This window comes from Coregonus lavaretus (genome assembly GCF_964263955.1).
Source record: "Coregonus lavaretus genome assembly, chromosome: 32".
Classification (NCBI taxonomy): Eukaryota; Metazoa; Chordata; class Actinopteri; order Salmoniformes; family Salmonidae; genus Coregonus; species Coregonus lavaretus.
This window is the reverse complement of record NC_140019.1, coordinates 18,067,658-18,139,583: the sequence shown is the minus strand read 5'-3', so window position 1 is coordinate 18,139,583 and position 71,926 is coordinate 18,067,658. Positions and strand designations below refer to the sequence as shown.

The window sequence follows — 71,926 nt, the reverse complement described above, 5'->3', positions numbered from 1 at the left end:
AGGAGACGTGACAGTGAGGAAAGGTACCTACCTGGTATAGCAGAAGGTTGTTTGGTTGCTGTAGATCACTTACCTTATATTCTGTCCTGGTTTAGCCCAATATTGGACTAAAGCAGCCTAACTCCTTGGTGGAAGGATAGTACATATTCTGTTTAAAAATACTCCATCTAAACACGAATCGATTCTCAATTGTGTTGCGGTTCTAGATACATAAATCCCTCGACTTTCATATCACATCAAAATAATTTCTCAAATGCTAAATGTACACTTTTTAAACCGGCTTTATCACAGTTGCAGCCGACAGTATTTTTTTGCTAATTAGCAAACTTAGTCCACTCTATCTTCCGTCTGTTTTCCATAAACAAGCACTGTAACATGGAAATATGGCCATGTGGGAACACTAACCCTAACCCTATAAAGGTGTGTATCAATAGAACCTTTAGTTTTTGGAAAATTATTTCTCACCTATATGAAAGATAAGGTCATTATGCTTCCAAAATCGTACCAAAAGTGATGTTCACACCGAGCGTCGCGGCTCTTAACAAAACTCCCCCCTACAGAAGACAACTTCGTCCAATGACTCTTATGTGTAATGCAATGGAACTGGGTGTCATGATCAAGGACTAGTCCTGACTGGGCGTAGTGGGGTTGGTTGTCACACAGTATGGGGGGTTGGTTGTCACATTCGTTTTTTTGTTAGTTTTTTTCAACAATTTAACCAATAATTTTTTGTTTTAGAGTATTTCAACAGTATTTCTATCTAACATAATACAAATAAATAAGTACAAATAAATTCAACATAGTTGCATATTTGCTTTGACGTTGTTGTTCTTACACCACTCAAATCGTCATATCAATGCTTAATAAAACAAACAACAGTAACTATCTGATATTTGGAGGAAAATAAAATGTTTTTATAAAGTGAAAAAAGTAAAGCTGTAAAAATGTGTATTAAATAACTTTTTTGTTGAAAACAAGGAATGCTTTTTCCAAACTGGAAACTGTGTGTGGATGTGTGTGTGTGTGTGTGTGTGTATGTGCTGCAGACTCTCAGTCGGAGTTGTGTGACTCACAGTTTTGACAAGCAGGTCCGGACCGGACCAAATCTGAATCAATCATAGACGTCTATGTTTCACAGGTTTAGACAGTACAGTACATTAAAGAAAAGTAGAGTGTATTCAGTACAGTACAGTACAGCAAAGTAGGGTAGAGTACAGTATAATGTACTGTATTCTATCCTACTGTACTCTACTGTCACGTTCGTTGAATGACGGGTCAGAACAAGGCGCAGCGTGATATACGTACATGTTTATTAAACTTTAAACACACGACAAAACAACAAAGGAAACGAAACGTGAAGTCCTAAGGTAGAATACACATCTAACCTTACCAGGAACAAGATCCCACAACTAGACAGTGCCAATAGGCTGCCTAAGTATGGTCCCCAATCAGAGACAACGAGCGACAGCTGCCTCTGATTGGGAACCACACCGGCAAACATAGAACTATACATACTAGATCACAAACATAGAAAACGCACAACAAAGAATATACACACCCTGACTCAACATTTAAGCGTCCCCTGAGTCAGGGCGTGACAGTACCCCCCCCCCCCCAAAGGTGCGGACTCCGACCGCACAACATAAACATAACAGGGTAGGGGCCTGGTGGGCATTCCGCCTCAGAGGCGGATCCGGCTCGGGGCGTGACGACCTCTCACTCTCCGCCTCCCTGTTGCGCCCCTGGTCTGGTCTGGAGCCGCTGACTGGAGCTGGACCGGGCACCGGTGGAGCGGACTGCTCAGGCTCCGGACTGGAGCAGCTGACCGGAGCTGGACTTGACCCCGGTGGAGCAGACTACTCTGGCTCCGGAGTGGAGCCTCTGACCGGAGCTGGACCGGACACTGGTGGAGCGGACTGCTCAGGCTCCGGAGTGGAGCCGCTGACCGGAGCTGAACTGGGCACCGGTGGGGCGGACTGCTCTGGCTCCGGAGTGGAACAGCTGACCGGAACTGGATCAGGCACCGGTGGAGCGGACTGCTCTGGCTCCGGAGTGGAGCAGCTGACCGGTGCCGGACCAGGCACCGGTGGAACGGGCACGGGCCGTGCCGGACTGGACACACGCACTACTGGTCTGGTGCGAGGAGCAGGCACGGGCCGGACCGGACTAGGAACACGCACCACTGGCTTGGTGCGAGGAGCAGGAACAGGCCGGGCCGGACTGGCGACACGCACCACTGGCTTGGTGCGAGGAGCAGGAACAGGCCGGGCCGGGCTGGCGACGTGCACCACTGGCTTGGTGAGAGGAGCAGAAACAGGCCGGGCCGGGCTGGCGACGCGCACCACTGGCTTGGTGCGAGGAGCAGGAACAGACCGGGCCGGACTGTGGAGGCGGACTGGAGGTCTGGAGCGGAGAGCTGGCACAACCCGTCCTGGCTGGATGCCTACCTCCGCACAGTATGTGTGAGGCATCAGCACAGGACGCACTGGGCTGTGCACGTGCACTGGCGATACAGTTCGTAGAACTGGCGCAGGATATGCGGGACCGAGGAGGCGTACTGGAGACCAGAAGCGTTGAGCCGGCACACCCCGTCCTAGCTGGATGCCCCTCTTCGCACGGCACGTGCGTGGTGCAAGCACAGGACGTACAGGACTGTGCCGGCGCACTGGCGACACAGTACGTAGCTCTGCATAACACAGCGCCTGCCCAGTCATACGCTTCCTCGCGTGAGTACGGGGAGTTGGCTCTGCTCTGACACTAGGCTCCGCCAACCACCCTGTGTGCCCCCCAAAAAATTTTTATTGGGGCTGCTTCTCGGGCTTCCTCCTCGACCGGCCTCCTTCCCTCTTCCCATGACCACAAATTGCCCACCTGTGACATGGCTACTCGCTCCGCCTGGGCACGCTGCTTGGTCCTCGTCTGTCACGTTCGTTGAATGACGGGTCAGACCAAGGCGCAGCGTGATATACGTACATGTTTATTCAACTTTAAACACACAACAAAACAACAAAGGAAACGAAACGTGAAGTCCTAAGGTAGAATACACAACTAACCTTACCAGGAACAAGATCCCACAACTAGACAGTGCCAATAGGCTGCCTAAGTATGGTCCCCAATCAGAGACAACGAGCAACAGCTGCCTCTGATTGGGAACCACACCGGCCAACATAGAACTATACATACTAGATCACAAACATAGAAAACGCACAACAAAAATATACACACCCTGACTCAACATTTAAGCGTCCCCTGAGTCAGGGCATGACATCTACTGAATTAAACTCAACTGTACTGTACTGTACTGTACTGTACTGTACTCTACTTTACTGCACTGTACTGTACTCTGCTTAATTAAACTATACTGGACTGTACTGTGCAGTACTGTATTGTCCAAACTTGGGAAACATAGGTTTCTTTTCAAGGTCCAGAAAATAAGTATTCTACGCGTCTTTTCAACGTCATTTAGCTTACTGGGTTACATGGGGATAGTTGTCAGATTGTGACAAGCAACCACAAAATTAATGTGACAACCATCCCCAACCACCCCACAATGCTAATTAAGATGCTAATTACCACATGGCTTGACCTATAGAACTCACAGATAGGCTTGAAATCAAGCTCTCCAGTTCCTTTTTGCAACAAAATTATTTATTAAAGAAATAACAAGCATATATTAATATTTACTTTCTCCCATGAAAAATTCAAAATATTCCTCTCACCTCAATGTTTTGTGATCCTGACCGGAACTGACCACATGGATGACCTCTCCTATAGAGGACACCCATTTTTATCTTGAAATTAGTACACAGGCCCGCCTCCATTTTGAGCAATAAACACTGTGACAACCAACCCGTGTGACAACCAACCCCTATTAACATCACAAATGGCAAAGTTCAGCTTTCTTGATTGCTTCTTATTCTCATTGGTGCTCTATTGCTCTCACTTTGCCCCTTTTACCACAATAACAATGTATTAAAATTGATGATGTTCAAATATAAAACCTTCCTTGTGAGGTTTTCATTTATCTTGTGGTTTAATTGTCAAGCCTTGTCATATCCAAAACCACAAATCTAGAAAATACTCCAGTTTCGTGTTACCTTGATGCTAAAATTCTCCCTGCTATATTTGTCAAATTTAGCACTTTCAACCACAGTCTTTTCTTCTTTCCGATAGATTTGTGGCCGTAGATGAAAACGATCAAAGAGCGAAAGCTAACATGCTAGGAGGTAGAATCTGTGTGCACAGACTTAGAGAGGCAGTCCAATTCAAACAGACACCATGCCAACACTCTGGCCTCGCCGCCATCCATCATCATGCCAGGTCATTATTATGAACATGTTCTGGACGTCTGATGATTCCACAGAGGTGCAAGGAAGGTGGGTTTTTGTGGTGTAATTGCAGTCGGAAGGCCAGACCAGACAGTGAGAGGGGATATTAAAAGGGGGTGTCCTTTAAGGGTGGAGAGCTGGTCTGGTTGGACTATGTCCTGTTTGCAGACAAGGGATTTTACCCTCGGTCCAAGTGATCCACAGCCAGTGCATAGGAAAGGGCTTTTCTGTCCCAACCTAGGCGTTAGCTGGTACGATAATAACGTGATACTGCCTTATTCGTGAACTAAGGAAAACGGGATGTTCGCACAATGGAAGTTATGGCGAATACTGTATCTCACAGTCCAATGTTTTCATTCGACTGGCCTTTACTGTCTATAGACGCAACAATATATTTTAATGTTATTCCAAAGGAGCAATCTGGAGAGCAATACCTGAAGCCTGAGAGATGAACTCGGGACTTACTGGACAATCATCATATATGGATACATTTTCTCTCTGTAGTCCCTGGGCTCCGTCCCACACCAACTTGACTTGTTGTGGTGCCAAAAGCCTCTCCGCTTGTGGATATTAACAGCTGTTCACATCACAAACTTACAGTACAGTCACTGGTCAATATCAACAGAGCTGTGGAGGCCATGTGTGAATGAGGTAATTACACCAATACCTGCCCTATGATAATGCTATATGGCTAATTTACCTCTTCTTACAAACAATTCAAAATGTATAGTCAGAGAGAGGAATTTTTCCCAAAGCACGAGGGATGTTTGTGCTCCTCTGTGCAGTGAGAGGAAAAGCATGGGATAAGCCCAGCTGCAACGGATCAGAGTTCCCCTCCTCACTGCTATAAGCAGACCCTTATTCTTCTTGTTTTATTGCCTCAGAGGAGTTCGCTGAGACGAGCGCCTTGTGGGTTTCCTTGCCTGCCTCCATTCAAACAGGACATGAACCAGGGAAACAGGAAGAAGATCCCAGGCAATTTTCCCCAAGCATGTATGCCATCACTCTCCAGAGAATAACCTCACTCTTAAGCCTTGTAGAGAAGATTAAAAGGTTGTTTTAAATGCCCAATACCAATTGCTCTGGCAGTCAAAAGCCCTCACAAGATGACTTGTGATAACCTTTTGGTAGCATCAGGCAAAGTCCACTACACTTCACTGTAACCAGACAGAATGGCTAAAGTCTTGGCCCCGCAGTTATTACAATCATCCTCCAGCCCTCACGTCTTTGCCATATGGGAAGGATTTTGATGTGACCGCAGCTTCCCTCTCATCCTGAACCAGGCAGAGAGAAATCAGCCCCTTCACGGTTTTCTGAGCCCACACAACAGGAGCAGAAAACAGGATAATTTTGAGGCAACTGAGGTTAGATGTAAACTTCCACCGGGGTTCAAAGGTCAAAATGTGTCTTTCATAATCATAGTGTACATCATTGTTGTAGTTATTATTATTACCGTTATTATCAAAAATTGATCAATCAGATATTATCAATAATGTATCAATCAGTTATTATCAATCATTTATCAATCAGTTATTATCAATAATTTATCAATCAGTTATTATCAATCATTTATCAATCAGTTATTATCAATCATTTATCAATCAGTTATTATCAATCATTTATCAATCAGTTATTATAAATAATTTCCAATCTCTAGTCAGACAGGATGCAGATATATACACATGCACTGTAGCGAGAACACCACCCTCTATTGCAGCTTCAGTTTAGTTCTCTCTCCCTCTGGACCTCTTGAGTTGGTTCAAATCCCTCGGATAGGTTATTTATTGTACTGATGGAAGAGCACCTTCGTTGCATCCTCATAACAAACGATAGCAAGATTGAGTGGCCATTAACAGGCCCAAAGATAATAACCCCTGCTCCCTAACCGCAGCTGCACTGGTTCACCATAAGCTCATGTTCAAAGTTATTGAGCTATTTGTTATACCTAAGAGCAGTTTCCCACCAAAAACACCCCATGCTATACTATGTATATTCGTGCTTTGAGAAAGCCAAGATGTCTCCCTAATAACTTTCCAATCCAAGTGTAGTACATCAGTGTTGATAGCAAGCAGCGGTGTAATGACTTCACCAACCACTATTAGGAAGCCACCTCTGAGCATATATTTCTTCACGTACTCTAACACGTCGCTGTGGTTCAACTTCTCCTCTAAACATTTCACATAAATTCATGACTCACACTTTTTCCATGGACTACTGCTGCTCTCCTATTCACAACACTGGAGCCTGTAGTATTTTTACAAGTCTGTACACTATGGCATTAATGATAGTCAGAAAGCAGTCACTAAATGTTGTAAATAAGGATTGTATTTGCTGGGGTTATGACATGGAAAAGGGACACACTTTACATAATGTAGGCCTTATACCAGTGTAATAACCAGTGTAATAACCAGTATAATAACCAGTGAAATAACCAGTGTAATAACCAGTGTAATTATCCTGTAACAGACTAGTAATAAATACACACCGTCATTCAAGTCCACCGTAATTGAGGACTTATAATAACTTAATTGGTCTAAATGTTTTGTATTGAAGTGTACTATGAAGTACCATATAGGTAGCGCTTTTGTCTCAAATAGAAGCCCATCCATAATAGGCAAGAGTCCATGGATCATTACAATTTCAAATGAACACATTAGTGGGAAAGTAAATATGTATTAGACTGTAATTAATAACAGAGTGACATGACCCCTCGTAACCTTGAGAGCAAAAGGCTATATAAAAACGACAAATGTTAAACTATATACCAAAGTAAGAGTGAGGTTAACGTTGGAGGTCTGGGGAGCAGTCCGGTTGAAAGAACATGGGTCTTGAGTTATTTGTTTTCGAAGGCTGTGCTGAACTGGACCTACTGAAGTTGCAAAGCTATAACTCAGCCATGGCCCTTTTCCTGCCCGGGTTCAAAGGTCACTGTTGTCTGTTGACATAGAGACGGCACAACAATATAGGGGAAATAGCTTGCTTTCAGCTAATGTGAAAATGTGCACACACAACAGTTTTTTTTAAAGGAGAGCTTATGCTTAATAATAGGTGCCAGGGGTACTGAGGGTTGTTGGTGGTCAAAACCTGTTTTGGAAATGGAACAAGACAATGTGTTTCTTATGCAACCACCAAAACAGCTTCTAACAAGAAAACAGAAGACTTTTGCCTTTTTATTGCGCTAATGTTTATTTTATGTTAGGTGGCCTCCACCATACAGACTCCCAAACCACCCATTACACAAATCCACATCCTACTACTATGGGAGGCATATCAGAATCGGTTTTCCAAGGCCCAAATCCTCTGCCAACTTTTTGTTCTCTGAATGGCCTACCTACAAAATTACATGTTGTATGAGAGAGCGCCTATTCTTCCTTATTCTTCCAGTTCTTATGACTCACACGTGTCATCCAAAATGAGAGGTTTTGATTATACTTTTTTTTCTGTTTGGAAGTACTGATAAACGCCTGGTAATTGAATTTGATGAAAGCTGGTAATCCTTGAAGATAGACCCCTTTGTGAGCGTCCTGTTTATAAAAGATAAGCATGTGACACCTACCTCCAGGTCAACGCTATGATAGAGGGTGTCCATTTCACAGCAATTATTATAAACATATTGATTTGATTATCCAAATTTGGTTTAATAATGAGAGCTATGGAGAGCCAATTTCACAAGTTACGTTTTTTTAGCCATTAGGAGCTGTTTTTCTTAGCCAATACATTTCCTTGCAGATTAACTAGGTCAATCCAACCCCTTCTGTCAGCTGACGGGTGTCTGACATGTCTTGCTTATTTTGTCTTCCTCCTGTGTATTTAGGCCTGTTTGTTGTTTTTAGTACTATTTCTCTATTAGAGGGTTAACTCATTTTGTCTTTCGTCTGGCGAACCCTAAATACCCTCCAGGTCTACGTCTCTGCAGTGGCTTAGAATACACAAACGCGAAACCGGGCAATGAGAAGGATGAGGCAACATACTAAAGCCACACAATCGTTCAACCTGTCCCTGTGAAATTTGAGAAATGTCTGCGTCTGAAATCAGGTCAACAGTGAGGTGACTTGGTCCCTCTCTGTTTAAGTTAGTCTCAGTCTGGTGAGGGGAAACACAGGAAGACCCTCCATGCTGTGTATTTTGGGAGGAAGCTCCCTTAGAAATGGAGAGATTACAGAACCTTGGTTCACAACCACAGGGTTTAGTCAAACTAAATAAATGCAGAAGAGCAATCCTGAAAAAACATGGCTGGCAACTAATTTCCTCACCAGAAACATTGCTCAATTGTGTTTTTCTGGAGGTCCTCACTCCTCAAGAGAGGGTAAAAATAGTCCAGTTGATTTTGGGTAATTCAGAATAAAGGGGTCCACATAGGCTCTCATTAATAAACCTCAGAAAACCAGAATTGTACCAATTCAACTAATGGGCAGCATTACAATTTTTATGAATGTTTTGCCTCATTTAGACCAAGTTCTTGGACAGTGAATTCAATGTTTCATAGTCCAGAGCAGAGACACGTGTATGAAACAGGAGAGACCATTCACTTTTTCCTTCTCTTAATGTGTCCGAAGTCCGTTCCTCAATGACCAAGTGTCTGAGTCTGAACTCGAAGAGACCTGATTCTAATATGCTGTACACTGTTTGACAAAGCCTTCAAGGTGTGACATCAATCTATCTTGGAGATTCTGTAGCACAGATGTGTCTAACAGAGGGCCAGTTCTGATCCAACCCCTAATCTTACCTTATTAGGAGAAACAAGGCCTTGCTTGTTTGAAGTGCATGGACTGGGCCGAGCCTACTGGCTGTGGGCATTGTGTTATATAGGATTAGATACTTGTATTGTTCAAACTTAAAGCCCAATATTGCATTGAGAGTACAGACATACAGTATGTTACCGGTACGTTCCTCCTTTTTCTGCAATAATTGTTTCCATATTCTTGACACTTCTGGTTAATATTCAGCTGTTGTTTATTGCTTTAGAAGCTCGAGAAAATGTTTCCTGGTAAGAAAACAGCGGCTGTTGGTCCGAATTCAGATTCCGCTGCCATAACTGGTTTAGGACTATAAGGGTGAGTGCAGGTTTATGTCAGAGAAACACAGGTTGTGTGGGGAAAATGTTTGCACATTATTAAGGCCATGTTGTTCTTTCCCATTCAACCGCCATGGCTAAGCCAGCAGTAGCACAGCCAATGGTGTTAGCTCTCACATTAAGACTGCTACACTGCTGTGGACTGTCCTCCATTTAGTCGTCTTCCCAAAGTGCCTGTGTGCCAAGAACCCTACAACCAAACTTTGGTTTCCTGCATCAATCAGCTCCAGTGTACAAATAAAGCCATTTGCCTCAAAGTTGGTCCATGTCAAAGGTTTCTGTTTCTATTTTTCCTCAAACCTACTGCTGGAGTATTGTTTGTCTTTCTATGTTCGGAACCTACGGCACGATATATTCATTGGGTCGTTCCAGCTCTTCCAACCTCTATTTTATACAATATGAATATATCGTGCCGTAGGTTGTGAACAAAGACAAACAATACTCCCTCAGTAGGTTTTTGGAAAAATAGTAACAGAAACCTTTGACATGGACCGCCACATGCATTTTCCACCCTCCAGGCAACTAAAAGCAACTTTCTAAACAATGTTTTGGTTAGTTTCTAGCTTGTTAGCTAGCTAGCTAGCTAATGTAAATTTAGCTGGCTAGCCAGTTCAAATAATGACCATATCATATAGCTGACAACATCTTCACTTTAGCTTATTTGTCTTCATTATTACAGGAAAATAAACTCACAACAAGATCATTATTGACAAGTTAATGGCGAGCCAATTACAGAAAATAGCTTGAGTGTGACAAAATAAAAGCAGGGCATTCTACCAGAGAAGTTTAGAACTTGGACACTCTCTCGTTGGCCTAACGTTATATACTAATTAGACTTTGGTGCAGGTAATGTTTTTCACATTACCGTCTCTGGTAAACACACACTATATCAAAAAAGTTTATTTGTCACATGCATAGGATACAGACGGTGTAGTGAAATGGTTACTTGCATAGTGGAGTCTTTTGTTTAGACATGTAGCTAGCTAACTAGCTAAACAATTAACCCTAATCCCAACTCATAACGTTACTACCATGCATGAATCTGCAGGTAGCTAACCAGCCAGGTTCAATGTTAGCTAGCTAGCTAACATTAGGCTATAACTAGCAATGCAAATGGCTCTAAGATATGAATAATATTACTACACAGATCATACACGTAATGTTAGCTAGCGAGCCAGCCAGCTAACATTAGCTAGCTAGCTAACAGTACGCTTTAACTTGAAATGAAAAAGACTTACTGACAAAATTAGAAACGTATAATATCTGAAAATGTAGCTAGCTAGACTATCTTACCCGTATACATGGATTGACGCTTCTCCCTCTCTGTCACGGATGTCATGGTTGCCCTTAGTTTGAAGATGTAATCCGGAGACAGGTGTTTTATACAACAACCTTCTGTGTGTTCTCTTTTCGACTCCCTCTGCATATTTGCAATCAAACGGCAGAATATTCTCCATCTCCTTAGCTATCATACTCTAATTCCACTGATTTCAAAACTCGGTCCTCCAGAAAGTGGAGAGCAACACTTTTGCAGTTCTACTACGTGATATCTTTCAAAAAAGCTGCCTTAGAAAGGATTACCTACACATACTGACCAGCTCATGTTATAGACAGAAGCATGCTACATGCCAGACCAATCTGAACTCATCTCTCGGCATGTCAAATCAAATCAAATCGTATTTGTCACATGCACCGAATACAACAGGTGTAGACCTTACCGTGAAATGCTTACTAACAAGCCAACAATGCAGTTCAAGAAATAGAGTTAAGAAAATATTTACTAAATAAACTAAAGTAAAAAATAAAATAAAAAGTAACACAGTAGTCCTGTGTAGCTCAGTTGGTAGAGCATGGCGTTTGCAACGTCAGGGTTGTGGGTTCGATTCCCACAGGGGGCCAGTATGAAAAAAAAGTTTTAAAAAATGGTATGCACTCACTAACTGTAAGTCGCTCTGGATAAGAGCGTCTGCTAAATGACTAAAATGTAAATGTAACAATTATCAATAACGAGGCTATATACAGGGGGTACCGAGTCAATGTGCTGGGGTACAGGTTAGTCGAAGGAATTTGTACATGTAGGTAGGGGTAAAGCGACTATGCATAGATGATAAACAGCGAGTGGCAGCAGTGTTAAAGGGGGGAGGGGGTCAATGTAAATAGTTCGTGTGGCCATTTGATTAATTATTCAGCAGTCTTATGGCTTGGGGGTAGAAGCTGTTAAGGAGCCTTTTGGACCTAGACTTGGCGCTCCGGTACTGCTTGCCGTGCGGTAGCAGAGAGAACAGTCTATGACTTAGGTGACTGGAGTCTTTGACAATATTTTGGGCCTTCCTCTGACACCGCCTAGTATATAGGTCCTGGATGGCAGGAAGCTTGGCGACCAGTGATGTAATGGGCCGTATGCTCTACCCTCTGTAGCGCCTTACAGTCGGATGTCGAGCAGTTGCCATACCAGGTGGTGATGCAACCGGTCAGGATGCTCTCGATGGTGCAGCTGTAGAACATTTTGAGGATCTGGGGAACCATGCCAAATCTTTTCAGTCTCCTGAGGGAGAAAAGGCGTTGTCGTGCCCTCTTCATGACTTTCTTGGTGTGTTTGGACCATGATAGTTTGTTGGTGATGTGGACACCAAGGAACTTGAAACTCTCAACCCGCTCCACTACAGCCCTGTCGATGTGAATGGGGGCGTGTTTGGCCCTCCTTTTCCTGTAGTCCTACGATCATCTCCTTTGTCTTGCTTACATTGAGGGAGAGGTGGGAAAGGGCAGTGTGGAGTGCGATTGAGATTGCGTCATCTGTGGAACTGTTGGGGCGGTATACGAATTGAAGTGGGCCTAGGGTTTCCGGGATGATGGTGTGGATGTGAGCCATGACCTGCCTTTCAAAGCACTTCATGGCTACCGACGTGAGTGCTACGGGGCGGTAGTCATTTAGGCAGGTTACGTTCGCTTTCTTGGGCACAGGGACTGGTGGTCTGCTTGAAACATGTAGGTATTACAGACACAGTCAGGGAGAGGTTGAAAATGTCAGTGAAGACACTTGCCAGTTGGTCCGCGCATGCTCTGAGTACACGTCCTGGTAATTCTTCTGGCCCCGTGGCCTTGTGAATGTTGACCTGTTAAAAGATCTTGCTCACATCGGCTACGGAGAGTGTGATCACACAGTCGTCCAGAACAGCTGGTACTCTCATGCATGCTTCAGTGTTGCTTGCCTCGAAGCGAACAGAAAAGGCATTTAGCCCGTCTGGTAGGCTCGCGTCACTGGGCAGCTCGCGGCTGGGTTTCCCTTTGTAGTCCGTACTAGTTTGCAAGCCCTGCCACATCCGACGAGCATCAGAGCCGGTGTAGTAGGATTCAATCTTAGTCCTGTATTGACGCTTGCCAGCCCACCCATTATCTCAGCCAATCATGGCTAGCGGGAAGGTTCATGTATTATTCCGTGGCTAAACCAACTAGGCTCGTAATTTAACAATTGTATTCCTATTTACAGATGGCATACAAGTTTGTTATTAAGGCACATGAAAGTTCACGTTCCAGAAGGCATTTCTGCAAAAAAACTGATTCTTACACACACCTCTCACTTTATCTGCCACCCGGGTTGATGCTTTCTGCCCAAAAACACAGGAGGCGTGTTTGCTGTGATGCCGATTACTCACTACAGGTTTACAGCAGAACTCAATTGGTGTCGGGTTGGAACCAAAATAATTTTCCAATCATTTCATTTTGAACGGAACCATTATATTTTTTCCACTACGTTCCATTCCACTGTTCCGACCTGCAAAATAAAGTTCTGAACCGGTTCAAACCAAAGAAAGTGCCGGTTTACATCGTTCCTTTCTGTTCTTTTTTAAACCACTGAAATATATATATTTTCTACATTAGCTCGACATTAAATTCCTTCACCAATCAGTGCGGATAGAGCAGCTTGCTATGGAGTGGGCAAGCTATAATTGTTTTAGCCTAGGAAACAGATAGTGTATGTGCTATAGTTGTATACATGCATGATGGACAGACAAGTTTTGGCGCGAGATGCAACAAACATTTTGCGGGTGGGGAGAGAGCGAGAGAGGGTGGAGGTCGGCTTGGCTTGAAGCGCTGGGCATCTTGTTATTACATGCATTATCTGAATTAGGCCCACAGAATTATATCTACGGAGGAGCGGCTTCTATGGAGGAATTTTGAACTTCCGAGAGTTGTCTTACGTTGGACAAGCGTTAGCTAGCTAACTAGCTCACAAGCTTGTGTGTGCATAGCGGCACCAGAATTAAAAACATGTCTTACCTTTTTGTAGTTAATAAATCAAATGTGAAACGTGATAACTATAGTATCCATAACTAGCATTGAAAAAGTTAATCCATTCTTCTCTAATAAAAATCTCTCCCTAATTTCTAAATCACGCTTGTAATGTCAGGAGGCTATATAGTAGCCCTAGCTTCGGAGGGGGAGGGGCAGGTTCCCTACGCACACACACACACAGGCAAAGATGTTCTTCTCACAGGCAGACACTGGAATAGGTTTATGAGTGACAGAGTGCTTTGCATAGGCGCTTTGTTGCATTTTTTGTGCGACTGGAAAAAATGCCCAGAACGTAAAATAACATTATTAACCAGTTCCCATGCTTTTATAATAACGGTTCTGTTCCGGAACAGTATAGATCACTTTAGTTTCCTGTTCTGATTCGGTTCCTCAAAAATATCCGTTATTTTTCCGTTTTCGTCTCTGTTCCATTAAGCAGTTTCAACCCCTGCTTGGTGTTATTATAACGCTGTTTTTCTCATTACAGCCTTCTGTGTGATCATTTCATTGTTTCCACACTCGTTGTTCAGGGAGACTTTTATTACCAGGATTTTTGATTAGGTCACTGAGAAAGGATTTCGATTGCACACTCCAGATTGTCCAGAGATGTTTCACCGGCCAAGTGTGTATGTAATTATGATGGGGCATTGTGAATTGTCAGAGAGAGTGTGTGTATATTTGATAGAGAATTGATTTTCCTGTCATGTCAAACCACATTCCCAGCAGGACACTTGACAGCTGATGGGTGAGATTGGGTTCTTGTGAGTGAGGGGTCCACTACCTCCCACATGGAGTACAGACAGACGCTGGGAGGACAGACAGACAGAAAGTGGAGCGCTGTGAGATCTCTGGATCCGCCTGAACCAGGGACCTTCACAGAGGTCACGGCTTACAGTGGGAACTCAGCCACCTCAGTCCATTCCAATACATGTAACATCAAAGCATGTCCTCCATCCTTCACCAGCTCTCAATATGTTACATTCTGGCCCTCATTCAAACCGCCAGTGATTGCTCCATAGTCAATAATAAAATTTTGGGAGTGTGACTGTTTTTTTGGAAGACACTTGTTTCTTTGGAAACTGCAAAATACTTTTTGATGTGTACCGTGGCAACAAACTTTAAGGAGTTAATGTTTTCTCCAAATAGATACTGTGCTCAGATTTGGATTGGAACGGTGTGACTTCATATGATCAAACCTTTCTATGCAATGTCCTGTATTGCATTCTATTAGAAATGTATTATTTTTATCCATGTCAACCACATAATATATTTACAAACAATTCAACAATTTAGCTAACACTATACAAACAGCCATAACAGGTTAGGTCAACAACCACAGATTGACATACAATAGCTACAGTGGGGAAAAAAGTATTTAGTCAGCCACATATTGTGCAAGTTCTCCCACTTAAAAAGATGAGAGGGGCCTGTAATTTTCATCATAGGTACACGTCAACTATAACAGACAAAATGAGAAAAAAAAATCCAGAAAATCACATTGTAGGATTTTTAATGAATTTATTTGCAAATTATGGTGGAAAATAAGTATTTGGTCAATAACAAAAGTTTCTCAATACTTTGTTATATACCCTTTGTTAGCAATGACACAGGTCAAACGTTTTCTGTAAGTCTTCACAAGGTTTTCACACACTGTTGCTGGTATTTTGGCCCATTCCTCCATGCAGATCTCCTCTAGAGCAGTGATGTTTTGGGGCTGTCGCTGGGCAACACAGACTTTCAACTCCCTCCAAAGATTTTCTATGGGGTTGAGATCTGGAGACTGGCTAGGCCACTCCAGGACCTTGAAATGCTTCCTACGAAGCCACTCCTTCGTTGCCCGGGCGGTGTGTTTGGGATCATTGTCATGCTGAAAGACCCAGCCACGTTTCATCTTCAATGCCCTTGCTGATGGAAGGAGGTTTTCACTCAAAATCTCACGATACATGGCCCCATTCATTCTTTCCTTTACACGGATCAGTCGTCCTGGTCCCTTTGCAGAAAAACAGCCCCAAAGCATGATGTTTCCACCCCCATGCTTCACAGTAGGTATGGTGTTCTTTGGATGCAACTCCATTCTTTGTCCTCCAAACACGACGAGTTGAGTTTTTACCAAAAAGTTCTATTTTGGTTTCATCTGACCATATGACATTCTCCCAATCCTCTTCTGGATCATCCAAATGCACTCTAGCAAACTTCAGACGGGCCTGGACATGTACTGGCTTAAGCAGGGGGACACGTCTGGCACTGCATGATTTGAGTCCCTGGCGGCGTAGTGTGTTACTGATGGTAGGCTTTGTTACTTTGGTCCCAGCTCTCTGCAAGTCATTCACTAGGTCCCCCTGTGTGGTTCTGGGATTTTTGCTCACTGTTCTTGTGATCATTTTGACCCCACGGGGTGAGATCTTGCGTGGAGCCCCAGATCGAGGGAGATTATCAGTGGTCTTGTATGTCTTCCATTTCCTAATAATTGCTCCCACAGTTGATTTCTTCAAACCAAGCTGCTTACCTATTGCAGATGTAGTCTTCCCAGCCTGGTGCAGGTCTACAATTTTGTTTCTGGTGTCCTTTGACAGCTCTTTGGTCTTGGCCATAGTGGAGTTTGGAGTGTGACTGTTTGAGGTTGTGGACAGGTGTCTTTTATACTGATAACAAGTTCAAACAGGTGCCATTAATACAGGTAACGAGTGGAGGACAGAGGAGCCTCTTAAAGAATAAGTTACAGGTCTGTGAGATCCAGAAATCTTGCTTGTTTGTAGGTGACCAAATACTTATTTTCCACCATAATTTGCAAATAAATTCATAAAAAATCCTACAATGTGATTTTCTGGATTTTCTTTTCTCAATTTGTCTGTCATAGTTGACGTGTACCTATGATGAAAATTACAGGCCTCTCTCATCTTTTTATGTGGGAGAACTTGCAAAATTGGTGGCTGACTAAATACTTTTTTTCCCCACTGTATGCAGCCGAGACATACCCTCTTGTGGTCGTTAACTTTAAACACCTTCAATTTGTTACACCAGTCTTCTCGTGGAAAGACGTGGAGAATATTGTTCTAATAGATTTGCTAGTGTTGAGCCTCACTAGCAGCACTGTTTATAAGCTGAAGGTTTGAAGCCACCATGGTGGGACCTTTGAATAATATGGAGTCCAAAGCTCACCACATCTTTCTGTTCAGCATCCAGTGGATTCTTCCCCTTTTTACTGACAGAAAGTCTCATCCATGTCTGCTACTCAGGGGGTGGCTAACGTCAACCGCTACCCATTGACTCCAATCCATAAAGGTTAATTGACAATAAAAATACCTGGAAAGAAAACACCCTTTTATAAATCTAAATTTAAGCGTAACATGGAGAATTTTTAAATCATGGTATGCCACAAAGAAAATACACCGGCCTTTAGATGAATATATTCTTTATACACAGATGTATAATGGTTGTTTCTCTTTGGGAAGCTTGTGGGCTTCACTGAGTTGGGCCTTGGCTCTGTGACAGAACCATATAGGATTTAGAGTAGCAAGAAAATCTGCTTTTAGTGTCCACCCACTGGACACAAATTGGTTGAATCAACGTTGTTTCAATGTAATTTGTCAGTGTATTGTGACACAGAACCTACGTGAAAAATACACAGGATTTAAAAAAGGTCTTCAATGTAAACTGTTGTTTTGAGGGAGAAATTTCTACCACATTATTATGTCATCATGGTAACTAAATTTCAACATAGACAAACCTTCCACAAAATACATTGAATTTGTAACTTTAAAACAACGCCAGACTTTCAATGTTATAGCCACTATCAGAAAAACAAACTATAGGCTAGGCAGCACCTCCTACTTGAGAGTTGATCTATCTACAGCTACCCTTTGGTCTCCTATCCAAGGTTTTAACCAAACCCAGCCCTGCTTGGCTTTGATATTTGTCACTGACTATGACCAATGTGCTATCATGAGAATGATTGTTGAGAGATCTCCATTTAAAAACTAAATAGATTCACTGTTGCTATCAAAGGATTTCCAAAGGGAAGGTTAAACAGAGCTAATTAAATGTAATCATACTTTATCACTCATATCATCAATGATACTATTTAGGCCTATAAATCATTTGGGAAGTCATCAACAGCTGCTGTTTAATTCAACCCAGGATTGAACAAAACATAGACAATACAGTGGCTTGCGAAAGTATTCACCCCCCTTTGCATTTTTCCTATTTTGTTGCCTTACAACCTGGAATTAAAATGGATTTTTTAGGGGGTTTGTATCATTTGATTTACACAACATGCCTACCACTTTGAAGATGCAAAATATTTTTTATTGTGAAACAAACAAGAAATAAGACAAAAAAACAGAAAACTTGAGCGTGCATAACTATTCACCCCCCCCCCCCCCCCCCCAAAGTCAATACTTTGTAGAGCCACCTTTTGCAGCAATTACAGCTGCAAGTCTCTTGGGGTATGTCTCTATAAGCTTGGCACATCTAGCCACTGGGATTTTTGCCCATTCTTCAAGGCAAAACAACTCCAGCTCCTTCAAGTTGGATGGGTTCCGCTGGTGTACAGCAATCTTTAAGTCATACCACAGATTCTCAAATGGATTGAGGTCTGGGCTTTGACTAGGCCATTCCAAGACATTTAAATGTTTCCCCTTAAACCACTCAAGTGTTGCTTTAGCCGTATGCTTAGGGTCATTGTCCTGCTGGAAGGTGAACCTCCGTCCCAGTCTCAAATCTCTGGAAGACTGAAACAGGTTTCCCTCAAGAATTTCCATGTATTTAGCGCCATCCATCATTCGTTCAATTCTGACCAGTCCCTGCCGATGAAAAACATCCCCACAGCATGATGCTGCCACCACCATGATGCTGCCACCACCATGCTTCACTGTGGGGATGGTGTTCTCGGGTTTGCGCCAGACATAGCGTTTTCCTTGATGGCCAAAAAGCTCAATTTTAGTCTCATCTGACCAGAGTACCTTCTTCCATACGTTTGGGGAGTCTCCCACATGCCTTTTGGCGAACACCAAATGTGTTTGCTTATTTTCTTCTTTAAGCAATGGCTTTTTTCTGGCCACTCTTCCGTAAAGCCCAGCTCTGTGGAGTGTACGGCTTAAAGTGGTCCTATGGACAGATACTCCAATCTCCGCTGTGGAGCTTTGCAGCTCCTTCAGGGTCATCTTTGGTCTCTTTGTTGCCTCTCTGATTAATGCCCTCCTTGCCTGGTCTGTGAGTTTTGGTTGGCGGCCCTCTCTTGGCAGGTTTGTTGTGGTGCCATTTTCTTTCAATTTTTTTATAATGGATTTAATGGTGCTCTGTGGGATGTTCAAAGTTTCAGATATTTTTTTATAACCCAACCCTGATCTGTACTTCTCCACAACTTTGTCCCTGACCTGTTTGGAGAGCTCTTTGGTCTTCATGGTGCCGCTTGCTTGGTGGTGCCCCTTGCTTTGTGGTGTTGCAGACTCTGGGACCTTTCAGAACAGGTGAATATATTCTGAGATCATGTGACAGATCATGTGACACTTAGATTGCACACAGGTGGACTTTATTTAACTAATTATGTGACTTCTGAAGGTAATTGGTCGTACCAGGTCGTATTTAGGGGCTTCATAGCAAAGGGGGTGAATACATATGCACCCACCACTTTTCCGTTATTTATTTTTTAGAATTCTTTGAAACAAGTTATTTTTTTCATTTCACTTCACCAATTTGGACTATTTTGTGTATGTCCATTACATGAAATCCAAATAAAAATCCATTGAAATTACAGGTTGTAATGGAACAAAATAGGAAAAACGCCAAGGGGGATAAATACTTTTGCAAGGCACTGTACATACAGGCCTAGGGTTTCAAGCTCTGGTTGATTTCAAATGAAATTATTTAGTGATATTGAATTGTGTTTGGTTGTCAAAGCAGCCAAATATCAACATTTGAAGGAGATGTATGTTCTGCTTGGATAGTTCCATCTTGGCCACTGACTTTGTCATGATTCTCTAAAGCAGAACCCAGAAGCAGACCAGGACAAGGTGAGTAGACAGAAGGGGAGTATTTATTTAACGACTCAAATGTGGAAGCATGATAATTCAGGAGACGGAGCAGGCAGCGGAGGTGAGTTGGTGGAAGTGAATAGGCAGATCCAATGATGTTACCGAACCCACCGACGACCAGGCAAGGGTGGAGTGAATGTTCCGGGAGAGTAACTGTAGACAGAGTAAAAGGAGGTAAGTACACAGCAAGCAAAAAGTACAAAACAACAAAACTAACTCTAGAAAACTTGAGGCTGATACGCTGACACAACATACTGTTCATGGCTAACGATCCGGCAGGGAATGGATGTCAGGTCAGAGCTTATGAAGTGAAGAGGTGATGATCAGGACCAGGTGTGCAGATAGCTGAAGAGATGCAGGTGCGGGTAATCGAGAGATCTCCCGCCTAGCTTCGTCGCCCGGCAACCAGACAGGGTGCGTTCTGTAACCTTCAGGAAACAGACTCCAAGACAGAAAACAGGCAACTCAGGCAGAAACTGACTCAGGAAGCGGGATTCATGACAGACTTAGTCTGGCTTTAATTCCAATTTGTCTATAAATTAATAATTGATATGTTGGATTCACGTCTCCATCTCAACCAAAAATCTAAGTTAAAGAATAGGACAAAATATAACTTTATTTAAAATGCATTTAAAGTTTGATTTGATTTAGTCCTATTCTTACATTTTTGGTTGAGATGGAGACATGAATCCAACATAGTCATCATTTAATACTTTTTAGACCAACTGGATAAAGCCAGACTATGTACAGTGAGGGAAAAAAGTATTTGATCCCCTGCTGATTTTGTACGTTTGCCCACTGACAAAGAAATTATTAGTCTATAATTTTAATGGTAGGTTTATTTGAACAGTGAGAGACAGAATAACAACAAAAAAATCCAGAAAAACGCATGTCAAAAATGTTATAAATTGATTTGCATTTTAATGAGGGAAATAAGTATTTGACCCCCTCTCAATCAGAAAGATTTCTGGCTCCCATGTGTCTTTTATACAGGTAACGAGCTGAGATTAGGAGCACACTCTTAAAGGGAGTGCTCCTAATCTCAGTTGGTTAACTGTATAAAAGACACCTGTCCACAGAAGCAATCAATCAATCAGATTCCAAACTCTCCACCATGGCAAAGACCAAAGAGCTCTCCAAGGATGTCAGGGACAAGATTGTAGACCTAAACAAGGCTGGAATGGGCTACAAGACCATCGCCAAGCAGCTTGGTGAGAAGGTGACAACAGTTGGTGCGATTATTCGCAAATGGAAGAAACACAAAAGAACTGTCAATCTCCCTCGGCCTGGGGCTCCATGCAAGAGCTCACCTCGTGGAGTTGCAATGATCATGAGAACGTTGAGGAATCAGCCCAGAACTACACGGGAGGATCTTGTCAATGATCTCAAGGCAGCTGGGACCATAGTCACCAAGAAAACAATTGGTAACACACTACGCCGTGAAGGACTGAAATCCTGCAGCGCCCGCAAGGTCCCCCTGCTCAAGAAAGCACATATACAGGGCTGTCTGAAGTTTGCCAATGAACATCTGAATGATTCAGAGGAGAACTGGGTGAAAGTGTTGTGGTCAGATGAGACCAAAATTGAGCTCTTTGGCATCAATTCAACTCACCGTGTTTGGAAGAGGAGGAATGCTGCCTATGACCCCAAGAACACCATCCCCACCGTCAAACATGGAGGTGGAAACATTATGCTTTGGGGGTGTTTTTCTGCTAAGGGGACAGGACAACTTCACCACATCAAAGGGACGATGGACGGGGCCATGTACCGTCAAATCTTGGGTGAGAACCTCCTTCACTCAGCCAGGGCATTGAAAATGGGTTGTGAATGGGTATTCCAGCATGACAATGACCCAAAACACACGGCCAAGGCAACAAAGGAGTGGCAAAAGAAGAAGCACATTAAGGTCCTGGAGTGGCCTAGCTAGTCTCCAGACCTTAATCCCATAGAAAATCTGTGGAGGGAGCTGAAGGTTCGAGTTGCCAAACGTCAGCCTCGAAACCTTAATGACTTGGAGAAGATCTGCAAAGAGGAGTGGGACAAAATCCCTCCTGAGATGTGTGCAAACCTGGTGGCCAACTACAAGAAACGTCTGACCTCTGTGATTGCCAACAAGGGTTTTGCCACCAAGTACTAAGTCATGTTTTGTAGAGGGGTCAAATACTTATTTCCCTCATTAATATGCAAATCAATTTATAACATTTTTGACATGCGTTTTTCTGGATTTTTTTGTTGTTATTTTGTCTCTCACTGTTCAAATAAACCTACCATTAAAATTATAGACTGATCATGTCTTTGTCAGTGGGCAAACATACAAAATCAGCAGGGGATCAAATACTTTTTTCCCTCACTGTATCTACATGGATGGAAGAATCAAAGCAGAAGATAAATCTCCCTCAAATGTTGATATTTGGTCGTGTTGAAAACCAAACCAAATTCAATATCTCTTTTGAAATACAATATATAGCCTTTTAACTTGTCAACAAGTTAACAAATTATATGTAGGATTCACGTCTCCAACTCAACCAAAAATAAAAGTTAAAGAATGGGATTATGGAACTATCCAAGCAGTAGATACATCTGCTTATATGTTGATATTTGGTTGTGTTGTCAACCAAACAATTCAATATTACTTTTGTAATAAAGTAAATGTCCTAAAGTTAAGGCTATCTTAAAACTAATGTAACATTCAACCTTAAAATGAGTAACACATCCATGGCCACATTTTGAGGTTACTTTAACTATGTCTTCTTATGTAATCATATAAAGCGTGCATGTTCAAGATACAGTAGCATGCATAGGTCATCGCAGGTCTGCGGAGATCTTCACAATTGCTGTAATAATTTGCACAGAATCTCGAACGGCATTGATCACTTGCACCATGTATTTTTAATATAATCTCAACTGCAATCCAGGTCATTTGGTTCTGCTATTAGATGAAGCACAGTGATAACAATGAATCTATGTATTGTAGAAATAAACAAAATATCGGACATTGTATTTCCCATTTGAATTTTGCTGTGGTTTTAATGGTTGAAAGCGCAGTGATTCTTTTTTTCTCTCTGTCCCGTGGCAATGTGTGTTGAAATGCAGGAAGTTAGCCGGTGTCCCAGGGCCTCAAATGCAGTAGTCCGGCCCTGATAAATACATATTTGTTAACCAGAAGAGCAACTTGGCTGACAAACATCATTTTTTTTGTCACTCGGGTCTAGACCCGGACCCGTTAGGTCCCGTCAGGTCTAGGTCTGGTTGTTGTCAGGTCTATTCGGGTTCGGGGCTGATTGTTCTCGGGTCCATTCGGGTACAGGTCTCCCTTTAAAAATAAATATTGGGTCTGTTCGGGTCCGGGTCTAACCTTTTGGACCCGAGAAGACCTCTGCTACTGGCTAGCCAAGTCCCTGATATAAAACACTGTTGAGAAGTAAATGGGGAGAGGTTTTTATGTTTTTTTTTATGTTCTTCAGCTATTGACGACCTGGTTAGTGTCAACACTGTGGTGTCAACATGTCTTTAAGACGGAACTGGACACTCTCCTGTCTTGTCCGAGCAAGGATCAGGACTTTGACATCTGCTACAGAGCTTTGTTTGGGTCAATGTAGCGGGTCCCAGACGTGAATGATGGAAGAGATCCAGCCAGAGTAAAAATGGCTTAAAGAAAGTAACATCTGCATCTGCCTTGTCTCATGTTTTTTTTTCTTACTCTTTCTTTCTTCTATTATACCTCTCTTGCCATTCGGTTTGGAGCATTTTTTCCATCCCAGACAGCTGGGCTGAGTTAAAGACTGCTTGACGACGGGCCGACAGACAGAGAGACACAGATGGTTCAATTCTCATGTCACCCGTCTGCGTGGCAGAGAGGGGCAACAGGAGGAGAATTCACGCCCACCGCCCCCACTTCTCCGCCCCTGTAATGCCATGCATATTTTCACATTGTTAATATGGTCATTGTGTCACGCACCAGATTTTGTGCCCCTAATTTGATTTATTCAAAACATACTTCTTGGAAACCGTGTGAAGGCATGGGAGTGAGGTTTGCTGAATCCTGTTTTTTGGAGACCAATAAAAGAAATGGGCTCCCTTGCCTTCCCTTGAATGCCTTTCGGGGAAGAGGGTGAGCTGCGTCGTGTTAGCAGGGACTCAGGGAGGCTCAAGTTTTCCGATTGTTTTGCAAATGTTTTAGGGTTTGTTGTCATACCTAATTTTGGGGCAAAAGGGGAGGCTGCATTCCTGTGGTGGAAGAGACGGTCATCGGGCCAGTCAAGGCCCCCTCTCCTGCTGGGGAGTAGACTACTGTGTGTGTCGAACAGAGCAGCACAGCAGACTGAGAAGGTGGAAGTCCATAGAGAGACAGACAACCCCGCTGACAGGGGTAGACAGCTGGGAAATGTTGTAATAGCGTTGCAGATGGGGGTTTGAGGTGTGTATGTGTGTCCTGACATACCCTTCTTTCATCTGAGCACCCTGTTGCTGAAGAATCTCACTCAGAGCACAGAGTTCATTTTCTATTCAACTTCACTAAGATGTTGTCAGGTAGCTGGTTGTGCACAGGGAAAATAAGTATATTATGTTCTGTTATAGTATATTTATGTCTATAAAGGAAATAACTCCATTGTTTTAACGCACATCATTAGTAAACTAAAGGGAAAAGTGTTTTTAATAGTGCCTTTATAAGTTTGAATGTGCTTTCCAAATGTATCAAGATGTCCAAATAGAATGTGTACCTTTTGGACTTTTATGAGGGAGATGAAATAAAAGCTTATCTTGGGTTATCTTGAATTCAACTGGCATTCCGATTCAGTGGAAGGTGTGGAGCAGAGCTCTATAATTGAAGACACATTTGAGAGATGTCTCAACGGTTGCCAAAGAGCTCCACAGACAGCAACACTGGTGCAAGAGAGACCTCTACTGGCATGACCATTCTTTCCTAGTAGCCAGGTGGAGTTTATGCCACATACATGCCATTCAAATGAACCCCTTTTGAGGCTTACGACCTGGCTGACCATTTTCTCACCATCACAGCTATTCTCTCAGCTCTCTTCTACAAGTAGTAAGACATGAGTGAATGCTTATACCCTATGGCAGACAGAGGCTTAAGTAAGTAAGTATACCAACAACTGCAGGCTTGTTTGCTACTGCACACGTTATGTCAACATTACATTTGGCATGTGTAACAACGCAGTGTTCAAAAAGGTTATGCAATGCTTATGAATGTTCTGTGTCATCCCAGTGAAGCATTGATACCCAGTATCCTCCTGCTTTCATCAATGCTCCACAGGTTGGTGGACTATCATCTTGATTTAAGGGGCCCTGAGAAGAGGCCTTACTACCACCATGATAGATTTCCCCAAAGAGTGGACGGGGTGGTAGGAGCGGTAGCTCAACTTGTTTTAATGGACAAGCGGAGAGAGGAAGGAAGAAAAGGGAAAGGAGAGGAGCGATAAGACATCCCTCCCTTGACATAAACGTCAGCTTTTTTCCCAGGATACTTAGCAGGCTTTCCCCTCAGTCCTCCTTTTATGGTTGAGAAACAATCCCAGTTGGGTATCAGGAGTGGGAGGCTTGGGAAGATGAAAGACCGCTGAGCAGAAATGATGCTTCAGAACCTGCCTCGCACTAAGGTATTTAGGCTCTTTGAGAAAATAGATCACAGATGGCTCCTAAAGTTGCAGGGGGAAATGTCTCAAGCCTGGTGCACCTTGTATCCTCTATGGGTGCCAGCCAGATGGAATGATACCTTGCTGTTTTCACATTCAAACGCAAGTTGAAATTATAGCACGTAACTGTAGTAGACAGGGTTCCAAAAGTGGCTCATAGAGGTATATGTTACTCAATGCCTGGAATGGCATTTGAAGGGATGGGTACAACTCAATAATGAATCCAAAAGGATTATAACAAGCTAAAATTAGAGGACTAGAAATCCAGAAGTAAGGGAATGTATCATACATTCCTGAGGGTCATATACATTCCTGAGGGTCATATAGATTCCTGCTAAATTGCAGACTATGGAAACCTACTATTATACTATGGTTTTAACCTCTGAGACTTTTTGTTAGGGATCTCAAAGTTTGAAAATAACACCTCATTCTCTTGTGATTTACTGACCATATGCGAGATTGGCAATTTATAACAATGAAACATGTTATCCGTAATATCACTCACTACCTCTTGCCAGGGTAAATACCCAATTGTGCTAAAACTAGGCCTACGGTACTCTGCGTGAAACGTAGAAAGCACATCTGTCTTCCAGACACACTAGAAGAGTTGGAGGTGTGCTAACATTCGTCTTATACAGCAGTAAAGGGAGACTTTCCTCCCCACCAGCTGATGGTTGTAATAACCAGCTCCGTCACTTCACCTTTGCACCCTGTGGCCTGGCTGCCTGACCCGTAGCAGGGCGTCTGGACCCCCTGGTCACCCCGTCGGCTGTAAAATAAGCTGCTGTCGCTCGCCAACAAGGGGTCAACGGTGTGTCAACAATCCTCCATCGAGCCACGAGTCCCCCCCCCAACCCCAACCCATTCTCCCTCCCGAAGCTCTGAAGGAGCCCCTGTCCTCTTTATTTGGAGAGCGCTCATTGAAGCTGGACAAAGGGAGCTGCTGAGGGTGAGGGGCTGTAGGGCCGACTTCTACTAGTACACTCAACATCAACACTAGAACTATCCTCACATGACTGGGCCACACTCTTGTTTTTCCAGAGAGACTGTTGTCACTTCGTGCGATGTCATTGTGAGTTTAAGACTTAGAATAACATCTTGTTTTGGTAGTGTTGTGTCGCAGAAACGTTCATGTTCATTGAAGCGTATCGAGCGTGGGTGTCACAGTCTGTCCGAGCAGCCCCTCTCCAAACCCCGACACCTAACCCCTTGTGTGTGTTTACTCACGTCAGCGTTAAACATTTACATATCCCTCTAAACACAGTGTCAAAAAACCACATAATTCCACTCTGTTTTGCATTAACAAGCAAACGACAAGTTCCTCTTTTCATCCGAGAGCAACAGACAAATTCCCCAAACATCCATAGTAATCAATCTGGTCTAACCAAACATGAGAACATGGCTGGACTTTCAGTAAACAACCTTCACCTCGGGTAGGGTGAAACCTCATCTGTAAGATTGGGTGGTATCAAACAGGACTCAACATTTTGGCAATGTTTTCTCTTTAGTAAGCAAGAAACCTCTGAGAAGCCGTATGTCTGTGGCTTGTTAGACCCAGAGTTCAGGAATGAGTTGACAAGTGAAGTGTTTTCTGAGGAGGCACGTAGAGGCATTCCTTACATGAACCCTGTGTCCCCATAAATTGTCCTTTTTACAACAATCGAACAACTCCCAGTGTCACACTTCTATTTTTAACCCCTAGGTGAGGGACTTCATATTTAGACAAGCAGGTCAGTAGACAAACATAAATTTCACACACAGCAAAAGTCTCCGTTTTTTAATGGCTATATCCTGGTGTTGAACGTATATTATGAATTTTCCCTGGCTGCGACCAAGGTTAAACATAAACATGCTATTCTTGTAATACCTGTAATGGTACCATTAATAAACCCTATAAGGAGTACTCTGAGGTTGGATTCTGCATGGTCGGGTTATTAACTATTTATTATGTGCAAATTCGACTAGTTTCCAGATGCCACACATAGTTCATCCTTGGCTACACCTTCGCCTTCCAGAACACCTTTAGGTAATCTGACTTTATACACAGCAGCCGTTGAATCCTGCTGTGGTTGATATAGAAATTAACCAGACAATGTCTTTCAACAAACATCTGGTTAATTGTGAATGAGGGGAGTTAATGTGAGGATGTGTTGTGGTTCTCTACTCATCAGCTAGAGAGTTATCATCAGGATTGGCAGAGTGACAACAAGACATTCTGTGTTTTTATACGTTTTTACTTGTTGATTTACTATGTTCCACCAGTGTGTCTGAAAATAGACAATGACAGGAAAGTGTGTCCAAACAAGAAAACACTGTGCAGGGCCATAACAAAGGATAGACAATAGACTGTGGCAAAGTTGCAAATCACTCTCCAGTACAGTCATGGTCATGCAGTGGTTTCAAGACAGGTAAAAAAACAAAGACAAAAACAATAGAACGTTAGGAGTGCCTCCACTGGGTTGAAGAAAAATAGATAGATTTCATGGTCTTCTGACCTCAGGGAGGGTTTTGGTATCCGCCAACAGCGTGCCTCCCCTTAGAACGCAAAATAAACTATAGGTGAGTCCGGCCAAAAGGCAATGAACATAAACCACACACACACACAAGGCCTACACAATTTACAGTGAGAACATTCTGGAAAATTCAACATCTGCTCCCTCCCCGAACCTTCATGTAAGTAACGGTATGATATTTTTATCTCCCTCAAATGTAAGAGTCATAACATGAGTCTGTTCTCTGGTGTGTGAATCAACTATAAAATTCATAAAACAGTAATGCATTTAAGCATGGTCGCTTGTCTCACGTCCTATATGTCTCCTCCGGCAGTCCCTATTGCTTCGGCTAACTTCCTCTTCTCTCAGGCTCACTAGAGACTGCTGCCTGCATCATCTGCACTCAATCAGAATAATGATCTCAAAATGTGCACTCCAGAGCTAGTCAAAAGGGAACAAAGCACAGAGACCACTGGCAAACACCTCCTCCAGTCATTAGTCATCTCGTTCCCTTGGTTTGGAAGAGCACCCCATTGCCTGGAACACATCCATGCATAGCACAGACTGACTGAGAAAACCAGACAGAAATCCATGGCCAAGAAATTAAGGTTCATACGATTCCCCAGATCCTAGGCAGTTATATTACTCATGCCATGTCCATTTAGATCAGTGATGCACAACTCCCGTCTGTAGTTAGGGGAGATTAGTTGTACCTTCTCATTCTAAATCCAGCAAGTGGACTAGCAATCAAACTCACTGATTGGCAACACGCAGCAAGACGCAGCCCCTGAAGACCATGGCCCATGGTTCGAAGACCATGGCCCATGGTTCGGACAAAGGTAGTGTAGGCTATGCTTACTTGGTGGGGTGTGAACTGGCTGAAGAGGTCCTCATACAGCTTCCTCCATTTGTCCACCTGGGTTTGCAGGTCAGCCATCTCATCTGATTCCCATGAGGGAATTCTGCAGAATCGGAAAGGGAAGGGAATAAGTTCTCATGGACATGTGGGATTGAGAAAAGGCTGTGTTACCAAATACATCAGCTATGTCTGAGATAACTGTTATGGGGCCTGTTTTGCTGTGTCACACAAAACTGACTGTTAATGGTATGACTGAGGAAGAAAAACTGATCTGGTCATTGAGGACAAATTGCTGATACCTGTCACAGTGCTGGCTGACTGTGTCCTCTAGGGGGAGACACAGCATCTGGGAGGGGCTCTCTGAGCCCTGTGAGCTCTTCCTCAGCTCTGCTACCTCCTTCTCCAACCGTTTCACCTGCTGCAGCAGAGCGTCCTTCTCCTCTGACAGGCAGTCTTTGAATCTGGAGGTTTCATTCAGAGAATAAATCTGGGGTTATCCACTGTCTGCTACATAACCAATGGCAACAGAGTGATGGTAGAGCATAGCTACCTCTTGACACAGCACAGCCAGTAGCGCTGCTGTTCACACAGCCACTCAAACTGCTCGGCCGTCTCCTGGAGCTTCTTCAGGCTGCCCTCGTTCTCCCGCTGCAGTCCCTGCACCTTCCTCTGGTTGGCGCTGCACAGCTCATCCAGCTCCTGGGTGCTGGCGGCATAGCTGCACTGAAGCTCTTCCAGCTCCAATACCTTACTGTCAGCCGAAAACACATAAGAGACCCTGAACTTAGGTGCTTAGAAATGTTTCTAATTTGTGGTCTTAAAAAAATGTTGTGGTCTTAAAAAATACATTATGCATCATCCCTCCTGAATGTTGCATGAACAGCCAATATATCTAACCAACATGTAACCCCCTGGTGATGTCATTTTCGTGTACTATCAATCATGAAAACGTACTTAGAAAGTCTCTCTATGATTCCCCAGTTTATCTTTCACAGGCAAATGATGAATTTCAGCTTGAGGGTTTGAGCTGAGCTCATGTGAAACTCCCCTTTCTCTATCATACCCCTAGCGCAATTCTACCCCTGGAATCATGATGTGATAACGTATTCTGACTGTCAGCCAATTTTCCAAACTGGGGATTCAAAGTCAGCAAATTATAGCACAGCATGCTTAAGGGCGCGTGTGTTTTTGCTGACTTAAAATCACAAATCCAAACTGTTTTTATTTGACGTGTGACAACCTGACTAGTTGGAGATCTGTTCGACGTGTTTTTAAAACAGTTGGGACAGCTTCACTTGGCTTGTGTTTGTAGGAGATGGTAATCAAAAGTTAGGAGTTTCATTAATTTTTATGTTTATTTACTTAGTGTACGCCCTTATCTGGACTGGCTTTACTTTTACAGTATGTCAATTTGTACAGCTGGATAAACCACATAGCTAAATACTGCAGCCATTTTAAAAAAAAAGTATGTCTTAGGTTTTAAACACACACACACACACAACAGTGCCATTTACTTGCTCTTTCCCACAGTGCAGGGCAGTAGGCCTACCTGTGCAGCTGCGCCTGAAGGCCCTCCGTCAATGCAGCTCTCTGCAGGTCCTCAGTGTGCAGCTCCTCCACCAGGCCTTCCAGCTGCACCTCAGAACTCTGCAGATGCAGTAGCTCCGAGTTGACCTGTTCCAGCTGTAGGCCCAGCAGCGCAGCGTCTCTGGAGCTCTCCTCCACCACAAGATGCACCCGTTGCTGCAAGAACACAACCAGATCCTTGATGAGGGCCACATAGTCCACACAGACAGAAACACAAAGGTGTACACAAGAACACAACAGATACTGTCTGTATTCAACACATGCTATTGTAAGACTTCTCTCAGAAATGGGAGGAATATTCATGACATTCCCTCTATTATACTGTTAGTATTCATGTCATCCACTTGACAAACTCTGGAGATGTTACGAGAGGAGTCTTTTACAAAAACACCTATAGATAAATGTGGCTAGCAAGCCCATACTTGAGAATAGTTTAACATAATTAGGTTTTGACAGGAATGTGTCAAGGCAATTTTGTTTAGCTTCACTAGCAATGGAATGTATTGAGTTTTTTTGCATTGAGATTCTACATGCTGCCAATTGAAGGTAGACCATTAGAAAGATACAGAAAATTGTATGACTTCTAATCCATGCAATTACACAATATTACATTAGCACGTACACTGTAATTATACTGTAGGTACACAGCTTCAGAGAATGAGAAGAGCCTTCTGTGGTTAACCAGTGAAAAAATGGAAACAAGACATCAGTACCTGTTCATGATGGACCCTGCCGAGCAGTTGGTCGTGTTTGAACATCAAATCTATGTTGACCTTCTCCATTTGGCAGAGCTGTGTGGACAGAGCCTCCAGCTCATTCTGCAGGCTCCTCTCTCTCGCCCTGGCCCCCAGGCATTCCCTCTCCAGCACTGCTGTACCAAAATAAGACAACAGCCCTGTGACTGGAATGGTTATATTGTCCCCACATCAGAGGACAACTTTCCCTTACCTATTCAAATGATTCTCTCAGTCACTGTCCAGTAGGTTTGGACTTTGAACCCTGTAAAATCCTTGGTGTCCATTATATGGCTTAACTAGAAACAGTGAAATCATGACATCATGCACCCTGAGAATAGCTAACTCTGTTAGCGTATTGCTGTTCTTCTTGTAGAACTACACTTTATCTATTTTGCAATTGATTATGATGGTGACAAGCTTTAGTGTACAGTACATTACAATACATTGCTCAATGACAGGCAGATTCTTCTTTGAGTGAATAGCCAACAGACTAATAATCCAAAGCAGTTGATCTGTAAATCCTACAGTCCCATAGTGATCCAATAACTACCAATACCTACCTTTTTCATGTGTCAGGCGGTTACACTTAGCTGTCAGGTACTGGATCTGACTGCCATCTTCATCGCTGTAGCGCTGCGCTCTGAAAAATCTCCTCATTTCCATCTCCCTTGTTCCCTTACTGTGGTTCACCTGTATCATTCAGCTTCCATGACTGTCAGAGCAAAAGGGCACGCCATTGATTTACTAGCTTCTTCTAACTGCGTGACGCCCTCAAGACAGAGAGAAACTCCTCCCGTTTTAATATATCAGTGTTAGCAATAACACCAATATAGGCCTATTTCTGTCACTTTAACATTGAGACTGAATTGGAAAAATACCAAGAAGTGGGTGTCACTGGACATCCTAAGGATTTAATTGACGATTTAACCTTTCAGGGCCTAGTTTGTACAGGATCCAAAATTATATGCAAATCTACCTAAATGGTGCCCCTCAGGCTGTGAATGTTATGAAATCTAACATGGTAATTGATGGACAAGTTGTAGCTAGCAGGCACCTTTAGGTGCGTATCTAAACTACACCCTGGAGCCATATACAAGTACCTAACTAACCTTCTGGTAAAGAACCTTAAAACAGGTACCTTATTCTGAACTTCACATTCATATTTTGGATCTTATTTCGGGGGAGTAAAATCCATATGTTCCTAAATCAGAGTTTCCTAGAGAGGAGGTCTTGTCTGCCTGGCTATTTTGTCAGCTTTGCATTCGTACAATGACTGTAATTGCTATTTCATTATCTAATGACATGTTTTATCCTCATCTGAATCAAGGGGGGTAGGTTATGTGGTTTTATCCATCTGAACAACCATTGATCCATTCACACTGTATAGTGTAGGTATCCAGTATACAGTTCTGATGCTAATATGAGTGCAACAATGGAGACATCACTGCACTGAGTCTGGGGCTTTTTATAAAGAAGTCTCAGCTTATGCGCGCCTTGTTTCATATGTCAGTTCCTTGCCAGGTGGTGGAGACAAAACACAGCTATTCCTCCTGTTAGTGCTTGACTATCTGCTTCCACGTGTGAAGGTTAATGAACATGTCACTCACTACCTTATAGCACACACACCACAGTGCAGAATGTGTCAAAGCAACTGGATAGAATCAATGGTTTGATCCTCTTGTGACATCTGAAGGTTTCATAGTCAAATAAGAACCCATAAATAAATTAGGCTCTTCAAAAGTATCATACTAAATACAACTAGGAAGTGTTGATATTGTAGTAATTATGAATAATTCATTCAATGAGAGGATGTCCTCCCGAGTGGCGCAGGGGTCTAAGGCACTGAATCGCAGTGCTAGCTGTGCCACTAGAGATCCTGGTTCGAATCCAGGCTCTGTCGTAGCTGGCCGCGACCGGGAGACCCATGGGGTGGTGCACAATTGGCCCAGCGTCGTCCAGGGTAGGGGAGGGAATGGCCGGCAGGGATGTAGCTTAGTTGGTAGAGCATGGTGTTTGCAACGCCAGGGTTGTGGGTTCGCTTCCCAAGGGGGGGCAGTATGAAAAAATATAAATAAATAATGTATGCACTAACTGTAAGTCGCTCTGGATAAGAGCGTCTGCTAAATGTAAAAAATACAATGTTCAAAAATTGCATTTATTTAGAAAAGAAAACCACCATGCTGACCTCTGCCTCCGAACACAACAGTTGTAGATAGAAAATGGCAATTGGACATCTACACAAAGCATCCTCTAATACTAATAAATAAAATAACCTTCCAGGTCTGTGAAACAACATATCTTTCACAAAAGAGATCAGTGACGAACCCATCCCATGACTAGAATGACCTGATTCTGCAGTTTGTATGTGTTAATTTGTTTGATAGAATTATATTGGAATTCTTTGGACATTTCTCCAACTTTCACTAAGCAATGCTTATAATACTTAAATTGTGTTTCAAACACTATGACTAGCCTACCCTGGATGTCCTAAAACTGTAGATATACCATCAGTGCATTGCTGTAGGCGTACATTTATATTTTATCATTTGTTTTGATGTATGGAAAGTTTCAACTTTACTTACATAAAAGGACAACAAAAACACCAAAAGCAATTTGTTGTAACATTACCTTTGTTAATCAAGGTAACAATGATTATTTAAAAAGTTCAGCTAAACTCAAAAAGGTGCAAAAGGGTTTTCATTATGATACAATTAATACAATCACCATCTTCATGGAGGTTGTGGTCTCTGGAAGACTGGAAATAAGAAGTTGACAAACTTACTCACGATCTGAGTGAGACAAAAAGAGATACCAGATTCATCAGTGCTTCCGATTATTTCTGGAATATTTTGAGATGGGTTTCACTTTTTTTGTCTCTTCCAGAGACCCCCTTTCAAAGATAACTGCGCCATCCGCAAAACAAAAACAAAGAGATCTTAAACACGCAACCTTTCCACCCAGCTGAACAGGCCAGTGCACACGGGGTGACAGATGCTTAATACCTTGCTTAGCTACAACTAGTTCAGTTAAATGTAACAGCAAACTCCAAAGCTGCAGGACACTGTCCTCTGAGACCTAGAACTAATTACAAACTACACTGAGCAAATGTATGGTATCAGCACACCCACAAGGACCACATTAAAAGTAGTTTAAGCCTATACGGCGACTTCATTTCTTTCAGGGAGAGGATGTGAGTACATCTTAGTGCGGCTGTACTAAATATAGACCAAAAAATGATATGCCTTGGTAAAAACTGGGGTTCATCCACATTTATCTGTGAAACATAATTACAGTGCAGCCTTTGGTTGGTTTCCTGGTATAGAAACCAATTGGTCTCTTGGATACCTGGTAAATCTAGGACTAGTGGTATTAGTGACCCAGGTTATAAGTAGCCTAGATCTTAAGTTGGCCACATTTCACACCGGCTAGCCTTAATCCTGGGCTGTCTGACCAAGGTTTTTGATGACTCTATTCTAAAGAGAGAAGATGACACAAGGTTACAATGACTTCTAGACTATTTTCAAAAGGGGCAGAATATGCTACGCTAAACCACCAAACACAAGAGGCCTGTATCAAATGAACGTCTGTGAATAGCTGAGCCATTAGAATTTGATCACTACAATGGGGGACAGTGCATTGGATAATGCATTATATCAATATATGCTGTATCTACCTTCATATTGAATGGCTTCAAGCTGAGAGACAAATGTGCTCTTCAAAAACAACATTTACTCCATGCAAAATATCCAGTTCTTTAGCTTCATATCAGCACTTGGAGGAGGAGACTATCCTCTCGAAATTGACCAGCACGCTATTGCACACCCTCACTCCCAAAGTTACATATCTTTTGTCAGTAAGATATCTTTGTCACAGGAAAAAGCTTCCAACCTTCAGACAATTTTTAAAAATCCCAAACCGATAGCAACAGATAGCCAAAGACCCCTCCCATAGGTCAATCTGAGTCCAGGTGGACATTCAGTTGGACATTTTTGCATTTGCACAGATAAGATGTGCATTTATGATCTCAACATTATCACGACACTCAAAAAATAAGCCTGTACAGTACATGAAGGGAGAAGACTCACAAACATGGAGCAAAAAATAAAAGTCAAAATGAAAGTCAGCACATCCACCTGAAGTCAGTCTGACATTCCGCATGACAGTTAAAACAGATTATTGCACTGGTTTTGTGTGTCTATGAACGGGCAGTCATATAAATAACAACAAACAATAATTGTAATCATAACAATAATAATAACAATGCTAGTAATAAACAATTCTGACTTAGCCCCCCCCCACCCACCAATTTTACCACTGCTGCCAACTAAAGTCGTCGTTTGTTCCGAAGACCAAAAAGAATCCCAGAATGGTTGTGAAGATGACTACATTGCCTGTTAACACAAGCGCACATGCTCCCCAGGCAATCTGTAAACAACAAACAGAAATAATTCAGTCAGCACATGTTACAAAATTCTGTCCAAACCACAGATGTTCAATCTGTGGTTTGGACTGAGCAAAACAAAGCCCTTTTCTAAGTGTTGTTTAGTAACGGAGTTGAGCATTTCTTGTTATTACACAAATGGTAGCCTATAAGATATACCCCAACAGTCGTGTGGCGGCAGGTAGCTTAGTGGTTAAGAGCGTTGTGCCAGTAACCGAAAGGTCACTGGTTCTAATCCCTGAGCCGACTAGGTGAAAAATCCGTTGATGTGCCCTTGAGCAAGGCACTTAACCCTAATTGCTCCTGTAAGTCTGCTAAATGACAACAATAAAAAACATCCTATAAGGAATGGTCCTTATTCCATTTGTGTAACAACAAAATGTATGCAATTAGAAAGCAATTGCATGTAACAACAAACTAATGCAATGTTGTTACTGCACAGGTGAGAGCAAAGTGTGGCCAAACACCACTTAGCCTACCCGTGTAAAATCTCCAAGATGTATACTTACAACGTCAGCTCTGGCAAAAATGATGGGCAGGCCAAAGGCTGAAACCACTATGCCCGTTGTGAGAAATAAAGCCAGCTCCTTGCAGGCGTTGCTGGCCGAGTCTGTGTCTTCAACAATTCTCCGGGAGATGCAGTAAGGGATTGGGGCAAGGATGTAGAAGAAGAGGAGGAACAAGGGCCAGTATTTACTGTGAAGAGAGAAGTTCCCATCAGTTATGACTGGAAAAAGAATTGATTTGTGCAGCATCATATTATAAAGGCCTGTATCATGACAGTCAGGTTAAAAACTTAAAGCTAGCAAAAAAGGCATTTCACTGTACTTGTGCATGTGACATTCAAACATGAAACTTGAATTTGATGGAGATACATACTCATACACTGGAAGAGCACATCCTAGCATCAGGAACATGAGGCCAATAGCCCCACCAAAGGACAGGCTGATCAGAGCTAGAAAGGAGAGGGAAATAAACTAAGCAACTGTGTGTGTAATTCCTTAGGTCATAATTGATCATCTGACCATGGCCCTAATGATATAGCTCCAAGGAGGAAATAATCATGTGATAAATCAGATGATCTCACATTCAGGGGCTGGGCTCATGTATTGGGTGAGGGGATGCAGAGTATTTTCAGCTATCATAGTTGGTTATTAGAAAGTAGCTAGCTGCTATTATTAAAGCGTATTCATTTAACGAACTAGTTATTAGTTAGAACATTGAGTTTTAAACTTCTGCATGTCATGATGACTTAGCTAGCTAGTAGCTATAGCTAGCTAGCTAGATGGTGAACTAGATAAAGGAGAATTGAAGCAATGCACTTGTTAACGAGGTCTAACGTAGGCTAATTTTGCTTGTCATAATTGCCTAGCCATAACAATGCAACATAAGGTTGGGCAGGACAAGGATAGTTTCTAGCGTGTATTTCATCGATTCGTAATGGCATCATGAGATAGTTAAATTGGCCACCAGTACCACAACTAACGTTAGCCAGGTGCCAATCTAGCTAGCTAACGTTAACTGCTTCATCTCCCTTTGATATATAGCTAACGCGTTACTAACTAAAACATTAAGAATGTTATTATTAGCTAATGTTAGCTAGCTACAATGCCTATTTAACGTCCTTGCTAATTGACGTTAGATATTTAGCTAGTTATTTAGCTAACGTTACATAGCTAGCAGATAATAAGCCAACATGAAATTAGTTAGATAGCAAAGGAGGATAGCTAGCTAATGGCGTTAGCTTAGCCGGCTATATGGCTGGCACTCAGACAATCAGTGTTTAGCTAGCAGCGCACAGCGTCAATAGTACATAGCTCGCAATGGGTGATTGACAAATTTTGTTGTAATCCAATTAATGTATTATGTAAAAGTAAGACAGCAACTTCCTCACCTTTAATCCCAGCCATTTCTGTAGGACATAAACTTGTCACACAGTCCACGAGAACAATACACCCTTACTACTGCATCAAACAGTCCGTGAATTCGATTTCACCAACAGGGCTGTCTGTAGCTAGCAATGCGCATGCGCGGAAACCCATCAGTCAGAATAACATAAAAATTCGTTTTTTATATATAAAATAGAGCATCTGACTAATTAATGTCTATGCTGAAACCCACCCTGTATCTAAATACGTTTGCTAATTATCCCAGGGGTTGATGAGAAGTAATATAGCTAACTAGCTAGCTAGTATATGATGTTGTATTATGATGTTTGTCTTTTTAAATGCATGGGGATTCCTCACTTTTTTATTTGGTTTGTGATTCTGTCAATCCGGAAGAAACATAATTTTGCTTCCGCTGGCAGTCTGCATGGAGTGAAAGATGGCGAGTGGAGGAGGTACCGTTGCTTCGCTTTGGACCGAAGCAAATCGTTGTGGACAGAATGGAGATTTCACTCGGGCCCTCAAAGCTGTCAACAAAAGTAGGGTTTTAGTCTTGTTCACATGTTTGTAGCTGTCAAGCTGAATAAATGCTCTGTGTTGTTTGAGGGCTGAATAGATTAATAGCCATCTGGCTAACCTAGCTAGCGAGGTAACAGAAATATGCAGCTATAATCAAGCTATTCACTAGTTAGGTCGTTTTTGTTGATAAATTAAAATGTTCCCCCAATGATCAGGAACATAGTGTAGATTTTATTGAGAACAGTAAGAGTGTATTTTTACTATAGGGATAATATTTCTAAATTGTCAGTCACATGAGTGATAAACACAGTGACGTGTCCCAATCAGCTAGCTAGCAACTACCCTGTTTGACCCTATCCCGTAGCTAGCACCCTTGTATCTGCTGAGAGAGTGTGGGGTTCACAGATTTGCACTTTCATTGGAACATTATTGAGTTCTCTATTGCACACCAATAATTGAGATTTGATGAAGTTATAGTTAGTGGTGACTGGTGAGTGACCTGAAGGAAAATTATACTTTTGCATGTAGCTACACTAAGGGACAATCTGCGATTGCTACATTAAAAATAAATAAACGTTTATGTTAATTATATATACTCATTGATTCTTGAAGAATATAACTTATAAATGCATCATGAGCTTAGTTAATATATAAGCTTGTTTTACTCCAATGTTTGTCAACAATGTAATTGTAAACAAACGTTGTACATTTTACATTTACATGTTAGTCATTTAGCAGACGCTCTTATCCAGAGCGACTTAGAGTTAGTGAGTGCATACATATTCATACGTCCCCCCCCCGTACAGTATATAGCCTCAAAACATGGTTGAAATGATCATTTGATCTCATGGATGGTCAGTCCTTGCATTCGTAGCTCTGTCTATGAATTTGAGATTACATTTCTCCAGCCCCATCCTTAAACTCTTTACTAAAACAGTGGTTGCTTTGTTATTGTTAGAAATGCAGATTGCCCCTTTAATCTCAAAATTATGCATTTATTCCACAGTTTTGCATGAAGTCAAGGAAGATGTGACAGCCCTTCACTGTAAAATAGTATGCCTGGTGCAAAATGGCAGCTTCAAAGAGGCACTGAATGTCATGAACACATATTCAAAAGTACTTTGCAGGTATGTTGAATATGACTTGAACATATTGTTCAATATTGATAATCTTGTAGCAATGCAAAATCAATAAATACTTGGTCTGGTTTGAGAAACTCCTGGCCGTACCCTTAGGCCAATGTTTAACATTTTCTTTGTGCTTCCTCAGTGAACTCATTGTGTTTGAAAAGGCCTACTGTGAGTACCGGTTGAACAGAGTTGAAAGTGCCCTGAAGACCATTGAAAGTGTTTCAGAACAAACAGACAAGCTCAAGGAACTCTATGGTCAAGTGGTAAGACTTTATGAAAATAAGAAATTACATGAGATGTTGTTTGCACTGCTTCTCCGTCTACCCTTCAGTGGATAATGTTGCCAGCCACAGTAAACTGGCCCAATGTACTGACCCCTGACCTCCCCTTTGTTCTCACCTTAGCTGTACCGTATGGAGCGCTATGACGAGTGCAAGACTGTCTACACAGACCTAATCAGGAACTCCCAGGATGAATACGAAGAGGAGAGGAAGACCAACCTGTCAGCCGTGGTGGCTGCTATGAGCACATGGGAGAAGGCTTCTCCCGTGGGTCTTCTGCACACAATTAAAACAGACTTCTATTCAAACTGATTTTCTGAGACACTTGGTTATTGAAGCCTTGGTATCCTTAATCTTCCCAAAGTTTCTATTTAACACCGAATAATACATTTAATGTTTTTGCAGGATGATCTTGGCCTGTCAGAGACTACATACGAGCTGAGCTACAACGCTGCCTGTACTCTAATTGGTCAAGGCCAACTCGCAGAGGCTATGAACAAACTACAGGAAGCAGAAGGTTAGGACCACAGACGATTGCAATTTTGCCTGCTACAGACATGGCCTTAATTCGTAATACTGTGCGGTAGGTTTTGTCCAGCCCTTTCATAGTTAATGTTGACCATTTTTGTTTGCGTAATTTTTTTCAGAGCTTTGTCGGGTTTCCTTGTCAGAGGATTCGGTGAGTGCTCTATGCCTGTGAAATAAATAAGTAATAATGCCACGTCATGGCTAAGCATACAGATATAAAAATGTCACCAACAGTTTTTTCAAATTCTAAGCCGTAATTTGCTTGTCTGGTTTGTGCAGGATATAACTGAGGAGGACATTGAGTCGGAGCTGGCCGTCATCCACTCCCAGATGGCCTACATTATGCAGTTACAGGGTCGGACAGAGGAGGCGCTGCAGCTCTATAACCAAGTCATCAAGCTCAAGTGAGTGTTACTCCAAAGTGGAATCAATTGAGCCATTACATTCAATTGTAAAGTATGTGCTATTGTAGGCACAGGAAGAGAGAGGAGTGGAATAATTTTTTGTTGAATCCTAGGCCGTCGGATGTGGGACTTCTAGCTGTGACTGCTAACAACATCATTACAATAAACAAGGTAGGTACACGCATGAACATTCCCCGTACTGCTAGGAACTACTAAACATAGAAAAAGGCTTAGCTATTATTGACCGTGTTCTCTTATTGTTGAAGCCATGGGGGCCGACGCTGTTGCTCATATCTCTTTTCTCCTGCAGGACCAAAACGTGTTTGACTCTAAGAAGAAGGTGAAACTGACAAATGCCGACGGCGTCGAGTACAAGCTGGCCAAGAAACAGCTGCAGGCCATCGAATTCAACAAAGCCCTGTTGGCTATGTACACTAACCAGGTATTGGATTTGAAGACATTAACTCATTGTTAAAATGATCCTTCACTCTTTATTCACAGCTTTATTTTGACAATTTCACTACACACTCATGTCAAATCAAAATCATATAAAATGTTATGTCACATGTGCTGAATACAACGAGTGTAGACATTACTGTGAAATGCTTACTTACGAGCCTTTTCCCAACAATGCAGTTAAAAAGTAAGAAAATTCACAAATAGTTAAAAGAAAATAGTAACACAATAAAATAACAATAACGAGGCTATATACAGGCTATTTACAAGAAGTACCAGTACCGAGTCAGTGTACTGGGGTACGAGGTAGTTGGGGTGATTGATTGAGTTAATATGTACATGTAGATTTGGTTAGGTGATTGATTTAAGTACATGTAGGTAGGGGGTGAAAAGCAGAAAGTCTGGGGAGCCGTTTAATGAACTGTTCAGCCGTCTTATGGCTTTGGGGTAGAAGCTGTTCAGTAGCCTTTTGGTCCCAGACCATGGAGAATGGTGAACAGGTTAGACTGGGAACCTCAATGGTCATTGATGATTTGTTAATTGTACCCCACAGGCGGACCAGTGCAGAAAGCTGTCGTCAGGCCTCCAGTCCCAGAACCCAGGCCACCCACGGCCCGTTCTGATCCAGGTGGCTCAGCTGTGCAGAGAGAAGCAACACTCCAAGGCCATAGAGCTGCTTCAGGTACTCACTGTTGACCAGATCCTAATTTGAGATATGTGTAAATGATGTATAAATACAGAAGTACATAAATAGCCATTGAATGCTCTTCCTCCTGCATGTATAATGCCAGCTGTGTGTGTTTCTGTTGTAAAGCGTTTCTCAGACCAGCACCCAGAGAGTGCATCTGGTATCAAATTAACGATGGCACAACTCTATTTGACTCAAGGTAAGGTTATCTTTCCAAATCCCAGTTTTTTGCTCACTGGGTAACAAGCAGAAAATAGGCCTATTGAAGATGATAAATTAGATTAGTGCTTAACAGTACCCTTACTGATTGATACCTGGTGCTGTGCTATCATGTCATTTGACGAGCGAGTGACTCCTGTTCTGTCAGCATTTAGTTGTTTGAGCACCTGACCGAGTATAAGGTAACCTCGTAATAAATAAATCCTTCATTGGTGTCTTCTCCAAAGGTCATGTTACCAAAGCATGTGACATCTTGAGGTCGATCGAAGATTTCAAGCACAAACAAGGGATGGTTAGTTGTTATACTTCTATTATCTTAAATCTAATCATAGATTTAAAATGTTCTGAACAAACATTACATCATAACATTTCTGCTAACGAATTGAAATTGTTTCACAGATCTCAGCTCTGGTAACCATGTACAACCACGAAGAGGACATTGACAGCGCAATTGATGTCTTCAGCCAAGCTATTCAGCACTACCAATCTGAACAGGTATTAGTCAACAAGCACATTATAAAGAAGTCAATGTAACTTTTAAAATCCTGGAGTGTGTGTTAGTATTTGTTTCCATAGTAGCACTGCATTGTCCACTAAAAAAAAGAGGACTGAGCACGCCCCCATTCTCATCGACGGGGCTGTAGTGGAACAGGTTGAGAGCTTCAAGTTCCTTGGTGTCCACATCACCAACGAACTATCATGGTCCAAACACACCAAGACAGTCGTGAAGAGGGCACGACAAAGCCTATTCCCCCTCAGGAGACTGAAAATATTTGGCATGGGTCCTCAGATCCTCAAAAAATTCTACAGCTGCACCATCGAGAGCATCCTGACTGGTTGCATCACCGCCTGGTATGGCAACTGCTTGGCCTCCGACCGCAAGGCACTACAGAGGGTAGTGCGTACGGCCCAGTACATCACTGGGGCAAAGCTTCCTGCCATCCAGGACCTCTATACCAGGCGGTGTCAGAGGAAGGCCCTCAAAATTGTCAAAGACTCCAGCCACCCTAGTCATAGACTGTTCTCTCTGCTACCGCACGGCAAGCGGTACCGGAGTGCCAAGTCTAGGTTCAAAAGACTTCTCAACAGCTTCTACCCCCAAGCCATAAGACTCCTGAACAGCTAATCATGGCTACCCAGACTATTTGCACTGCCCCCCCACCCCATCCTTTTTACGCTGCTGCTACTCTGTTAAGTATTTATGCATAGTCACTTTAACTCTACCCACATGTACATATTACCTCAACTACCTCAACTAGCCGGTGCCCCCACACATTGACTCTGCAACGGTACCCCCCTGTATATATAGCCTCCCTACTGTCACTTTATTTTACTTCTGTTCTTTTTTTTCTCAACACTTTTTTTGTTGTTGTTTTATTTTTAATTTTTTTGTTTAAAATAAATGCACTGTTGGTTAAGGGCTGTAAGTAAGCATTTCACTGTAATGTCTGCACCTGTTGTATTCGGCGCATGTGACCAATAAAATTTGATTTGATATTCCACTTTGTCTTCCTCCATCCCAGCCTGGTTCCTCTGTTCACCTGGCGCTCGTACGAGAGGCCGCCAATTTCAAGCTTAAGTATGGACGGAAAAAGGAAGCCATCAGTGACCTGGAACAACTGTGGAAGTAAGTGATGCTCTTAACGATTGTTCTGTTTCTACTGTTGTGCAGTGGTGATGTGGAGAATGTTGTTTTGCTTGCTCTACGTGTGGTATTCAATGTAATAACTAGTTTCCCCCCACTCCACAGGCAAAACACCAATGACATCCACACTTTGGCACAACTCATCTCTGCCTATTCTTTGGTCGATCAGGATAAAGCCAAGTCGTATCCTTTTTTCTCTCTCTGTATTTGAAACTACACATAAATAATAACTTTATTTGGAACGAATGCTTGCAATTGATCTAGCAATCCATGCCATTGCCACTATCATAGCAAAACTGTCAGAACTGCAATTTAGAGTCTTTGATGAGTATTTGAATGACTGATATCTCTGATTTTATCTAGTTTCTCATTCACAGGCAAGGTGATTTTACCAGTGCTATCATAAAGTGCCTAGAGCTGTCTAGTGAATGGAAAATAATATTTTATTATATCCTTAGCCCTTTGTCCCAGCCTCAGCAAGCACCTCCCTTCCCCTGAAAGCATGTTGTTCAACGTGGACGTAGATGAGCTGGAGAACTCTCATGGAGCCAACTACGTCAGGAAGAAGGCCGCTAAAGTACCGGGGGACAACCTACCCAAAGAACAAGGGTAAGGCGACCTGAAGCTTTTAAAATGCTTTTAATTAAAAGCTGTGTTAATTAAGCTGCGTACTACCTGTTCTATACATGCTGTATACATAGGCTTTCACTATCAATATTATCTCTCCACAGCCAGGGGGATGTTAAGAAGAAGAAGAAGAAGAAAAAGAAGGGTATGTCCTCATATTGCAAGTTGTGTTGTATGTAAATGTTGAGTTGTATGTGAATATCTGATTTAAATAAAGTCAGCGTCTCTGATTGGGATGGGGAATCATTATTTTTCTCTCGCCTCTGTTTAGGCAAACTGCCCAAGAACTACGACCCCACGGCGAACCCTGACCAGGAAAGATGGCTGCCCATGAGAGAGCGCACCTACTACCGGGGCAGGAAGAAGGGCAAGAAGAAGGAACAAGTGGGTAAAGGCACGCAGGGTGCCACGTCAGGAGCCGGGTCCGACCTGTGAGTAATGCATCCTTGTCTCTTATCGTTTGTCACTTTCATTAACTCTAAAAAGGTATATGAATCTAACAGTTGAACTCAGGAACAATTAAAACATCTCTGACTGATTCCAGATTCATTCAGGTGGCACCCTTTTTGACCTGTAGTGTGTTGCATTTGGCTGGTAATCACATAATTTTGCTGTGTTTCCAGGGATGCCAGTAAGACGGCCAGCAGCCCCCCCACCTCCCCCCGGCCAGGGTCAGCCCAAGCCTCTGCCTCCACCTCGGCCCCCGCTGCCAGCAACGTTGTCCCTCCGCGACAGCAGAAGCCTGCCACTGCAGGGCCAGGGGCTCGCAAGAAGGCCCCTCAGAAGAAGAAGAAGGGAGGCAAGAGTGGCTGGTAGCCTGGAGAACGCTGCAGATATGGAGCAACACATTTTTGACCACCATCACATGGCCTGGAACTCACAGAATCATGAGCTTTGTCATTTTTTAAGTTGGTTACCTTATTTTCTTTTTACTCAAACAACAGTGTCCAATTTGTAGTTGTTGAATAGGTTGCGATACATTTAGTAATAGGCCCCAATACCCTGCCTGCCTTCTTCACGTTAGATTTTATTTTAAGATGCAGAAATGCATGTCGGTGAACTAATGTAAATGGCCAGAGACCTTGTTTGTGTTGTAGGCAAGTGGGGTATCTCTTTAGTTTATAATGCATATCATCTGTGCAGAGGAAATGTACTGTTTGTTTTTTCTCTTCTCTCTGAGTCTGAGTATTTCAAAACGGTTCCTTGACATAAACTAATTTCCTTGACTTGCCTGCTCAATTTCAATCACTTGACCTTGTTTTCAACCTAAAAGAGGAAAGCTGTGTATGTAAAAGTTAAAGTATATTTATTTTTAAATCCCTGCATCAGTTTCGGCTAAAGTAAAAAGGCTGATGTTTTTAAAGGTAGACTCAGCGATATGACGTAGATGCAGAAATGTAAAGTGTGTCAATTTTCGCAACAACTAAGAGCGTTGACGCGCAATGCTCAACTTCTCTGCTTTTTTGGTCTCTTACCTACCACGCTGTAACAGCGTGAAGCGAACCCGTGCGCAGATACTGTGTGAGAGGGAAGTGTTGCATCTTGCTCATCTCAATATCTGCGGTCTGCTGTTGGCAATGTCAGTTCGCTGAGTCTAAATTTTAATTATTGGGTAGCAGTACATAATTAGCACATTGTTTTAGGAACCATTTACAATGATGGAAGCAAACGATTTTTGCATAAATAGTGTCCCATTGTTGTGTCTTAATACATAGGGTTCCTTAATATTAACAACTGAAAAACTGTTGTCGCTTTCTTGTGTTTTTTACTTGAATTTGGCATTGGAAAGTCTATAATCCTCATTTATGGTCATGGAATATCTCATCAGCATTGAATGCAGTGTGCCCTCTTCGATATCAAGCGCCGCCTGGTGGATTTACTATGGAAATGCAAAGCAGAAAAAATAATTCAACTGCAATGCTGCGTCATTGGTGTTGCAGATTTTCTGTTCCTTTCCATTCATTGAAGTCATTTTTCAGTCTTACATTTGACATTGTGAGGCTACATTCCCCCACTAAGCCATGTTAAATGGTTTTGACTAGATAGTATACAGTTTGTCAGAATTGACCTGAATTTACTTTTCGTAGCAGGTTGGCAGAATTAACGTAGCAGGTTAGGAGAATTAGGTTAAATTTAGGAAAAGGATTAGGTTTGGTTGAAATGCACACACATAGTCAACTTTTTTGACGGCAATTTGATATTAGCTGTATCCCATCTAGCCATGACGATGTTTATGCGCAAAGTAAAAGGGAATAGGGTGGTTTCTCTACATGTTAATTAAATTGATGAGCCGAAACGAGAGGATTAAGCAATGACTATATGAAGGGATTAAGTCACCGCGGACAGGATAGCAAATTCGTGTGTAATGTAGTAAAGTCTGGCTAAATTGTGGAATATTAATGTCTTAATTTAGATTTTTGGATTTTATTATTTGTTATACTATATATCTCCATATATTCTAGATCCTGCTATCACAAAAATATTTTCCAACTTTTTTTGTCTGGTACTACCTTCCTGTGTGCTCCCAAGCGCCCGGATATCCCCTATCGCGTTGAGGTAGTTTGACTAATCCACTTGTTGTAACGATAACCATAGACATTAGAAGCAGGTTGTAACCAGGGGATGCAAACTTCTAGATAATAACCATTAACACGATGTATAAAGACATGTGAAGCACTTATTCAAGATTTCGCAAAATTGTTTCAAACATGCCTGGTGTCAGAGAAGCTGCGGTCGTGGGTTTTACTCTCGCAGTAACCGGAGGAGTTGGGTATGTCATCTGGACTTATGTGTCTTCGGGGGTAAAGGCGAAGCAAAAACCAAAGCAAGAACCAGAGAAAATAGAAAAGGAGACTAGAAAAACTGCACAAAAAGTACCAGAACGCGCAAACCAAACACCAACAGTCGTAGTAACAGAGGTAGGCTACTTTTTGTTCATCTTGTGCTTGTAAAATGTTTATTTTGATACCTCAGGGATTTTGAGGCACGCCTACTTGACGGATGTTTGTGGTTGCTATTGGAAATAACCTCACCGCAAAGTGTCTCGATTTTGGAAAAGTCTAAATGGGATTTCTTGGGACGTCCCAATTCTGAGTTACCCAATTGAAGTTCAAACGTAAAACGTTAAGGGTTATGTTAAGGGTAGGATTTAAGATTAGTGTTTAGGGAACGAATTGCAAAAATCTCTGAAGCTGGAGACTCTTATCTCCCTCACTAACTTTAAGCATCAGTTGTCAGAGCACCTTATCGATCACTGCACCTGTACACAGCCCATCTGAAATTAGCCCACCCAACTACCTCATCCCTATATTGTTATTTATTTTGCTCTTTTGCACCCCAGTATCTCTATTTGCACATAATCTCTTGCACATCTAGCATTCCAGTGTTAATACTAATTGTAATTATTTTGCACTATAGCCTATTTATTGCCTTACCTCCATAACTTGCTACATTTGCACACACTGTATATATATTTTCTGTTGTATTTTTGACTTTTTTACCCCATATGTAACTCTGTGTTGTTGTTTTTATCGCACTGCTTTGCTTTATCTTGGCCAGGTCGCTGTTGTAAATGAGAACCTGTTCTCAACTGGCTTACCTGGTTAAATAAAGGTGAAATAAAAATAAATAAAAAATAAAGGGTAGGGATTTCCCATTGATACCGAATTGCACTAACCCAAGATTTGAAAGAACTTCAACATTTCTATTGTGAAACTACAGGCATATGTATATCGTAATGTTAATAAATATGTAATAAGTAGGGTCCTCACTCAGTTTATTTTCTGTGACAGATTAGTCACTGGAGTGGCTGAAACGACTATTGTTGCTTGGTCAGCTTGACGTTATAATAATGTTGCCGGACTGAATCATCATTCAGTGGTAGCCTGGCCCTATAGTATTTTCTTAGGCAGTGAGTCAGCCTGTAGTGACCACATGATGTGATAATGTGACAGTTCAGTTCAGCCCCCTTCAGTCTCATTGACTTCTGTAGGCCTATGCTATAAAAGTCTGAAGTAAAGATAAAGCAATAAACGTGATTGTTTTAGGGCTAAATCATTGCACTATTCACCATCAAATCAAATTGTATTGGTCACATGGGCCGAATACAACCGGTGTAGACTACAGTAAAATGCTTACTTACGACATTCCCAACAGTGCAGAGTTAAAACGTTACACAATATAAACAAGAATGAGTCTATATACTAGGTGTACCCGTACCGAGTCAATGTGCAGGGGTACGAGGTAATTGAGGTAATGCAGTATGTGTATGTGTAGGTAGGGGTAAAAGTGACTAGGCAATCAGGATATTTAATAAACAGAGCAGCAGCGTGTATCAACACGTGTGAGCGTATATATTTGTTGGAGTGTCAGTGTAGTATGTGAGTGTGTGGGTAGACAGTTGCAAGCACCTGTTAAGATTCTAGAATGTCCCAGTATCATGGTTTTAATTAACATTAACTAATTATTCTGGATCAGCACTTGCAGATAATTCTTCCACATGAGTAACATGTTTGCCTTTATATACTCCATCTTTGCTTGTGGGTTAGCATCCATAGAGATGTATAGATGATTCTAGTACCCAAAAGCCCGTTTTAGCATGGGCATCGCCATTGAGGACTTTCACCATTTTCAAGTAGTTAACTTGGTGGGACTTCCTATAGGTTAATGAAGGAATAAATAAATAATACTTGTGAGCAAACATTCCATAACTGCAGGTGGCAGTAAATCGCCAACCTTGGCTTTATATCTGTTCAAACAACACATTTTAGGTGGCAGTATACAAACTTTCAGTTTGTTTACCAACTCATAGAAGTAGTAGCAGAAGAACATTGACTACTTCAAAATGGAGATGCCCTCAATGGCACTTCCCGTGCGCTCACTGACACCATAATGGGAGAGATACAACTTGCGATCTCTATACATTTACATTACATTTTAGTCATTTAGCAGACGCTCTTATCCAGAGCAACTTACAGAAGCAATTAGGGTTAAGTGCCTTGCTCAAGGGCACATCGACAGATTCTTCACCTAGTCGGCTCGGGGATTAGAACCAGCAACCTTTCGGTTACTGGCACAACGCTCTTAACCACTAAGCTACCTGCCGCCCCAATACATCTCGATGGTTGCATCTGATGTCTCTATGTTATTATGTGTCATCCTAGGTGAAGCCCACAGGAAAGCAAGTCCTGGTGCTCGGCCTTGAAGGTGCAGGGAAGACCAGCCTGCTGCACTGCTTTGCCACGGGGAGTCTGGAGCAGGATGTGACCCCAACACAGGGCTTTAACGCTGTGTCCATTAATAGGGAGGACCTGCAGATCGAGTTCCTAGAAAGTGAATACAACCTGCACATAACAATGATGAGAGTACAGTAACTGCTAATTCTCTGGATGACCATGATAAGAAGAAATGGGTCTCATTTAGTGGAGACCTTAATTCAAGCTGTTAAATATGAAAAATGACAAAAATGAGTTGATCACTCAATATGCATTCATAGTATTTTCTTGTGTTTCACAAATGTACAAAAATGACTTCTCTGATACCTTGTGGTGAAGAAATGAAATAAAAAAACATGGCATATTTTGCAGTTGGTGGCACACAGAACCTGCAGCCCTATTGGAAGAGGTACATGTGCAAGGCTATGGTGCTGGTGTTTGTGGTGGACTCCTCAGACGCCGCCCAGTTCCCTTTGGCTAAGAAGTATCTCCACGAGCTGCTGGAAACCGACCTTTACCTTCCCTTAGTGGTACTAGCCAACAAGCAGGTGAGACTGGCACACTGACATAAGACTCCAATCTCAATTGTCTTTCCTTGAATCCTCACGTCCTCTCTCCTCACCTCCTTCTCAAAACGCATTGAAAACGCAAAGGGGCATGACCCTAGATCTTCTCCTCCAATGCATTTTAAGAACGAGATGAGGAGAAAGGACATGAGGAATCGAGGAAAGACAATTGAGAAAGAGCGAAGGGTTGCATCTCAATAGTCATGTGGGCGTTTCCTTTCCTCATCGCCTCTTTTTTTAAAATCCTTGTGAGATACTGCACCTGCTCGAGTGTCTTACCTTGGTTTTGATCCGGTTATTCCCCCATCTCCAGGATAACCAGGGGGCCTGCAGTATCACAACGCTCCATGAAGCCCTGTCCCTGGAGGAGGTGGGGGACCAGCGCAAGCTCTTCCTCATCGGCACCCATGTAAGGAAGGGGGACACGGAGGTGAACTCTGCTGTGCAGGACACACGGGACCTGATCATTCAAATGGTGCAGGATGGTAGATAGACTCACCATCTAGTCATCAGATACAGATGTAGGATCTTAATTTGATCACTCTTTTGTTGCTGAGAATTTTCCAGCACAGCAGGAAATGCAAACTTGTAGTGCATTTTAATTTTAAAAAGGCTTATAAAGTTGGTCATTTCCACTTGAATTGTCAGACTTGATTTGCCCTAATGAAAAAGGTATCAACCTCTAGAAAAATGTATATTAATTATAATCCACATAATAATTCACATTTCCTATTGCTGCAGGATTATTTTCCTGCTGTAGCAAACTGGCTCAAATTAAGATTCTACATCTGTATGAATGACCCACTGGCTTAGGTGATATTTTACCTTAATTTCACCCCTGTCCTGGCTTGCCTTCATTTGTTTTGATAGCACTAGCTACAAGCTCTATTGACAGACAGCATGATAGTGAAAGGCCTCATTCACATCTGTAGAATGATGATGATTCCAGAGAAGCTAAAAGCTGACAACGTGCTTATGGTCAAACTCATTCACTGGCAGTTGCATTCATTAATTAATTAATTGCATTAGCACAAATGAACAAAAGCACAGAGTTGATCATTTACTTGTCTCTGTAGTAGACACAATATTTCAAGGATGGTCTCAACATCCTTACCTATAGGGATTTAATTGATAATGCTTTGTTGTCATCAAAGATTCTTCTCTTAGTGCTATCTACAACTGTAGAGCGCAATGTAGGTTACATGTTTAGACTCAGTGCTGTTAGGTACTATGTTGAAGACTCTTTCGAGGTACATTTAATTATTTTTGTTATATTGTATAAGAAAAGTTATGTATTGACTATATTGTCTTAAAAGGGAACTTGCTACATAGTTATATTTTCTTAAAACCAATGTGATTGTTGTGTAACCAAAGCAATCCATCCAGACATTTATTTTGAAGCATTTAAAAATGCCAAAGTACCATTTTTCACATGTCTAGGCATGTTTATTTGGCTAACAATGTTTTGCCTTGGAGTTAATTGAAGCTTTTACATGCACTAAGAAATAAATCGACATAAGCACAAAAAGTGCTTCTCGTTTTAATGTTTAACACTGGTAAAACGACTGGTATAATCTTTAGTAATAAGCAGGTTTGAAGTGCACTACTGAACAATTCATTTGAATGCCGTGACTATAACAGACCTCCAAACCATTCTGTCATTTAAGCATCAAAAAACACATTTTTTGCCACTCTTTTTCTGTTTTGTCACACCCGGTAATGTAAATAAAAACACTTGTTGTAAATGTCTGTGATGCTCAAAGTTTTGTCTATAGGCTTATGGTGACATATAACTTATTTTTGGAGTTAAAATACAGCTAACCATAAATACTTAAGTCATTCTTTGACCTCAGATATCACTTTTAATTTGACATCCTGTATCGGAAGTCTTGAGAAAGAAGATAGACTCACTCCAAGAGGGGCTTGCACAATCCGGTTTCAACCCGCCACACTCAAGTACTTCAGTCCTGCCATGTGACTCCTAATGCCAATACAACAGCACAGACCATTGTGACCCAGCAGGTGAACTCAACCTGGTGCATTTATAAAGCCTTTCCATCAGGCAGACTTGGTATCTAGAAAAACAGGTACGTTTGGCGGGACCATGTCCAAATGCGCATGCTGATCATTATGTTATCCAAAATGTTTTGCAGAATTTCACTTTCTTTTTATCATAAGGGCATAAACCCAATTGCACATTATTCTCAGAACAATTTTCTCTTTTGTAGGACTTGTCCATCAAACAGGTGCACATATTTTCTTTATGAATTCCTTGATGAAACTGAAAGCAAGGTACTATAACTACTACATTGTTATTGATTTTCTTTGTATTGTGAGGATAAATTGGAGCAGGTGATAACACTGTGGGTCACAACACCTTGGTAAGTAGGCTACTTTTTTAGTAAATGTATTTGCAAAGGTTTTTATTCTCATGACATTTGAGATAATTTTATAAAAATACAATTTACAAGTCTATCAGTGGAAAAAAGTTCAACCAAATACTATTTTGTTACATCAACATTCATAGTGAACATGTTTATGTGAGCTATTTTCCCTATTGGATTTCCCCCCTTGAAAGTCTATTTTCTCATTGATCTAGTCCAATGCTTACCTGGGGCAACCAGGAGTCGATATGGCCCCTGTCTTACTCAGCGCTGGAAGCAGTTCCAACAGAAATAATCCAATACCTAGCTAAGCACAAAAGAGACTTCTCAGCATGGGAGAAACACCTGAGGTAATTGTTTACTAATTACACCCAGGCTGAACATTATTGATGACTTTATCAAAAGTATGATCCAACCGTTTGAAGAAGAAAAGTATGTAAGTGCTCATACATTACCATTTTAATGTGCAGTGTCACTACAAAATTGTGAAGATGTTTGCTAAGTCTAAATATTGGTCTGCTCTAAAAGCTTGCATCGATACAGTAGATTTGGCTCTGAGCTCCTATCAAGTGCAGGAAATGCTCCTCCCAAGTGAAAAGTGACATACACACATCCACCCACATATACATGTATGCTACACACATTACAACTGCTGCTACCAGACTCTTATTATGATTGCTAAATACAGCACAATTTAAACACTTGACCCACAATTCACCTTCCACAAAACAAGTGTACATTCTGGACTATAAATTGTGCTTTCCTGTATTATACTTATGCTAAAATGTTCTTATCTTTGATTATTTCTTATTATTGTTGCATTATCCAGAAGGAACCTGCAAGTAAGAATTTCGATGGACAGTGTATACCATGTGTATGCCGTACATAGGACTAATAACACTTGAAACTTGAAAATGATGTTCAGGGTATTTGCTAATTTCTTGCATCCTCATTGGAGATGACTGCTCCAGATACAGTACATCCATTCTAATTAAGGAGATACAGTGGGGGAAAAAGTATTTAGTCAGCCACCAATTGTGCAAGTTCTCCCACTTAAACAGATGAGAGAGGCCTGTATGTTTCATCATAGGTACACGTCAACTATGACAGACAAAATGAGAAAAAAAAATCCAGAAAATCATATTGTACGATTTTTAATGAATTTATTTGCAAATTATGGTGGAAAATAAGTATTTGGTCAATAACAAAAGTTTCTCATTACTTTGTTATATACCCTTTGTTGGCAATGACACAGGTCAAACGTTTTCTGTAAGTCTTCACAAGGTTTTCACACACTGTTGCTGGTATTTTGGCCCATTCCTCCATGCAGATCTCCTCTAGAGCAGTGATGTTTTGGGGCTGTCGCTGGGCAACACGGACTTTCAACTCCCTCCAAAGATTTTCTATGGGGTTGAGATCTGGAGACTGGCTAGGCCTCTCCAGGACCTTGAAATGCTTCTTACGAAGCCACTCCTTCGTTGCCCGGGCGGTGTGTTTGGGATCATTGTCATGCTGAAAGACCCAGCCACGTTTCATCTTCAATGCCCTTGCTGATGGAAGGAGGTTTTTACTCAAAATCTCACGATACATGGCCCCATTCATTCTTTCCTTTACACGGATCAGTCGTCCTGGTCCCTTTGCAGAAAAACAGCCCCAAAGCATGATGTTTCTACCCCCATGCTTCACAGTAGGTATGGTGTTCTTTGGATGCAACTCAGCATTCTTTGTCCTCCAAACACGACGAGTTGAGTTTTTACCAAAAAGTTATATTTTGGTTTCATCTGACCATATGACATTCTCCCAATCCTTTTCTGGATCATCCAAATGCACTCTAGCAAACTTCAGATGGGCCTGGACATGTACTGGCTTAAGCAGGGGGACACGTCTGGCACTGCAGGATTTGAGTCCCTGGCGGCGTAGTGTGTTACTGATGGTAGGCTTTGTTACTTTGGTCCCAGCTCTCTGCAGGTCATTCAATAGGTCCCCCCGTGTGGTTCTGGGATTTTTGCTCACCGTTCTTGTGATCATTTTGACCCCACTGGGTGAGATCTTGCGTGGAGCCCCAGATCGAGGGAGATTCTCAGTGGTCTTGTATGTCTTCCATTTCCTAATAATTGCTCCCACAGTTGATTTCTTCAAACCAAGCTGCTTACCTATTGCAGATTCAGTCTTCCCAGCCTGGTGCAGGTCTACAATTTTGTTTCTGGTGTCCTTTGACAGCTCTTTGGTCTTGGCCATAGTGGAGTTTGGAGTGTGACTGTTTGAGGTTGTGGACAGGTGTCTTTTATACTGATAACAAGTTCAAACAGGTGCCATTAATACAGGTAACGAGTGGAGGACAGAGGAGCCTCTTAAAGAAGAAGTTACAGGTCTGTGAGAGCCAGAAATCTTGCTTGTTTGTAGGTGACCAAATACTTATTTTCCACCATAATTTGCAAATAAATTCATTAAAAATCCTACAATGTGATTTTCTGGAAAAAAAATTCTCAATTTGTCTTTCATAGTTGACGTGTACCTATGATGAAAATTACAGGCCTCATCTTTTTAAGTGGGAGAACTTGCACAATTGGTGGCTGACTAAATACTTTTTTTCCCCACTGTATCTATTGGTTAGGTTCAGAACCTGTATTAGATGACCTACTTACTGTTTTGTTTCTCAGCTGTCAAGCTAAATGTGTAAGGAACATTAGACCAATAATTCTATCAAAGTTATTTTCAGGAAGCCCTTCCTTATTAAATAAGCAATTTATTGAATTGAAAAAGGCAGCAATTGCCAGCAAGTGAGAATGAATGGCCAGTTTGGCCACAGGCAAGCTGTCATCATTGTTTCTGTGCTCATTGAATTCATGTTTTAATATGCTGCAGAAAAACTATGCTCAAGTGTTCCAAGTGGTTGTAGTTGCACCACATAACGTTGCCTGGCTACCCAGACTCCTTGCTCCGGACAAACGCTACACTACGCCCACGGACGTTAGTTTCTTCTCTGCAATGAGTCTGGATCTGAGTACCTCCCCGACCCTTCACCGAATGCGAACACATTTGTGGCTGTCTGATTGGTCCAGAAACCAATGGGTTGGGCCAGAGTCAGAACACACGTGGGTTAAGCGTGATTGGGCCAATCGCTGATGACTTTGTTTTGTACAACGCCCCTCGTGCCCCTCATCACCACAAATGACTTTAATGATGGCAGTCTGACAGATTGACAGTGCAGCGGAATAATTTAGTGTGAGTCGTCAGACTACCACATAACCCTACTAGATAATTGGAGACAAATATTTGACATTCTTCAAATGTGCAGTTTATGACTAAACCATTAAGTCTAAATGAGATTACGGAGAAAGTGAATTTAGTTCCCTGGGTGCTGCCTGTAGGCAAGAGAGGTGGCATGTCACACTCACAATGTGTCATGATCCATATCTCACTTAAAACTAAATCAGTCTTTATTGACATGTTGTTCAGGGTCAACAGAGTCAGATCTGTCTATTCACCCCTCTAAAATACTTGCATCATTAGTGATGCATTTAACCCTTCCATTTGTCCATTGAAAGAGGATGATATGTATTTTCCCTCTGGCATAATGAGACATCCTTTAGCCCAAAGACATGGACAGTAATTGCTCATATTTTCCTGCAGGAAAGAGGAGGAGGTGAGCTCCTCCAGGAAGACACTACGTCCTTCCTCCAAGAACGACCAGTACGAGCGCATTGGCCACCTGTCAACACCCAAGACCAGGTCCCGAAGCTCCCAGGAAATGGGGTAAAGTCCCGACGCTCCCAGGAAATGTGGTAAAGTGGAAAACGTGACCCAAAAAAAACATGCCCAGTCCATGTTGTTAAATACTAGAGTATACGCAAGCATGCTGCTTGGCCCAGATCTAAAATTAGCCTCCTTCTTGGACTAGGAAGCCAATATTTTGCTGTGTTATTTCAGTAGCGAGCTGTGGCTCTGGGAGAGAGAGGAGACGATGGTGAGACAATAGGGGGTATTGTCCAAAGCTCAGGCCCCTGGGACATTCACAGACGGCCACATAAGTATTTTTATAAATCTTGAAGAGCAACAGCGCATATTTAGGCTCAAGCCTCCTAGAAAAGATTCTCAGGCCTGCACACCGGATCAAATATGAAAAACAATATGCCTGTTTGTTTTCATAATTCTGTGTCACACTCTCCAATGGGCATGGCCTGAAAATAGGAGAGGTTTGAGGTCAGGGGGGAGGGCTATGTTGAGGTGTTGGTTCCTGATGCTTCACATTGTTTAATGGTGATCCCACATGTAGAAATAGGAATATTAGAATCTCTGTGGTTCCACAGGCCTACTCACACTTTGTGGTGTGAGTACATCTGCCCTATCTGGCACATAGACCCCAGAGTGAACACTGCTGAGACCACTCCATGGCTACTACAGCTAGCCAATCCCAAAGGGAACCACCTCAACTTCAAAAGCAACAGGGAGGTAAGTGCCTAGAATGAAAGGTACACTCTTAGAAAAAAAGGTGCTATCTAGAACCTAAAAGGGTTCTTTGGCTGTCCCCATAGGAGAATCCTTTGAAGAACCCTTCATGGTTCCAGGTAGAACCCTTTTGGATTCCATCTAGAACCCTTTCCACAGAGGGTTCTACCTGGAACCAAAAATGGTTCTCCTATGGGGACAGCCGAAGAACCCCTTTGGAACAATTTTTTCTAAGAGTGTATGTTATTCATTCAAATCAGTGGAGTTCAAAGTGTTTTCAAAGGTGTACATCACAGGTTTACAGTTGCTGTACCTTTGGATATTTATATAACTTATTTAGAACTGCAGTTTCTTTGCCTTGAAGGCTTGAGGGCATTTTCAAAACTCCATGTTTGATTGGGAAACCATACAAAAGTCAGTGATTCATCTTTTCCTTCCTCTTTTTGTTTTAGTTTTTGAAGAAAGTGGAGACGTACATTTCATGTGCTGCCAAAACTGGCCAGACCACTCCCAGGCTGGACCAGCTCTCGCTACCCAAGTTGAGGGACAGTCAAATGTCCAGAAGACTCCATTTGGCCAGTGAGCACATCGCCTTTACTGACATCCACACAACAAGCTGGAAAACAAATGTTACACATTTGCACTAATTCTTCTGAGAGACCTGCCATCTTTATGTGCTTGCTTCTCCGTCAAGGTCCATGTTGGTGCACAATGGACAAGGGAAAATGGTCGCTGCGAAAAGCAAAATAAATGGGTAGACCCAAGGGGTCTCTGCTTTTTAAAATCTGTTTGGCGCCAGGGCTGAGATGGTAAAACCGGCTCCTCTTTGTCCCCACTGGTTTTGCAATCATGTGCAATGAGACGTGTGCTTGGAGCTCTTTTGGACAAAATCAAAGCATTACATTACATTGTCTTTAGCAAACGGCCAAACCAAACTGGCTCCTTTCTGACCATTGGGGTTGTTTTCTTTGCTTTGCTACTTCCAAGATCCAGTAGCCCCCCTTTCCAAAATAATGTGTTATCATCTTTTGAAATGAGAGTAAGGTATGATAAAAGGATCCACATGTGTTTCTACATTTCAATCATTTTGGGTTCTCTGTTTATATCATAACCACCTGTTGTAAAGATTCCTCATGTGTTTTCCTTGAGATAGTCAAATCACATACATTGATTCAAAATAACATTCTCGCTCCAGGAGCTTCAAATTCCTTCTAAAGAGTCAGCCTCGCAGCCAACCCTCGCTATATGACCACTGTTTAATTTACAAAGGGCGCCGTGAGCTCGCTTTGAAATCCACCGTAATCCTGGTTATACTACAGGCGCATGTGAGCATTATGTAAAGGTGGACACAATGGCTTTCAAAGGGGTCATGTGGATTTAGAGCAGTGCGTGAGGGTTGGTGTAGCTGCCATGGGTGTAGGGCCCCAGTGGAGAGGCGTACGGATCTCAGAGGCTAGACTTCAAAGCAGATCCAAGCGTCCAACTGGGACCTAATCTGGGATAACCCAGCAATGATCGTGACCTGGGTCTGTAAGGTAAAGAGGGTTAGCGGAAGGCGGAGGAGGCAAAGGAGGAAGGAGGGGTGTGTAATCGCTCTGTCGGTGCCTCCCGCTGGTTGACTCAGTTCCCATGGTGCACCTGTTCCTAGAGAGGAGCTCCGAATTTTGTCCCTGGTTATCTGTCTGTGTGTGGCAGCCGGCTCTGACACTGATAGGCTGTGAGTGGGGAGGCTGTCTCAGTCTAGATCCCGCCGACTAGATGTGATGCTTACGCTTGCAGAGTATTAGTGCGACTGATCTGGTTTTGGCAGATAACTGCAACACTATATTAAGCAACGCATTAAGCTACACGTTATAAAGGGTTTATAAAGGGTACATACATCATTTATAGGCATTTCATTATTGATTTAGTAATTGGTAATAAACAGATGTGTGTGTGTAAATATATCACATCTATAAACACCTGAATGAAGATCACTATTGAGTGAAACTAGCTACTTTAACAATTCGCCACTTAACCTTTTATGAAGTTCAGTGAAGTTCAGTCTGCACAAATATTTTTCCTATCAACTCTTCATTGCCTCAATTGCTAAGTATGCACACAAATTCCATGCTCCACACTGTGTCTTATCGGCCTTGTTAGATGTTCTCATATAATCCTTGACTATTCAAAGCTGCACGCAGAAACCCTCTGATCATAGAAATGTAGCATTTGTAGCGTCCTTGCTCTCAACATAATGTCAGTGACAAGGGCACTACTCATGTTGCACTGAGCGTTGTTAACCTTTTCTATCGTGTATTGGCAAAATATGTGCTGCATCCTCAACCCACATTTCCTCTTAATGCAGCAATAAGAACAAACCAAGACGTCCTCAATTGCATATTTTGTTGAAGTTCTATCTTCGCTCATACATTGATGCACATGTGAACCGTATTAGTCTAGCAGCTTCTCGAGTCCTGGAAAGTGCGGTTTGGACAGAGTGCAGTTTGGAAAGTTCTGGACGCTCACCAGTCCTGGGGTGACAGATTCCACACAGGCCTGCTAAGTCCACTTAGCAACAGACAATACCCGGACCCATTCAACTTACATACACACCACATGGGCCTCTTATAGCATGGTAACGACCACTCCAGCGAGCCTTTCATTCCATTGAATTGTAGTTCGGAAATGACGTCAAAAGCGATATAGCATTATCTTTCTTATAATGGTACATATCAATAAAGGAGCAGTGAGGTCATTTTGTTTTCAATTATCAATTTCTTTATGGGTTTGTTTGCTTCTTTTTTTTGGCAGCTGCAACACAAATCATATGATTTAATAGTGACGTGCAAGAAGGAACAATGTATGCTTTCAGCTGGCGCTTCCTGATGGGCAGACCACAGACTGTGAGGATTGCAACAACACCTCCTTCACCTCCAACACAGGGGCCCCCCAGGGGTGTGTCCTCAGCCCTCTGCTGTACTTCCACAACTGCGTGGCTTTGCATGACACCAACTCCATCATCATGTTTGCTGGTGTCATCCAACAATACGAGTCGGCCTATAGGGAGGAGGTAAGTGAACTGGCACACAGGAAATGAACACAAGTCTCCTACGGGAGCAACCAACTTTTTAGACCATTAGACCAAGAGGAAATTCCCTCTTGGGCCGAGGGCAGAAACTGGGCCGGAGGGCAGACACAGGCGGGGCTACCTCATCACGTGACTATGACCAACTTATGTCCGATACACCAGGACAACAACCTCTCCCTTAACGTCAGCAAAACAAAGGAGTTGATTGTTGACTTCAGGAAGCAGAGGAGGGAACATGCCCCGATCCACATCAACGGGACTGCAGTAGAGAGAGTCAGCAGTTTTAAGTTCCTCGGCAGTCACTTCACGAGGACTTGACATGGACCAAAAAAACACCACTCGTCAAGAGGTCACAACAGCGCCTGTACTTCCTAAGGCGGCTGAAGAAATTTGGCATGCCACCCCGGGTCCTCTCCAAATACTACCGCTGCACCATTGAGAGCGTCCTGACCGGTTGCATCACGGCATGGTACGGGAATTGCTCCATCCACGACCCCAAGGCCCTCCAGTGGGTGGTGAAGACAGCCCAGTACATCACTGGGACTGTGCTCCCACCCATCCAGGACATCTACTCGAAACGGTGCCTGAGGAAGGCCCGCAGCATCATCAAGGGGACCACACACCCCATCCATGAGCTGTTCACTCCCTTACTATTTGGCCAGATGGTATCGGAGCATGAGGTCTGATACCAACAGGCTCAGAGACAGTTTCTATCTACAAGCCATCAGACTGCTGAACACTTAAACTGGACTAACCACCTGCTCTGATTATCTGCACCTTAGCACACATGCACTCACTCATGCACACACCCACACAGACTTACACACATCCACACACACAGACTTACTCACATCCACACACATATACACTGAACAACAATATAAACGCAACATGTAAAGTGTTGGTCCCATGTTTCATGAGCTAAAAAAAAGAAAAAAAAAGAAATGTTCCATACACACAAAAAGCTTGTGCACAAATGTGTTTACATCCCTGTTAGTGAGCATTTACCCTTTGCCAAGATAATCCATCCACCTGACAGGTGTGACATATCAAGAAGCTGATTAAACAGCATGATCATTACACAGGTGCACCTTGTGCTGGGGACAATAAAAGGCCACTCTAAAATGTGCAGTTTTGTCACACAACACACTGCCACAGATGTCTCAAGTTTTGAGGCAGTGTGCAATTGGCATGCTGACTGCAGAAATGTCCACCAGAGCTGTTGCCAGAGAATTTAATGTTAATTGCTCTACCATAAACCAACGCCATTTTAGAGAATTTGGCAGTACGTCCAACCGGCCTCACAACTGCAGACCATGTGTATGTCGTCATGTGGGCGAGCGGTTTGCTGATCTCAATGTTGTGAACAGAGTGCCCGATGGTGGTGGTGGGGTTATGGTATTGGGAGGCGTAAGCTATGGACAATGAACACAATTGCATTTTATCAATGGCAATTTGAATGCACAGATATACCGTGACGAGATCCTGAGGCCGATTGTCGTGCCATTCATCCGCCGCCATCACCTCATGTTTCAGCATGATAATGCACGGGCCCCATGTCGCAAGGATCTGTACACAATTCCTGAAAAATGTCCCAGTTCTTCCATGGCCTGCATACTCACCAGAAATGTCACCCATTGAGTATGTTTGGGATGCTCTGGATCGACGTGTACGACGTGTAAGCGTGTTCCAGTTCCTGCCAATATCCAGCAACTTCACACAGCCATTGAAGATGAGTGGGACAACATTCCACAGACCACAATCAACAGCCTGATCAACTCTATGTGAAGGAGATGTGTTGTGCTGCATGAGATAAATGGTGGTAACACCAGATACTGACTGGTTTTCTGATCCACGCCCCTAACTTTTTTATAAAGGTATCTGTGACCAACATATGTATATCTGTATTCCCAGTCATGTGAAATCCATAGATGAAGGTCTAATTTCCTTATATGAACTGTAAAATATTTTAAATTGTTGCATGTTTATATTTTTCTTCAGTATACATTCATGCTACACACACATCACAACTGCTGCTACCAGACTCCTGTTAGGATTGCTAAATACTGCACAATTTAAAGACTTGTCCCCCAATCCCCCCCTTCCCCAAAACGTGTAAATATTGGACTATAAATGGTGCCTTCCTGTATTATACTTATGCTAAAATCTTTATTCTATTTTACTCAGCCAATTACTTTATGTTCATATTCTTATATTTTATTATTTATTGTTGTTGCATTGTCCAGAAGGAACCTGCAAGTAAGCATTTAGTTGGTGTATACCATGTGTATCCTGTAAAACTTGAATGTTCTGCATTTGGTGTGTTCAACTCTAAATAAACACACTTGTTTTTCCTCTGTGGGTGTGACAGTTTTTTTCACAGTCAGCTGAATAAAAACAGTGTGTGTATGTGCAGTATTTGCAAGCCAGGCCAAACAGCTATCTGTCACGACACACACTGTAAAACAGACAGACTGTCAGAGAGGGGGGAGTTTTATTAGGACCAGAATTACGTACCTGTTGAGTTGGTATCAGGCCTGTTATGTAGGCAGTTTCCACGATCAGTCCATCATTACCCTAGGTTCTTTGGCAGGATATCACTACCTTCCCACTGGGCACAGACGTCAATTCCACGTCTATTCCACATTGGGTCAACATCATTTCATTGACATGAAGTGGAAACAACGTTGATTCAACCAGTGTGTGCCCAGTGGGGTCTCTCTCCCTCTCTTTCCTTCCCCTGTTCTTTTCCCTAGACAGATATTTAGAAAGGATGTCTGACGTCCTTGAAACAGGGACAACTGAACAAACAGGTAGGTGGCATCACCTGCTGGCAGTTGCTTGCTCTGATCCCAGCTTACATGTCTAAAGCCTTTCCCTCCAAATTAGCCATCAACCCCGAGTCCCTGTTACAGGGCCAGCTGATTCCTGTTGAATGTGTCGTAACATGAGCGCTGCCTCACATCTTTTATAGTCCCATAAAAGTCCAATGTTAACCCGCTCCCTGCTGAGAGATGCACAAAACAAAGCCTTACAACAAAGTCCCCCCTCCAAACCTTTCCGCCATTGTACCCTACAGTACTTCCTCATTAAGTTTAGAAGGCCCCTCATACTGATGACATGCAGCATGAAAGCAGTCTACGTCATTTATAATATATGTTTGTTTATTTATTATTATATGTAAACATGGCGGTTATATTGGCAAAAAAACATTGACTCGCATTACACTTCACACATTCACTAAATGAAAATAGCTTAGATACAAAAGAGAGAGAATGATGGAAGGAAGGTATGACTGGTTGATGTGTCCTGGGAGTTGGTCAGTAAGGGCGTGGCGGATCATTCAGAGAAGCGATGGGGTGAGGGGGAGGTTTCCTACACCACTCCAATTTCAGTCTTTCACTGATCCCAGTTGAGCTGGAAGGCCCTCGGCCTGTCTCCACTGTGCGTTGCGTAGCCTGAACCATTTCTGGAACAAACAAAAATAGCCCAAGATAGGTGTCAGAGACAGGTGACGGCACACCACGGCATAGTTCCTATTCTTCCACCAGGTATTAGTTCCAAATAGCATTATTATTGGTACGTTAGTCACAGAATCTGTAAACTGACCTGGGTGAGGTAATGGTAGGTTACACACTGAACAAACTCATAATGACATGAATATTGGGGCGGCAGGTAGCTTAGTGGTTAAGAGCGTTGTGCCAGTAACCGAAAGGTCGCTTGTTCTAATCCCCAAGCCTACTAGGTGAAAAATCTGTCGATGTGCCCTTGAGCAAGGCACTTAACCCTAATTGCTCCTGTAAGTCGCTCTGGATAAGAGCGTCTGCTAAATGACTAAAATGTAAAATGATATTCCTGAGCAATTTCCCCTAGGTGTTTTTCCTTATGCAGGGTGATGAGGTTGCAGGTTGGCATTTATTGAGATTACGCATGTACTGGAGGCAGCTCTGCAGGGTAGTCACTAGCAGGCACAGCCAGAAAGTCATACAATCAACCTTAAAGGTATACTCAGCGATATGATGTCGATGCACGAAGTAAACAGCATAGTGGGTCAATATCCGCAACAACTAAGAGCGTTGAAGCTCGAAGGTAAACTACTCTGCTGTTTTGGTCACGTTGCTCCCATGTTGTAATAGTGTGAATAGAATCCGTTCCCTGTGTGAGCATTGTCTTGCATCTCGCTCAACGCAATATCAGCAGTGTTGTACGTGGCAACGTAATTTCACTGAGTCTACCTTTGAGTAGACATTAAAATAACCATACTTTTTTTCAGCTTTAAATTTTGTTCTTATGTTTATTTTCTAAAGCATTTAATGTCTGGATTTCACTGTTTTGGAATGTTTTGCCTTGTCTCACACCCAGACTTTACTATGTATTACACATGGAACATTTTAGATAATTTAAAAATATTTAATGCATCTGTTTAGATAAAGAGTCAAATAAATGGAAACAATATACATATTTGATGTGCATAAGCCATTTTTGTAATTTTTAAAATAAAAAATACAGTCGTCTCACAGTATTGCGTCATTACCATCACTCGGAACAAAATTATACATTATAATGTATTTTCATCATTTTACACATCAAGTCACACAGGAACTGGGAAGTGGCAGTGGAGAACAAGGATATGAAGTGACAGTGGAGAACAAGAATATGAAGTGACAGTGGAGAACAAGGATATGAAGTGACAGTGGAGAACAAGAATATGAAGTGACAGTGGAGAACAAGGATATGAAGTGACAGTGGGAAAAAGGATATGACGTGACAGTGGAGAACAAGGATATTAATTGACAGTGGAGATCAAGGATATGAAGTGACAGTGGAGAAAAAGGATATGAAGTGACAGTGGAGAAAAAGGATATGAAGTGACAGTGGAGAAAAAGGATATGAATTGACAGTGGAGATCAAGGATATGAAGTGACAGTGGAGAGCAAGGATATGAAGTGACAGCGGAGAAAAAGGATATGAAGTGACAGTGGAGAAAAAGGATATGAATTGACAGTGGAGATCAAGGATATGAAGTGACAGTGGAGAGCAAGGATATGAATTGACAGTGGAGATCAAGGATATGAAGTGACAGTGGAGAGCAAGGATATGAAGTGACAGTGGAGAACAAGGTTATGAAGTGACAGTGGAGAACAAGGATATGAAGTGACAGTGGAGAACAAGGATATGAAGTGACAGCGGAGAACAAGGTTATGACATGGAGAGTGTATGATATTATATCTCCACCTTCAAGAAAAGTCACTTTGAATGTCAAGATAAATAAATATATTTTTTATTTTATTCTGTGTAATTACCGCAATGGCTATAACTCATCTAGATTGTCCTCTATCTGAAATAATACATCTCATTATGTTGTGGTTGGAATTCATCAAATGATAGCTGATCATATTAACCAAGTTAACCTTATGGCCTGGCAGTTAAATCCCAAAATGTTGTCAATGATCATTACAAACACTGTCATTACCAACACAAAATGTGTCTGTAATGACTTTTTGTATAACCTTTGTATAACATGTGTATATCCCTGCTCAATACTGCTTATCAAATGATATTTTACTGTCTTTATAGAAATATTGTAGATATCCATTTGCACCCACTTATGTTTTACATCTAAAGCAATTTACCATTACCCTGTCATTAACGCACAATGTACACATTAAATATCACATTTGCCCTGTCTACTTCAAGTGTAAAGCACTTACTTGTTCTCAATATAACTACTGTAAAAATGATAAATATATAACAATTTCAACAAGACATTGTATTGTTGATGATAGCCTACATGCAGGTATACATACACAGCCAGCGCAGGCCCATATTTATGGATTAAGGATTTTATTATTTTCTTAATGTGGTAGTACCAAATCCTACAGACAGATCAACCAAATAATCAAAAAACCCATTGTGTTTGTGGTTCAGTTTGAAACTAAAATGTAATGTTTTATGATGTGATGGTAATGACAAATGCAGAAGGTGTTTTGGGAAAACTGAGTAAATCACAGCCAATACCAGTTTATGGTTACTGACAAAATGAGAAAAGTTTTTATTTCGATAAAAGTTGCAATATCACCAATGATTTTCATTTGAGATGTCCATGGCCTGAAGTGGTCCGAATAGCCTAACCTGTCAGGGGGGCTTATTCACAAATGACAATAATAATGAATTTACACTGTATAGTTATATTGTTCCTTTTTTTGTTCCCCCAGATGGATTATACAGATACTGTAAATCATTGCAATAAACTCCACATGACCCCATGGCTGCTGTGTGCTTTAAAAACGGAAGCACAGAAGGTCTAAGGACAAGCACTGTATAAAACAGTAGTGGTTCCCAAACAGTGTGTCGCACCTTGAGGAACTCTCACGGTACGTTTTGACCAGAGGCGGTGCCTCCACTTGACAACTCTTTGCTACAAAAGATTGGCCGCTTCGTGGGCATGGGAGTAGGTGTGAACCTATTCAAGTAAGCAGACCACTCTGTGTAGGCTAATGAGCTACTTGTTAGCTAGCTAGCCAACTTTACATACTATAGCTAAGTGAAATATCATCAGCTACTGTAGTTAACTTCATATTAGCTTACTATCTTGATGTAGGCCTATTTTTCATTGTAAACTAAAAACTCATGCTCCAAATGCATTTGTAGATAACAGCAATGGAAGAGGGTGAAAGGATGTTCTGCTCCAGATGTCAGAAAAGGGGAGTAGGTGTACTAGTTAGATAGGGTAGGTTATCAGATGACATTATGAAAATATTCTCCAGTTTTAGTCCCTAGAGAGAAAAACTATCAAAACAGACGGAGAGATAATAGCCAGGGCTGTCTAATTGTAATAAAATGATGCGTGTTTCTTTGTGATGTCTGGAGAGCTGCGAAAGCCTGTCTGCAGATGGAAGAGGTCCCAGTGAATGTCCCAAGAGACTGCTGGCACATCCTTGTATGTGCCAGTATGTGTACTTATGTTAGCAAATGTTTTATACAACAATACCGTTAAAAGTCACACACAATGTAGGCTACAAACCTATTACAACTGAGATTGTCTCACCCAATGTTCAAGAATGGCCTTTTTCCCTTTATTCAGATTACAACCTCTCACTTTCAGTTGTTTGAAAAGGAAATAATCTCCCAAATATCACTATTTCTAAAACAAGCTATAGAAAGTTGGTTGCAATTTCAATTTAATCCTCCAGAAATGACAGAACAAATAATGCAACAAATATTGTGGTTGAACTCAAATTGATAAAAAACTATTTTTTGGACAATTAAAAAAAATATATATATAATCTTCGTAAATGATATCATAGGTAGGACTGGTGGAGTTATGTCGCACATGCATCTAACAAAAACATATGGAAATGTCTGCTCTACCCAAAATTACAACCAAATAATTGCAGCATTACCGCAAAAATGGAAGAGGAAAGTGGAAGGGGGAAAAAGTAAGGAACTTGTCTGTCGGCCCTGCATTAAATAACATAATTGGTTAAAGAACATCGTGATAAATAAAAAAGTATACCAGTTTCATTTAAGGACCAAAAGATTGACAGCCATCCCATATAGATTGCAAAATAGTTGGGAATAGATTTTTGACATACCGATTCCATGGCATAGTGTTTATGAACTGATACGCAAAACAACGCCAGATTCAAAACTTTGAATTTTTCAATTTAAATTATTACACAAAATTCTTGCTACCAATAGAATGTTATTTATATGGGGGATACAATCTTCCCAGCTCTGCAGATTTTGCTGTGAAGAGACAGAATCATTAGATCATTTGTTTTGGTACTGTCCATTTGTAGCTTGTTTTTGGACACAGGTCCAGGAATGGTTAAAGGATTGCAATATTTACCTGGAGCTAACTCTGCAGATAGCACTACTGGGTGATCTGAAAAGTCATAGTCAATCGATCATTAATATAATAATACTTTTAGCAAAAATGTTTATTTTCAATTTACAATCTGTAGAAACAATGAGAATAGAAGGGTTCAGAACTTTTGTAAAACATCACAGTACAGTTGAAAAATATATGGCAAATAGAAATCCAATGTGGATGGTGTTAAGAGATAGATGGGTGGTGTTGAATGGAGTTGAAGGATGGGACTAATAACAACTAACAACAACTAATAACAACAAGATAACTAATGTAAAGCATACTGTGTTCATAATAAGTATATAGGTTATAGGTTGAGAGCTTTTGTGAAAGAGCACAGTTAGAAAGATATGGCATATAGAAGCAAAGCGGATGGACATCATGAAAATGATTGGAGAGGTTGAGGGTAGAGGAAGTTCATAAGTAAAAACAAACAAAATAGAATTATTGTAAAATTGTCTGTGTCCATTAAAATGTATATACAGTGAGGGAAAAAAGTATTTGATCCCCTGCTGATTTTGTACGTTTGCCCACTGACAAAGAAATGATCAGTCTATAATTTTTATGGTAGGTTTATTTGAACAGTGAGAGACAGAATAACAACAAAAAAATCCAGAAAAACGCATGTCAAAAATGTTATAAAATGATTTGCATTTTAATGAGGGAAATAAGTATTTGACACCCTCTCAATCAGAAAGATTTCTGGCTCCCAGGTGTATTTTATACAGGTAACGAGCTGAGATTAGGAGCACACTCTTAAAGGGAGTGCTCCCAATCTCAGCTTGTTACCTATATAAAATACAACTGTCCACAGAAGCAATCAATCAATCAGATTCTAAACTCTCCACCATGGCCAAGACCAAAGAGTTCTCCAAAGATGTCAGGGACAAGATTGTAGATCTACACAAGGCTGGAATGGGCTACAAGACCATCGCCAAGCAGCTTGGCAAGAAGGTGACAACAGTTGGTGCGATTATTCGCAAATGGAAGAAACACAAAATAACTGTCAATCTTCCTCGGCCTGGGCCTCCATGCAAGATCTCACCTCGTGGAGTTGCAATGATCATGAGAACGGTGAGGAATCAGCCCAGAACTACACGGGAGGATCCTGTCAATGATCTCAAGGCAGCTGGGACCATAGTCACCAAGAAAACAATTGGTAACACACTACGCCGTGAAGGACTGAAATCCTGCAGCGCCCGCAAGGTCCCCCTGCTCAAGAAAGCACATATACAGGGCCATCTGAGGTTTGCCAATGAACATCTGAATGATTCAGAGGAGAACTGGGTGAAAGTGTTGTGGTCAGATGAGACCAAAATCGAGCTCTTTGGCATCAACTCAACTCGCCGTGTTTGGAGGAGGAGGAATGCTGCCTATGACCCCAAGAACACCATCCCCACCGTCAAACATGGAGGTGGAAACATTATGCTTTAGGGGTGTTTTTCTGCTAAGGGGACAGGACAACTTCACCGCATCAAAGGGACGATGGACGGGGCCATGTACCGTCAAATCTTGGGTGAGAACCTCCTTCCCTCAGCCAGGGCATTGAAAATGGGTCGTGGATGGGTATTCCAGCATGACAATGACCCAAAACACACGGCCAAGGCAACATAGGAGTGGCTCAAGAAGAAACACATTAAGGTCCTGGAGTGTCCTAGCCAATCTCCAGACCTTAATCCCATAGAAAATCTGTGGAGGGAGCTGAAGGTTCGAGTTGCCAAACGTCATCCTCGAAACCTTAATGACTTGGAGAAGATCTGCAAAGAGGAGTGGAACAAAATCCCTCCTGAGATGTGTGCAAACCTGGTGGCCAACTACAAGAAACGTCTGACCTCTGTGATTGCCAGCAAGGGTTTTGCCACCAAGTACTAAGTCATGTTTTGCAGAGGGGTCAAATACTTATTTCCCTCATTAAAATGCAAATCAATTTATAACATTTTTGACATGCTTTTTTCTGGATTTTTTTTGTTGTTATTCTGTCTCTCACTGTTCAAATAAACCTACCATTAAAATTATAGACTGATCATGTCTTTGTCAGTGGGCAAACGTACAAAATCAGCAGGGGATCAAATACTTTTTTCCCTCACTGTAGTATGTACAGTGGGGAGAACAAGTATTTGATACACTGCCAATTTTGCAGGTTTTCCTACTTACAAAGCATGTAGAGGTCTGTAATTTTTATCATAGGTACACTTCAACTGTGAGAGACGGAATCTAAAACAAAAATCCAGAAAATCACATTGTATGATTTTTAAGTAATTAATTTGCATTTTATTGCATGACATAAGTATTTGATACATCAGAAAAGCAGAACTTAATATTTGGTACAGAAACCTTTGTTTGCAATTACAGAGATCATACGTTTCCTGTAGGTCTTGACCAAGTTTGCACACACTGCAGCAGGGATTTTGGCCCACTCCTCCATACAGACTTTCTCCAGATCCTTCAGGTTTCGGGGCTGTCGCTGGGCAATACGGACTTTCAGCTCACTCCAAAGATTTTCTATTGGGTTCAGGTCTGGAGACTGGCTAGGCCACTCCAGGACCTTGAGATGCTTCTTACGGAGCCACTCCTTAGTTGCCCTGGCTGTGTGTTTCGGGTCGTTGTCATGCTGGAAGACCCAGCCACAACCCATCTTCAATGCTCTAACTGAGGGAAGGAGGTTGTTGGCTAAGATCTCGCGATACATGGCCCCTTCCATCCTCCCCTCAATATGGTGCAGTCGTCCTGTCCCCTTTGCAGAAAAGCATCCCCAAAGAATGATGTTTCCACCTCCATGCTTCACGGTTGGGATGGTGTTCTTGGGGTTGTACTCATCCTTCTTCTTCCTCCAAACACAGCGAGTGGAGTTTAGACCAAAAAGCTCTATTTTTGTCTCATCAGACCACATGACCTTCTCCCATTCCTCTTCTGGATCATCCAGATGGTCATTGGCACACTTCAGACGGGCCTGGACATGCGCTGGCTTGAGCAGGGGGACCTTGCGTGCACTGCAGGATTTTAATCCATGACGGCGTAGTGTGTTACTAATGGTTTTCTTTGAGACTGTGGTCCCAGCTCTCTTCAGGTCATTGACCAGGTCCTGCCATGTAGTTCTGGGCTGATCCCTCACCTTCCTCATGATCATTGATGCCCAACGAGGTGAGATCTTGCATGGATCCCAGACTGAGGGTGATTGACCGTCATCTTGAACTTCTTCCATTTTCTAATAATTGCGCCAACAGTTGTTGCCTTCTCACCAAGCTGCTTGCCTATTGTCCTGTAGCCCATCCCAGCCTTTTGCAGGTCTACAATGTTATCCCTGATGTCCTTACACAGCTCTCTGGTCTTGGCCATTGTGGAGAGGTTGGAGTCTGTTTGATTGAGTGTGTGGACAGGTGTCTTTTATACAGGTAACGAGTTCAAACAGGTGCAGTTAATACAGGTAATGAGTGGAGAACAGGAGGGCTTCTTAAAGAAAAACGAACAGGTCTGTGAGAGCCGGAATTCTTACTGGTTGGTAGGTGCTCAAATACTTATGTCATGCAATAAAATGCAAATTAATTACTTAAAAATCATACAATGTGATTTTCTATGATTTTTGTTTTAGATTCCATCTCTCACAGTTGAAGTGTACCTATGATAAAAATTACAGACCTCTACATGCTTTGTAAGTAGGAAAACCTGCAAAATCGGCAGTGTATCAAATACTTGTTCTCCCCACTGTATAAGCTGGAAGTAGAGGCCTAAGCATTGTTGTTCACTAGTTTACTCCAATTAGGAAAGGGGTGGTGGGGTTGAAAAGTAATAAAGGGAAATATATATTTTTGAAAGGATATGTATATATATGTATGTATATGTATTTATATGTATGTATGTGTATATGTACAGTGGGGGAAAAAAGTATTTAGTCAGCCACCAATTGTGCAAGTTCTCCCACTTAAAAAGATGAGAGAGGCCTGTAATTTTCATCATAGGTACACGTCAACTATGACAGACAAATTGAGAAAATAAAATTCCAGAAAATCACATTGTAGGATTTTTAATGAATTTATTTGCAAATTATGGTGGAAAATAAGTATTTAGTCACCTACAAACAAGCAAGATTTCTGGCTCACAGACCTGTAACTTCTTCTTTAAGAGGCTCCTCTGTCCTCCACTCCTTACCTGTATTAATGGCACCTGTTTGAACTTGTTATCAGTATAAAAGACACCTGTCCACAACCTCAAACAGTCACACTCCAAACTCCACTATGGCCAAGACCAAAGAGCTGTCAAAGGACACCAGAAACAAAATTGTAGACCTGCACCAGGCTGGGAAGACTGAATCTGCAATAGGTAAGCAGCTTGGTTTGAAGAAATCAACTGTGGGAGCAATTATTAGGAAATGGAAGATATACAAGACCACTGATAATCTCCCTCGATCTGGGGCTCCACGCAAGATAACACCCTGTGGGGTCAAAATGATCACAAGAACGGTGAGCAAAAATCCCAGAACCACACGGGGGG

General features: G+C 42.1%; 5 protein-coding genes across 6 annotated transcripts in view; 2 read left to right on the top strand and 3 right to left on the bottom strand.

Annotated features, from left to right (window-relative positions):
* Positions 1-28,371: 28,371 nt before the first annotated feature.
* On the bottom strand, positions 28,372-31,722 carry LOC311107218 (uncharacterized protein; the record flags this gene model as incomplete). The annotated part of the gene is made up of 7 exons (XM_084149710.1): positions 28,372-28,413; positions 28,736-28,838; positions 29,035-29,196; positions 29,286-29,486; positions 30,285-30,478; positions 31,036-31,193; positions 31,620-31,722. The coding sequence occupies 7 exons, from the start codon at positions 31,720-31,722 to the stop codon at positions 28,372-28,374; spliced, it is 963 nt and encodes a 320-aa protein (XP_084005836.1).
* Positions 31,723-33,195: 1,473 nt separating this feature from the next.
* Positions 33,196-37,530, bottom strand: LOC311107504 (leptin receptor overlapping transcript-like 1). Its single transcript, XM_084150001.1, has 4 exons — positions 37,395-37,530; positions 36,380-36,455; positions 36,010-36,196; positions 33,196-35,484 (listed from the first exon to the last, which is right to left on the bottom strand). Exons 1-4 carry the CDS (start codon positions 37,408-37,410, stop codon positions 35,368-35,370), a joined length of 396 nt encoding a protein of 131 aa, XP_084006127.1. The 5' UTR covers positions 37,411-37,530; the 3' UTR covers positions 33,196-35,367.
* A 270-nt stretch (positions 37,531-37,800) lies between these two features.
* On the top strand, positions 37,801-45,109 carry LOC311107755 (signal recognition particle subunit SRP72-like). The gene is made up of 19 exons (XM_084150284.1): positions 37,801-37,925; positions 38,912-39,032; positions 39,175-39,298; positions 39,440-39,583; positions 39,722-39,833; positions 39,964-39,995; positions 40,124-40,248; positions 40,362-40,419; positions 40,559-40,690; positions 41,258-41,386; positions 41,519-41,591; positions 41,839-41,903; positions 42,011-42,106; positions 43,135-43,238; positions 43,362-43,439; positions 43,728-43,865; positions 43,988-44,028; positions 44,155-44,314; positions 44,507-45,109. The coding sequence occupies exons 1-19, from the start codon at positions 37,826-37,828 to the stop codon at positions 44,697-44,699; spliced, it is 2,025 nt and encodes a 674-aa protein (XP_084006410.1). The 5' UTR covers positions 37,801-37,825; the 3' UTR covers positions 44,700-45,109.
* A 1,319-nt stretch (positions 45,110-46,428) lies between these two features.
* Positions 46,429-51,405, top strand: LOC311107756 (ADP-ribosylation factor-like protein 9). The gene is made up of 4 exons (XM_084150285.1): positions 46,429-46,801; positions 49,046-49,214; positions 49,469-49,644; positions 49,976-51,405. The coding sequence occupies exons 1-4, from the start codon at positions 46,592-46,594 to the stop codon at positions 50,153-50,155; spliced, it is 735 nt and encodes a 244-aa protein (XP_084006411.1). The 5' UTR covers positions 46,429-46,591; the 3' UTR covers positions 50,156-51,405.
* An 11,332-nt stretch (positions 51,406-62,737) lies between these two features.
* Positions 62,738-71,926, bottom strand: part of LOC311107753 (homeodomain-only protein-like) — a 22,103-nt gene continuing 12,914 nt past the window's right edge. For both annotated transcript variants that reach the window (XM_084150282.1, XM_084150281.1), the window contains one exon: positions 62,738-63,034. In XM_084150282.1, the coding sequence (XP_084006408.1) occupies positions 62,957-63,034 (78 nt within the window). In that variant the 3' untranslated portion in view covers positions 62,738-62,956. The remainder of the gene's footprint in view (positions 63,035-71,926) is intronic.

Coding starts and splice junctions, on each gene's coding strand:
- LOC311107756 (XM_084150285.1), top strand. CDS start 46,592: ATGCCTGGTGTCAGAGAAGCTGCGGTCGTGGGTTTTACTCTCGCAGTA. Junction 46,802..49,045: donor CAACAGTCGTAGTAACAGAG/GTAGGCTACTTT, acceptor GTGTCATCCTAG/GTGAAGCCCACAGGAAAGCA. Junction 49,215..49,468: donor GCAGATCGAGTTCCTAGAAA/GTGAATACAACC, acceptor CATATTTTGCAG/TTGGTGGCACACAGAACCTG.
- LOC311107755 (XM_084150284.1), top strand. CDS start 37,826: ATGGCGAGTGGAGGAGGTACCGTTGCTTCGCTTTGGACCGAAGCAAAT. Junction 39,834..39,963: donor CAAACTACAGGAAGCAGAAG/GTTAGGACCACA, acceptor AATTTTTTTCAG/AGCTTTGTCGGGTTTCCTTG. Junction 41,387..41,518: donor AGGCCATAGAGCTGCTTCAG/GTACTCACTGTT, acceptor TCTGTTGTAAAG/CGTTTCTCAGACCAGCACCC.
- LOC311107504 (XM_084150001.1), bottom strand. Junction 36,197..36,379: donor TGTGCTCTTCCAGTGTATGA/GTATGTATCTCC, acceptor CTCTCTTCACAG/TAAATACTGGCCCTTGTTCC. Junction 35,485..36,009: donor TTTTTGCCAGAGCTGACGTT/GTAAGTATACAT, acceptor TGTTGTTTACAG/ATTGCCTGGGGAGCATGTGC.